Consider the following 72,089-nt stretch of genomic DNA (forward strand, 5'->3'; position numbering starts at 1 on the left):
GATTCTATTTCACACCATCAAAAGAACTAACATTAAACAAAAATGACAGTCAATACTAAATAAGTGTGAAAACTAGAAGTTGCATATATTTTCTGTGAGTGTAAAATATTGACAACCATTTTAGAGTAGAATTTGTTTCTTAATTAAACATACACCTACCTAATAACAGAGATTTTACCCCCAGAAATTTATCAGCAGTAAATTTAGCTACTAGAGGTTTTTGCAATTTTATACAAATTTAGGATTGTTTTTCCTATTCCTGTGAAAAATATCATTGGAATCTTCATAGGAATTGCATTGAATCCATAAATTGCTTTGGGTAACATGTACAGTTTAACAAGGTTATTTCTTCCAATCCATGAGAAACAAATATCTTTTTGTTTTTCTCTTAATTTCTTTCATCAATACCATATAGTTTTCAATGTATAAATTTTTCACCTCCTTGATTAAATTTATTTCTAGATATTTCATTCTTTTTGATACTATGTTTTTTAACTTTAATTTGTTTTAAATTATTAAAGCATAACAACACATTTATAGGAAACTTGGAAACATATAACAAGGTTACATATAGCTCCAATATATATCACAATTATCTTTTATAAGTAGATAAATTAAGCTTTTTAGTTGGAGTTTCAATATCAGACTCTCAAAAATTAATATTAATATGATAAATATACGGAGAAGTAGAAGGATATAGTAGACCTGAAAAGCAGTGAACTAATTAAACATAATTAAAATTTATAGATTTTCCACACAACAGCAGGACAGAAATTCTATTCAATTTCTCATAGACTGTAAACTAGAAGACACTAGAACATATCCAGGGACATAAAACAAGGTGCAAGAATATCATAGTCTAATGGTATTGAAGTCATAAAGAATATTTTCTCTTATCACTGTGGAATTATGTTAGAAATCCATATCAAAAGATATTTGAAAATAACCAACATATTATCAAGTGCAATGTGACATTTACCAAGAGAGATCTTTGACTTAGTCACTGCAAACCTCAATAAAGTTAGATAGAAAAAAAAGAGGGAAATTGCAGAGAAGAAAGTATTTAAATGAGAAATTAGTATCAAAAGAAGAAATTGATATTAATGATACTTTAAACAAATCCCATGTATTTGGAAATCAAATGTCCACTTTTAAATGATGGGTGTATCTAAGATGCTATAACAATGAAAATTTGAAGATATTTGTAATAGAACAAAAAAGAAAAGAGAATCTACCAGAATTTGTTGCATTCAGCTGAGGCTGTTCAATGCAATTAAATACAATGCAGAGTCTTGAAAAAGGTATAAAAACAAATAATGGATACTAGCAAAAATTTTGTGAAATTTGAACAAAATCTGTACTATAGTTAATGCTCAAAAGTAATGCTCAAAGGGAGGGAGGAGGGAGGAGGGTTCAGGATGGGGAACACATGTATACCTGTGGCAGATTCATTTTGATATATGGCAAAACCAATACAATATTGTAAAGTTAAATAAAATAAAATTAAAAAAAAAAATTCTCCAAGCTAGGACTCAACAGTACATGAACTGAGAACTTCCAAATGCTCAACCTGGATTTAAAAAAAGGCAGAGGAAGCAGAGATCAAATTGCCAACATCTGTTGGATCACAGAAAAAACAAGAGAATTCCAGAAAAAATCTACATCTGAATCATTGACCATGATATAGCCTTTGACTGTGTGGATCACAACAAACTGTGGGAAATTCTTCCAGAGATGGGAATACCAGACCACCTTCCCTGCCTGCTGAGAAACCAGCATGCAGGTCAAGAAGCAACAGTTAAAACTGGAGATGGGACAATAGACTGGTTCCAAATTGGGAAAGGAGTACGTCAAGGCTGTATATTGTCACCCTGTTTATTTAACTAATACGCAGAGTACATCATGAGAAATGCTGGACTAGATGAAGCACACACTGGATTCAAGATTGCTGGGAGATAAATCAATAACCTCAGATATGCAGATGACACCACACTTATAGAAGAAAGTGAAGAGGAGCTAAAGAGCCTCCTAAAGAAAATGAAAGAAGAGAGTGAAAATGTTGGCTTAAAACTGGAGGAGGGTTCAGGATGGGGAACACATATATACCTATGGTGAATTCATTTTGATATATGGCAAAACCAATACAATATTGTAAAGTTAAAAAATAAAATAAAATTCAAAATTTACTGTAAAAAAATAAAAAATAAAATAAAATTTTATCAATATTAAAAAAAAAAAAAACCTCAACATTCAGAAAACTAAGATCATGGCATCCAGTCCCATCGCTTCATGGCAAATAGATGGGGAAACAATGGAAACAGTGAGACTATTTTCTTGGGCTCCAAAATCACTGCAGATGGTGACTGCAGTCATGAAATTGAAAGACGTTTGCTTCTTGGAAGAAAAGCAATGACCAACCTAGGCAGCATATTAAAAAGCAGAGACATTGCCAACAAAAATCCATATAATGAAAGCTATGTTTTTTCTACTAGTCATGTGTGGATGTTAGAGTTGGTCCTAAAAGGAGGCGGAGTGCCAAAGAGTTGATGCTTTTGAACTATGGTTTTGGAGAAGACTTGAGAGTACTTTGGACTGCAAAGAGATCAAACCAGTCAATCCTAAAGGAAATCAATCCTGAATATTCATTAGAAGTACTGGTTCTGAAGCTGAAGCTCCAATACTTTGGCCACCTGATGGAAGAGCTCATTCATTAGAAAAAAACCCTGATGCTGGGAAAAATTGAAGGCAGGAAGAGAAGGGGATGACAGAGGAGAAGATAGTTGCATGGCAGCACTGATTCAATGGACATGAGTTTGAACAGGCTCCGGGAGCTGGTGAAGGACAGGGAAGCCTAGTGTGCTGCAGTCCATGGGGTTGCAAAGAGTCTGACACTACTGAGCACCTGAAGAACATCAATAGTTAATACTGTATCACTTGTTAATTCCCCCCCCCCTTTTTTTTTAACAACACAGTATTACTTTGTATTTGAAGAATTGGTTTAGAATTTCCTAGACTCATTCAATATTTTTTTTAAATCAGTAAATAATAAATTTTCTACACTTTTGGCAGTTTAATTCTAGATGCCAAAATACATGGAAGTATATCCAAGTTTTGGCTGAATATAAATTAGAAATCTCCAGGTATCTCTTGACTTCCTACTTTTACATTCCAGTGCCCTATATGAAAAGGACACCTTTTTTGGGTGTTAATTCTACAAGGTCCTGTAGATCTTCTAAGAACCGTTCAACTTCAGCTTCTTCAGCATTACTGGTTGGGGCATAGACTTGGATTACTATGATAATGAATGGTTTGCCTTGGAAACAAACAGAGATCATTCTGTCATTTTTGAGACTTCACCCAAGTACTGCATTTTGGACTCTTTTGCTGACTATGATGGCTACTCCATTACCTCTAAGGGATTCTTGCCCGCAGTAGTAGATGTAATGGTCACTGAGGTAAACTTGCCCATTCCAGTCCATTTTAGTTCACTGATTCCTAAAATGTTGATGTTCACTCTTGCCATCTCCTGTTTAATCACTTCCAATTTACCTTGATTCGTGGACTAACATTCCAGGTTCCTATGCAATATTGTTTTTTTAAAGCATCAGACTTTGCTTCCAGCACCAGTCACATCCACAACTGAGTGTTGTTTTTGCTTTGGCTCCATCTCTTCATTCTTTCTGTTGCTATTTCTCCAGTCTTCTCTCCTGTAGCATATTGGGCACCAACCAAACTGAATCATCTTTCAGTGTCCTATCTTTTTGCCTTTTCATACTGCTCATGGGTTCTCAAGGCACAAATACTGAAGTGGTTTGCCAGTGCCTTCTCCAGTGGGCCACATTTTGTCAGAACTCACTACCATGACCCATCCATCTTCGGTGGCTCTACATGGCATGGCTCATAGTTTCATTGAGTTAGACAAAATTGCAGTCCATGTGATCAGTTTGATTAGTTTTCTGTGACTGTGGTTTTCATTCTGTCTTCCCTCTGATGGATAAGGATAAGAGGCTTATGGAAGCTTCCTGATGGGAGAGATTGACTATGGGGGAAACTGTGGGAAACAACTGTCTTGTTCTGATGGACGGGGCCCTGCTCAGTACATGTTTAATCTGATTTTCTGTTGATGGGCAGGGCTGTGTTCCCTCCCTCTTATTTGACCTGAGACCAAACTATGGTGGAGGTAATGCAGACAATGGAGAACTCCTTTAAAAAGTCCCTTGCATGCACTGCCACACCCAGTGCCCCCGACCCTGAGGCAGGCCATTGCTGACCCATGTCTCCACTGGAAACTCCTGGAACAGCAAGTCTGGGTCAGTCTCTTGTGGGGTCACTGCTCCTTTCTCCTGCATCCTGGTGCATACAAAGTTTTGTTTGTGCCCTCCAAAAGTCTGTTTCCCCAGTCTTGTGAAAGTTCTGTAACCCAATCCCACTGGCCTCCAAAGTCAAATTCCCTGGGGGTTCTCAGTTTCTTTGCCAGATCCCCAGGTTGGGAAATCTGATGTAGGTCCTAGAACTTTCTTAACAGTGTGGGAATTTGTTTGGCATAATTGTTCTAGTTTGTGGTTTGTCTGCTCGACATCTCTATGGTGGGCTTAATGGGGACCTCCTCCATGAGGGTTTATGCCACACCCAGGAATGCTGCACCCAGAGCCCCTGCCCCTGTGGCAGGCCACTGCTGACCCGTAACTCCACAGGAGACATTCAAACACTCAACGGCATGCCTGGCTCAGTCTCTGTGAGGTCTCCTGTTGCACAAAAGGCTTTGTTTGAGCCCTCTGATCATCTCTGGTAGGTATGGGGTTTGATTCTAAAGGTGATTTTGCCCCTCCCACCATCTTGCTGGGGCTTCTCCATTGCCCTTGGATGTGGGGTATCTTTTTTGGTGGGATCCAACATTCTCCTGTCAATGGTTGTTCAGCAGCAAGTTGTAATTTTGGAGTTCTTGCAGAAGAAGATGAACACACCTCCTTCTACTCCACCATATTGTCAGTTGCTGGACATGATCAAATGACTGAATTGAACTGAAATTAGAAATCTAGCATTCTACTCATACTAAGTCAAGCAAGTTGAATGAAAATGTCATAACATTTTTTAGCTAAGCAAAAATAACATAAATTTTCTAAAATATATATTATATGTACTATATATGCATATGTATGTACAAAATTACTTTTCTACTATGTTTGATAAAGGCTTGAGAAAACAATAAAAGAGAAATTGGAAACTAAACACTAAATGAAATTGAAGCACTGAATGTGAAATATAAAAGTGAAACAAATTAGATAAAAGTAAAAGATCATCATATAGTCCAGTTGTCTTTAAACATGACTGCGCATTAGAAACACATCTGGAGCTTTGGAGAATAGCAATACCTGGACATTTGCATGTTTCAAAAAAAAAAATTCCAAAATAATTCTGTTGTGCATTTGGATTTTAAAAAGTGATATCAAGTTTTTCTATTACTTTCTGTTGACTGATCATTATGCAATGGTATTCAGTGAATAACAGTTAAATAATCACAATAATAAAAGATGTTTATTAGTTTTCACAATAGCCAAACAAAAAATAAAAGATAATGATAATCACAAGCCATTATGGAAACATAATTAACCTAAAAATATAAAATAATTATGTACAATTTTGAGGGGGGTTAAGCAGTGATATGATAAGTGGAAGGATACCTGCACATGTTCTCATCCACCTAGCCAGGCTATGCCTTTTAGTGAGTTCTCATGGAAGCATTCGGAGAAGGCAATGGCACCCCACTCCAGTATTCTTGCCTGGAAAATCCTATGGACGGAGGAGCCTGGTAGGCGGCAGTCCATGGGGTCCCTGAGGGTCGGACACGACTGAGAGACTTCACTTTCACTTTTCACTTTCATGCCTTGGAGAAGGAAATGGCAACACACTCCAGTGTTCTTGCCTGGAGAATCCTAGGGACGGGGGAGCCTGGTGTGCTGCCGTCTATGGGGTTGCACAGAGTCGGACACGACTGAAGTGACTTAGCAGCAGCAGCAGCATGGAAGCATTTAATCCATTTACAGTTAAACTAATAATTGATACGTATGATCCTATTACCTACCATTTTCTTAATTGTTTTGGGTTTATTTTGTCTAAGTCTTTTCCTTCTCTTGTGTTTCCTGCCTAGAGAAGTTCCTTCAATATTTGCTGTAAAGCTGGTTTGGTAGTGCTGAATTCTCTTAACTTTTGCTTGTCTGGAAAGCTTTTGATTTCTCCATCAAATCTGAATGGGAGTCATGGGAGGTAGAGTATTCTTGGTTACAGGTTCCTCCCTTTCATCATTTTAAACATGTTATGCCATTCTCTTCTGGCTTTTAGAATTTCTGTTGAGAAATTAGCTGATAACCTTATGGGAGTTTCCCTGTATGTTATTTGTTGTTTTTCCCTTGTTGCTTTTAATATTTTACCTTTAATTGTCATCATTTTGATTACTAGGTGTCTCGGGCTGTTCCTCCTTGGGATTATCCCACCTGGGACTCTCTGTGCTTCCTGGACTTGGTTGACTATTTCCTTTCCCACATTAGGGAAGTTTTCAGCTAGTATGTCTTCAACTATTTTCTCAGGTCCTTTCTCTCTCTTTTCTCCTTCTGGGACCCCTATAATGTGAATGTTGGAGAATTTAACATTGTCCCAGAGGTCTTTAAGACTTTTTTTTTCCCTTTTCATTCTTTTTTCTATATTCTGTCTGTGACAGTAATTTCCACCATTCTGTCCTCCAGGTCACTTAACCATTCTGCATCAGTTATTCAGCTATTGATTATTTCTAGTGTATTGTTAATCTCTGTTTATTTGTTCTTGAGTTCTTAAGTCTTTGGTAAGCATTGCTTGCATCTTGTCAATCTTTACCTCTATTCTTTTTCTGAGATCCTGGGACACCTTCACTATCATATTCTGAATTCTTTTTCTGGGAGGTTGCCCATCTCCACTTCATCCGACTGTTTTTCTGGGTTTTATCTAATCCCTTTATCTGGAACAAAATCTGCTTTTTTCATCCTGGCTAATTTTCTGTGGGTTTCCCTGGTGGCTCAGATGGTAGAGAACCTACCAAGAATGTGAGAGACACAGATTCAATCTCTGGGTAGGGAAAGTCCTCTGGAGAAGGAAACTGCAACCCACTCCAGTATTCTTGCCTGGAGAATTCCATGGGCAGAAGAGCCTTGTGAACTACATTCCATGGGGTCACAAAGAGTCTGACATGACTGAGTGACTTACACATAAACACAACTTTCTGTGATATGATTTTGATTCTAATTGTTGCAGGATTGTGGTTCTTCTTGCTTCTTCTTCCCACCCTCTGGTGGATGAGGCTGAGAGACTTCTATAAGCTTTTTGATGGGAGGGACAAGGTGGGAAAAACTAGATCTTGCTCTAGTGGATAGGGCTGTGTTTATTCCTCCTGAGGTGACCCAGTCTATGGGCTCTATGGTGGGGTTAATGATTACCTCCAAGAGGATTTATGCCAAAGAGCCCCTTCCAGGACTGCTGCTGCCAATGCCCTGTTGCCACAGTGAGATACTGCCCACTCACACCTCCACAGGATGCCCTCCAACACTAGCAGGTAGGTCTGGGTCAGTCTCCTATAGGATCACTGCTCCTTTCCCCTCGGATTTTGTCTGTGCCCTAAAGGGGGGAGTCTCTGTTTCCCCTACTCCTGTGGAAGTCCTGTAATCAAATCCCACTGATGTTCAAAGTCAGATTCCCTGGGGATTCTTAGTCCCTTTTCCAGGTCCCCAGGCTGGGAAGTCTGACACGAGGCTCAAAACCTTCACAATAATGGGGGAACTTCTTTGGTATTATTGTTCTCCAGATTGAAGGCTGCCCCCTCATGGGGTATGAGATATAATTTTGATCATGTTTGCACCCCTCCTACCATCTCATTGCAGCTTCTTTGTCTTTGGATATTGGATATCTTTACTTGGTGGGTTCCAATGTCCTCCTGTCAATGGTTGTTCAACAGCTAGCTGTGATTTTGGTGCTTTTGCAGGAGGAGATGAACGCACACCCTTTTACTCTGCCACTTGAACCAGAAGCCCTATTATTGGCAGTATTGTAAATGAAAATTTTTAATTTCTCTTTCTTAGTTTGTTGTCAGTATTTTGAAATGAAGGTAATTTCTATATATTGATTTATGTCCTACTAATCTGATGAATTTTTAAATCAGTTTCAACAGGTTTTCAGAGGAGTCTTTTGGGTTTTATATATATAATATCGGAGAAGGCAATGGCACCCCACTCCAGTACTCTTGCCTGGAAAATCCCATGGATGGAGGAGCCTGGTGGGTTGCAGTCCATGGGGTCGCTAAGAGTTGGACACGACTGAGCGACTTCACTTTCACATTTCACTTTCATGCATTGGAGAAGGAAATGGCAACCCACTCCAGAGTTCTTGCCTGGAGAATCCCAGGGACGGGGGAGCCTGGTAGGCTACCGTCTATGGGGTCACACAGAGTTGGACACGACTGAAGTGACTTAGCATAGCATATATATTATTGTGTCATTTGCAAGTAGAAACAATTTTACTTCTTTCTTTACCACTAAAATGCTTTGTATTTATTTTACTGCCTAATAGCTCTGGAGATTCCAGTACTCTTTTGATGGAAAGTGGTGGAATATGCAACATCTTATTTCTGTCTTACAAGTTTTCATTTTTCACCATTGGGTATGTTAGTGTAGGTTTGTCATACATGGCTTCTATTATGTTGAGGCACAATACCTTCCCTCTATACCCATTCTGTTGAGAGTTTTTATTTTAAATGGATTTTGAATTTTGTCAAATACTTTATCTGCATCTACTGGTATGACCATGTAAATTTTATCCTTGATTGTGTTAATGTGGTGTATCACATTCCTTGATTTGGGAATTTTGAACCATGCTTGCATCCCTGGAATAAATTTCACTTCATTTTGTATGATCCTTTTGGTGTACCATCAAATTTGATTTATTACCATTCTTTATTTTTGTATAACATATAGTCTATGGTTTTCAGTGTTGCTTTTTATTTTTTAATTTATTTTTTAATTTTATTTTTTAATTTAATTTTATTTTTAAATTTTACAAAGTTGTATTAGTTTTGCCAAATATCAAAATGAATCCGCCACAGGTATACATGAGTGCCCCACCCTGAGCCCTCCTTCCTCCCTCCCCATACCATCCCTCTGGGTCATCCCAGTGTACTAGCCCCAAGCATCCAGTATTGTGTATCGAACCTGGACTGGCAACTCGTTTCATACATGATATTTTACATGTTTCAATGCCATTCTCCCAAATCTTCCCACCCTCTCCCTCTCCCACTTTTTAAAAATGGATTAACTAGTTTAAAATCTATTTTAAAAAGTATTATGTGAACAGATACTCACACCCTTCACTCCCCTCAAAAAATCTCTTACAGGTGTCTGACTCATAAATCCAATTTGTCAGCATTTTTATTAGCTTATGTTTATCACTTCCTTCGGAACCACTCTGTTTTATTTTCTAATAAATCTGTCTTTTAACTTTTATACTTACTTATTGCTTTTATATGATAAATGTTTAAATTATATGACTACAGTAACAATTATGTCTGACAAATGTATTTGGGGACAAAACATTCAACTTTTGGCATACAAATAAGAAGTGGGAGAAGAAATGTGTGTGTGAGACAGCACTAACCCCACACATGGGCCCCACCAAGGGACAGGTAATTCAGAGCAGCTGTTGAACAGGAGTTGGGAAGACATTCTACAGTATTTTCTACCTTAGATGCATACATGGAGGAAATACATATAACATAATAAAAATAATTATTTTACCAGAAGTCAAGAAAAAGCAGAGAGTAATAAAATGAAGTGGAAAAAAACAAGAGACTGATGGCATGGGGCATGCTTTTTTTGGCAATTAACTACAACCTGTTCAAGGGTGCCAATTATAACATATTTTGCCTACCTACCATTACTCTGTTTGACCAAAGCATTTTTTGAAGATGTGGAAAAGTCTGACTTATGTAGAATAGCAATTATCTTTTTGTAAAGAGATAAATTTAGACACCTGAAAGTATATATACATAAAAACTAACACATAAAACTATTTTCTTTAAAAAAGGCATGTATTACTGAGTTAAATATTGCAAATAAAAATTAATTAATTACTTAAAGTACCTACAGAGATGATCTTACATTTTCTCAATCCTTCAATTTCCACTTTAACATGGCAGGTTAACAAGTGGAAGATTGACAGTTAATAATAACAATGAAAACTTTTGTGTCAAATTTGATGAAAATCATACTTAATTTACAGTTTTAAAGATGAAAAAATAAAAGAAAAATAATTGTGTGAAAAGAAAAAAAAAATAGAACATAAAATCATTATTGGTATCATTGGTTAAGAATTTGTTGCTAATTACTGGAGAAGGAAATGGCAATCCACTCCAGCACTCTTGCCTGGAAAATCCCATGGACAGAGGAGCCTGATGGGCTACAGGCCATGGGGTCACAAAGAGTTGGACACGACTGAGCAACTTCACTTTCACTTAGATTCAGAGGTAGCATCTATACAAAAGAGATTGTGCTGTTGTTATGGTAAATGTCTTTTAAAACTGAAGTAGAGAGTAAACATTCAAACATTTTTTAAAAATCTGAATTTTAAAAGGTCTATGTTTGAACACCTTTATAAAGAAACTGACAGGTATAGATTAAATAAATCTAGAAAGAGTTTACCTTTAAAACTGTAAGTATTAATTTTGTAATACTGAATTTCTTATAATGAAAGCAAAGGAAATCTGAGACATAATACACTTTAAGAAATATCTTTGTAAATAATATTTATGGGAAAAATTTAAATCTAAATAATATGACATGTGATTAGTTAATACAGATTATTGAGATTATATGTTTTATAAATTATTCTGTAATGGAACTCCAATACTTTGGCCACCTGATGTGAAAAACTGACTCATTGGAAAAGACTCTGATGCTGGGAAAGATTGAAGGCAAGAACAGCAGGGGACATGTGGCATGCATTACCACATTTGATAATCTCATATACCTCATGAAATATGAACAATTTATTGAAAAGAAAACTGGATAATATAAGTTAAAAGATTTTTTTTCAAGTGAATACAAGCAGGTTTGTGTTAGTTGTTCAGTCGTGTCCAACTCTTTGTGACCCCATGGTCTGTCCATGGAATTCTCTAGGCAAAAATACTGGAGAGTAGTAAATAAACCAAAGCTCAGGTTTTTATCTTTATAAGTTTAGATGGCCTGGCATTGTGCCTGAATTGTCTCACCTTAAAAGTTGCACTTGTAAGGCTTTGTTTTCTTTAGAAAACATTCTCAAACTTAATTGTGCATGTGGCTCATCATGAGTTGTTAATAAAAGATGGACACTTTGGTCGTGACCCTAGAGAACCTGAATCTGTAAGTTCAGATTGGGACCCTGGTTGAATGACGAGATCATTCATGGAGAGTTCTCTCATTTATGTAGAGAAGGGTTGAACAAGAAGACTTAAGACGTCTCAAGAATTTATCTTTTACTTTAGACTCTTGGCTAACTTTTGAGTTTGAGTAAACACATGGAAATAGCCTATTTTAATCTTTTAAGTAATAAAAACCTTGGTCTTAAACCAATTTTCTTTTGTATAAATTTTACCTTGACCTAATAAAGGAGCAGTTCTAGATCTACAAAGGAATTACCCTTTCTAACGTCAGTGATAACCTTTGCAGTATGACATATAAATATCAGAACCATTTAAGTTGGCCACACCAAAAAGTCCTTAGAGAAATGAATAAATTGTGGGAATAAGGCTTTATTTGGGCAACATAGAAAATGTTTACCAGGAAATAAGAATATGTTCAAGGTAAAATTTACTCATATGTGACTACTGGAAAAACCATAGCTTTGCCTAGATGGACCTTTGTCAGCAAAGTAATGTCTTTGCTTTTTAATATGCTGTATAGGTTGGTCATAGCTTTTCTTCCAAGGAGCAAGGGTCTTTTAATTTCATGGCTGCAGTCACCATCTGCATTGATTTTGGAGCCCAAAAAAATAAAGTCTCTCATTGTTTCCCCATCTATTTGCCATGAAGTGATGGGACTGGATGCCATGATCTTAGTTTTCTGAATGTTGAGTTTTAAGCCAACGTTTTCATTCTCCTCTTTCACTTTCATTAGGTTCATTTAGTGATTCTTCGCTTTCGGCCATAAGGGTGGTGTCACCTGCATATCTGAGGTTATTGATATTTCTCCCGGCAATCTTGATTCCAGAGTGTAATTCATCCAGCCCAGCATTTCTCATGATGTACTCTGCATATAAGTTAAATAAGCAGGGAGGCAATATACCCCTTTCCTGATTTGGAAACAGTCTGTTGTTCCATGTCCAGTTCTAACTGTTGTTTCTTGACCTGCATACAGATTTCTCAGGAGACAGGTCAGGTGGTCTGGTATTCTTATCTCTTTTAGAGTATTTCACAGTTTGTTGTGATCCATATAGTCAAAGACTCTGGCTTAGTCAATAAAGCAGAAAAAAAAAAAAAAAAAAGAAAGAAGATATTTTTTTTTCTGGAACTGTCTTGCTTTTTCAATGATCCAATGGATGTTGGCAATTTGATCTCTGGTTCCATTGCCTTTTCTAAATCCAGCTTGAATATCTGCATGTTCATGGTTCATGTACTATTGAAGCCTGGCTTGAAGGATTTTGAGCATTACTTTGGCTGAGTGCCGAAGAATTGATGCTTTTGAACTGTGGTGTTGGAGAAGACTCTTGAAAGTGCCTTTGACTACAAGGAGATCAAACTAATCCATCCTAAAGATTTGAAGCTAAAAGTCCAATACTTTGGCCACCTGTTGCAAAGAACTGACTCATTGGAAAAGATCCTGATTTTGGGAAAGATTGAAGGCAGAAGGAGAAGGGGATGACAGAGGATGAGACGGTTGGACGGCATCACCAACTCCATGAACACGAATTTGAGCAAACTCCAGGAGTTAGTGTTGGACAGGGAAGCCTGGTGTGCTGCAGTCCATGGGGTTGCAAAGAGTCAGACATGACTGAGAGACTGAACTGAACTGAAAATTTACTCAAATGAAAGTTTTATCTAGGACAAGATATAATTCCCCTAACTTAATGTTCAGTTCATTACATTATAAACTTAACAGTAATAAATCAGTAGTAGAAATTTGTTTACCACCTTCCTAGTGATAAAAAAGATTTTTTGATAAAAATTTTCCTGCTTGGTTTTATTATATATTTCATATTTTAGGACATCTGGCTATTTCTGTGCTTTCAGTGTTTAACAAATCTGTCACTTGTACATTTTACAATTGCCAACCATTTTAATTTCTTTACTAGAATATTTAATAAACATCTGTACAAATAATTTTAGATTTCAATGTTTCATAAAGATCAATCTTTCAGTATTCATATCTAAGTATTAATCTTTCTTTGATTATCATATTCCAGATTTGAACTTGCTTCATTATTATTTAGGCTTCCTAGGTGACACTCGGAGAAGGCAATGGCACCCCACTCAAGTACTCTTGCCTGGAAAATCCCATGGACGGAAGAGCCTGGTGGGCTGCAGTCCATGGGGTCGCTAAGAGTCGGACATGACTGAGTGACTTCACTTTCACTCTCATGCATTGGAGAAGGAAATGGCAATCCACTCCAATGTTCTTGCCTGGAGAATCCCAGGGATGGGGGAGCCTGATGGGCTGCCGTCTATGGGGTCGCACAGAGTCGGACACAACTGAAGTGCTTTGCATAGCATAGCATAGGTGACCCTAGTGGTGAAGTAACTTCCTGTCAAAGCAAGAGACATAGGAGATGGGGGTTTGATCCTTAGGTCAGGAAGATCCCCCGGAGGAGGGCATGACAACCTACTCCAGGATTCTTGCCTGAAGAATCCCATAGACAGAAAAGCCTGGCAAGTTTCAGTCCATAGGGTTGTCCATAGGGTTGCAAAGAATCAAGCATGACTGAAGTGACTTAGCCCCCCCCACACACACACACACATACACACATTATCATTTATACCTACATTTAAATTCTTACCTTGGCTAAAGCTGTTTCATGATATTATAATCAAGAAGTGTTTCAATAGCACTTTATCTACTTGTATTATTTTATTCATCCAAAAAAGCTACCAACTACTACTAACAGTAATTTAATTCAACATATTTAATGGATAATTATTAATGTACAAAGCACCATAGTAGGTCATGAGGGGTATGAAAAAATAAGTGTAACTGACCCACCAATCAGAATGTCTATGGTAAAATAAAGGAAAAGAAACCTCATTATAAAGAAAAAATATATCAAAAGGCTATATAAAATGTAATACACTTAGACTGCCTTCAACTCTATTTGTAAAACTATGAGAGTTTATTTTTAGTTTCAGGAATTATTTTCACTTGTCACTCCATCTGAGATAGATTTCTTTTTTTTTCTTTTTGTGAGTCACCAAAACTATATGACTGTGGATACCTGGTGTTTCTGGTCTGCAGGGGCTAATCATCACATAATAGCTTTTTTGTATTTTAGTTTGAGGTTAGTGGATGCTTTAAGGCAAAACTGAATGAGTTTCCAATAGCCAGTCCAAAATTCCAAGAAATACAGACATGGAATGCCTAGGGTTATTCTCAAATGAAGTTAGATTTGAATTGCATCCACTATTCTTTATTACAATGTGTACATGATCAAAGCAAATACCATAGTCTCTGCTTGCCTCTGTGACTTAATTTCACAATATTGGGTTTAAATATAGCTTTTGTAATGTCTACTAAACTGAGGAAGCCTGAAAACATTGATAGAGTATAACAATTTTCTATAATAACCTATTTAGAGATTATTTTGTGAGGCAAAACAGGGATCTCAATATAGTACCAATTAAATAATGAAATTTTATCAATTGAGATTCCACTCATAAAGTATTAGGTTGTTCATATTAAAACATATGTTAGCATTAAATTTACACCATTAACATGTTAGAAGAGAAGTGATAAAACTTTCTTCAGAAAACAAACTGCTTTCAAGGACACAAATGTTAAAGATGCTATATTTCATGTGTGATCATTATAAATAAAAATATACTATATTCATGTCATATTTTAAACCTTTAATACATAGTTAAATATTTTACCATTAATAAATATTTAAATGATTTGTTATTTTAGTGGACAATTTTTCTAATTGGTAGTCTAATGTAAAAAAAACATAGTTACTGATTTCAGTCAGGATATGTTTGGAATCTGACTTTGTAACTTGCAGTTTACATAGACTTGATTGAGTCTCAGATTTCATTTTTATAAAGTTATAATAATATTGACTCCATCTACAAATTGAAGAGTAGATTATAAATAGTCTATATGAATTTCCTGGCAATATTCATCTATCAACAAATATCTGATTTGTTATCATTTCTAGTGAGAGAGTCAATTCCTAGGTAGGTTGGTAAGAAGTCTGCGGTCCCAATGAGGAGAAATGGGTCTGGGGCTCCAAAGCAGAGATAGGTGTCTGGGATTCCCAAGGAGGAGGAAAGGACAAATGTCTTCTTTTTAATCTATATTCCTTAGTCTTAATCATGTAAAACATTATTTTCTTTATCTTTTTCTGATGATTACACAACAAACAACTCAGTTTAAGCTCTGTACTAAGGATTATATGGCAACCCACTCCAGTATTGTTGCCTGGAGAATCCCTTGGACAGAGGAGCCTGGCGGGACAGAGGAACCTGGCGGGCTACAGTCCATGGGGTCGCAAGGAGTCTGACACAACTAAGCGACTAGACAACACCACCAAGAATTATATAACAACAATGTATTCTGTTTGAGGACAGTTTCTCCTTTCTGAAAACCTTCTGGCTAATCCCTTTATCTTAAAATGTAAATTGTGGGAGTGGGTTTAGTAAGATCTTTACAACCTTGAGACATTCTTTTGATTTATTGTAATAACTAATTTAAAAAAGTATATATATCCCTTCCTTAGACCTAGCAAGGGGGACACTCTCTGCCTCCCTTCTGATGTCTATGTCAGAAGCTTTCTCTGTCCCTTTTAACTGTAATAAAACTTCTACCACACAAGAGCCCTGAGTGGGCAAGCCTAGTGTCTGGTCCTGAAGCTAAATCGCCTTCTTTGGAGATCAGGAATCCAGCATCGTTCACACTGAGCTATCACTAGGCTGCTTCTCGTTTCAGAAAAACACTAAATAAATGAATAAATACACCAAGAACCTTTTTAAAAACAAAATCCACAATATAATCTTTTCACTTATGATGACTGGTTTCTTCATCAATTATTCTGAACTGGCAAGGATTAGTGATTTACCACAGCATAAAATGCACGTGTAGATTATAAGTGAATCCTCCTGATGACTTTAAGTTGAGCACGGTTTACCCCTGCCATACTTCTTCAATGCCAGTAAAACCTCCTTTTCAGCAGCACAAAGTAGAATGTGAGTTTATTGTGATCATGACAGAGACTCTATGAACAACTTCAGAGAAGATTATACCATGAATCTATGAAACAACCAAACAATGCGATTTTAATGTCTTAAAGATATTTTTTCTTATTAAATAATACTGAATGAACATGAACCTCTACTCAATTATCCACTTTTATTTCTCTCATCATTTCCCTCTTCCATATCTGAGGAGGTGAAATCCACTCCTACCACATACTTTCAGCCAAAATCTCCAATATTGTTCATCTTCTTCCTATCTCCTTATAGACATTTCTTATGATTTACTGACAAAATAAGAGCATTTAGAAGAGAACTTCATAATATTCTTACCCACATATCTACCACTCTATTTGTGTCTGTCCCCTGCACCCTTCCCCCAGCATCACACTCACATTCATTTTATTTTTGTGATAGATTAGCTCTTGCTCTAATCCAAGGTCTACGCTTGTGTTTCGAATCCATAAAACATTTTATACAGTATGGTGCTAGTAATCTTTTTAATTGATAGTTGCCCTGTGAAAAAAAAAATCTGGATCCCTGGTGGCTCAGGCAGTAAAGAATCCACCTGCAATGAAGGAGACCAGGGTTTGATCTCTAGGTCAGGATGATCCCCTGTAGAAGGAAATGGCAACCCACTCTAGTATTCTTGTCTGGAGAAATCCATGATCAGAGGAGCCTGGTGGGCTGTACAGTCCATGGGGTCACAAAGAGTCAGACAGGACTGTGCAATGAACACATTCATTCATAGCCAGAGTGGAACAACCCACCTAGATATGAGGTTTTAATGATATAATAAAAATAGCCTACTTTCTTTGTAAGGATTATGTCTAGAAGTATGCCTCAGATTAGCAGTTTCTTTTTAAGGCTATGGGTTAATGGTGCCTCTATCAGATTTCTTCATTATTATACAATGTTTATGATTGCTAAGCCATATTAATTAAAATAATCAAGCAACTCTCCTAATAACTGGGTAGAGTCATCCTCTGAACAAATGCTTAAGTGTCACTGCTATTGCCAACTTATTAAATATTTAATACTGCCTAATAAACACAAAGTTGAATAGTAAGTTTACATAAACTAATAATATAATACTTTACATTTAGGAAGATACAAAGCAGGAAAAACATTTCAGGATAAAAAGACTGAAATTTCAGGTATTATTGGATATAATTTAAGGAACAGTCTCAAGAAAACATATTTTTTTCCTTCTTCTGCATCAGCTCATCTACGAACCAATTTATTTCTGAAATAGGCCCCAGGGACAGGCTGTTTGGTGACTATAATGGGGGATATCTGACTGGCCACTCAAGGAAATTGCTATGGACTTTTAATCTTATTTTGATTAAGTTCCGTGTAGATTGTGTCTGCCAGGCTAGCACTAAGATTACTGTTTCTGAGCCCCTTTGGCTGTTATTGGACTGAGACTCTCAATTTTTTTCCCCTACTTTTTGAGGTTAGGCTGAAACAATATTACCCATTTCTTACAACTAGTATATATTTAAATTTTAAATTGTGCTGGAAACTCTAATGTTAATAAAGACATCATATTTAACAAGTCACAAGCTTAAGAAAGTCATTTGTTTTGGGGAAAATTGTTTTATGTTAAAAAAAAGGGAAAATTATTTAAGGGAAAAACACAATATTTGTACATGTTTGAAGATGCAAAATGATAAATAAGGAAATCAAGTATAGTTTAAAAATAACTAATCAATGAATATGTAATGTAGAGGAGCCACAGATATAGTAAACTGTAGGAGGCTTTTAAAATCTATTTTCTGCAAACATCTAATCAAAATAAGGAAAACTTAATGTGTGCTATCTTAGACCCATCACAATAGAAACAATAAGACACTGCCTTTCATCTTGCAGTGGGTGAGCAGTTTTAATTGTCTACACATCAATCCATTCTTTTCTTCTTCTAAATGGAGTCCTGATATTATGCAAGCATCTGCCCTTCCCCCTTGCAGCATAGGTGAATCGGGGAAATTGCATTCTACCCTAAAAGGCAGAGATGGGCCATTTGGGGTCAACTAATCCTGGAAGGTTCTTTCCATTTTTTAGCTCAAAGTTTTCATAGGAAATCCAGACTTCACATCAAACAGCTCATGGCATGGCTTCCAAATTGGTAACAATTTATGGGTACACCGAAGACTTTCTAGAGCTTAATTAGGCTCAAAAAATGGACTTGCATTTCATTATTAGAACATAAATTTCCTGTCTCCCTTCAGTTTATGAATAACAAAGTATGTTGTACCAGCTGTTTTCAGAAAAAATAAAAGGCCTTAATATAAAACAATTCTTTCTTCAGGACATGATCTGAGAATTTCTTTATTGCTAAAACAAGTTCAGAGCAGAATTTCTGTTGTCTGTCTCGAAAACATTTTGACATTTCTGCTCTTAATATATTACTTGTCAGAAATATCGGCAGCTTAGAGCAAAATTTCTCAGTTGTCTGCAGTAGAACACTTTTGTGAAAGGTGTTTTACAGGAGAGGTGACATCTGATCCTTATAGCTGTTAGCCCATTAGGCAGACACTGGGCAGTCAGAATCTTCAGGTGACTTGTTTGAAGCCATAAGCAGTGTGTTCTACAACTCTTATTAACTTATTTGAAAGCAGTACAGCTGGAAATGGTAGTGAAGTGCTTGTCTGGAGAATCTGATTTATAATTCAGAGCAATCCTATTGGTCATAGTTGAGTGGACAGGATTATTCTAGTTATCTCTTTCAATACAGTAATCTCATAGATGTATTGCCTATTCTAGAAAAACATTATGTTTTTCTACTATACACTTGTTCATTTAGAACTTGGTAAAATCTAAAAATAGTTTACACTTTACAATAAGAGGCAATACATGATGTGTGCTTTCCTTATAAACCTTCACAAGCCAATATTTTGCCTTATTTTTTAAAATATCCATTAGTTTTGTAGAGAATTAATGAAATGTTCAATAATATATTTAAAATTTAATAATATTTTTAAAAGACTGTCCTGCAAATTAAAGTAACACCAACTATAATATAAAATTTCCTATGATTTATTATCTAATAATTAGTTCTAAACCATTGTTCAATTACATATTTGCTGCTTAAAAACTCTTTCTAAGTTAGTTTTAGTGTCAATTATTTTCAAGAGGATGCACAAATTAATGAGATTAACTGATTACCAATTACTAATATTTTCATCAAAATGATATACAAAGCCATGTGAGAGTATATATGAAAGTTCTATTTTCAATCAATAGATAGATGAGGAATTCAAAGTAAAAACTATTTTTCCTTTCTGCAGAGCTATTTTTTAATCTCTTTTAAAGTGTTTTCCAAACCTATTTGCATATAAGTTTTAATAGACTGATGGCACAATGTATATATATATAGGCATGTGAAAGTTGTTCAGTCATGTCTGACTCTTTGTGACCCCATGGACTATACAGTTCATGGAATTCTTCAGGCCAGAACACTGGAAAGAGTAGCTTTCCACTTTTCCAGGGGATCTTCCCAACCAAAGGCTCAAACTCAGCTCTCCCACATTGCAGGCAGATTCTCTACCAGCTGAGTCACAAGGGAAGACTAAGAATACTGCAGTGGGTAGCCTATCCCTTCTCCAGATCTTTCAGACCCAGGAATCAAACCAGGGTCTCCTGCATTGCAGGCAGATTCTTTACCAACTGATCTATTAGGGAAGCCTCCAATATAAGCATACTACTAATTTAAATGCATCATGAAGACAACAATCTCAAAAACTAAAATAAGTACTAAACGAATCATAGCTGAGTTTGGAAAGAAAATTTCTATATTAGGAAGTAATAGAAGTAGTCCTTCATATTACAAATAGCTGTGAAAAGAAGAGAAGCAAAAAGCAAAGGAGAAAAGGAAAGATATAAGCATCTGAATGCAGAGTTCCAAACAATAGCAAGAAGAGATAAGAAAGCCTTCTTCAGCGATCAGTGCAAAGAAATAGAGGAAAACAACAGAATGGGAAAGACTAGAGATCTCTTCAAGAAAATTAGAGATACCAAGGGAGCATTTCATGCAAAGATGGGCTCAATAAAGGACAGAAATGGTATGGATGTAACAGAAGCAGAAGATATTAAGAAGAGGTGGCAAGAATACACAGAAGAACTGTACAAAAAAGATCTTCATGACCAAGATAATCATGATGGTGTGATCACTCACCTAGAGCCAGACATCCTGGAATGTGAAGTCAAGTGGGCCTTAGAAAGCATCACTACAAACAAAGCTAGTGGAGGTGATGGAATTCCAGTTGAGCTATTCCAAATCCTGAAAGATGATGCTGTGAAAGTGCTGCATTCAATATGCCAGCAAATTTGGAAAACTCAGCAGTGGCCACAGGACTGGAAAAGGTCAGTTTTCATTCCAATCCCAAGAAAGGCAATGCCAAAGAATGCTCAAACTACCCGCGCAATTGCACTCATCTCACACGCTAGCAAAGTAATGCTCAAAATTCTCCTTCAGCAATACGTGAACCGTGAACTTCCACATGTTCAAGCTGGTTTTATAAAAGGCAGAGGAACCAGAGATCAAATTGCCAACATCTGCTGGATCATCGAAAAAGCAAGAGAGTTCCAGAAAAACATCTACTTTTGCTTTATTGATTATGCCAAAACCTTTGACTGTGTGGATCACAATAAACTGTGGAAAATTCTGAAAGAGATGGGAATACCAGACCACCTGACCTGCCTCTTGAGAAACCTATATGCAGGTCAGGAAGAAACAGTTAGAACTGGACATGGAAACAGACTGGTTCCAAATAGGAAAAGGAGTATGTCAAGGCTGTACGTTGTCACCCTGCTTATTTAACTTCTATGCAGAGTACATCATGAGAAATGCTGGGTTGGAAGAAGCACAAGCTGGAATCAAGATTGCTGGAGAAATATCAATAACCTCAGATATGCAGATGACACCACCCTTATGGCAGAAAGTGAAGAGGTTATGATCCAGCAATCCCACTCCTGGGCATACATACTGAGGAAACCAGAAGGGAAAGAGACATGTGTACCCCAATGTTCATCACAGCACTGTTTATAATAGCCAGGACATGGAAGCAACCTAGATGTCCATCAGCAGATGAATGGATAAGAACGCTATGGTACATATACACAATGGAGTATTACTCAGCCATTAAAAAGAATACATTTGAATCAGTCTAGTGAGGTGGATGAAACTGGAGCCTATTATACAGAGTGAAGTAAGCCAGAAGGAAAAACACCAATACAGTATACTAACGCATATATATGGAATTTAGAACGATGGTAACAATAACCCTGTGTACGAGACAGCAAAAGAGACACTGATGTATAGAACAGTCTTATGGACTCTGTGGGAGAGGGCGAGGGTGGGAAGATTTTGGAGAATGGCATTGAAACATGTAAAATATCATGTATGAAATGAGTTGCCAGTCCAGGTTCGATGCACGATACTGGATGCTTGGGGCTGGTGCACTGGGACGACCCAGAGGGATGGTATGGGGAGGGAGGAGGGAGGAGGGTTCAGGATGGGGAACACATGTATACCTGTGGTGGATTCATTTTGATATTTGGCAAAACTAATACAATTTTGTAAAGTTTAAAAATAAAATAAAATTTAAAAAAATAAATAAATAAAAATAAAAATTGATAAATGAAAAAAAAAATAAAAAGTCAATCTCGAAAGTGAAAAAAAAAAGAAAGTGAAAGAGGAGAGTGAAAAAGTTGGCTTAAAACTCAACATTCAGAAAATGAAGATCATGGTATCTGGTCCCATCACTTCATGGGAAATAGATGGGGAAACAGTGGAAACAGTGTCAGACTTTATTTTTGGGGGCTCCAAAATCACTGCAGAAGGTGACTGCAGCCATGAAATTAAGAGACGCTTACTCCTTGGAAGGAAAGTTATGACCAACATAGACAGCATATTAAAAAGCAGAGGCAGCACTTTGCCAACAAAGGTCCATTTAGTCAAGGCTATGGTTTTTCCAGTGATCATGTATGGATGTGAGAGTTGGACTGTGAAGAAAGCTGAGCGCCAAAGAATTGATGCTTTTGAACTGTGGTGTTGGAGAAGACTCTTGAGAGTCCCTTGGACTGCAAGGAGATCAGCCCTGGGTGTTCTTTGGAAGGAATGATGCTAAAGCTGAAACTCCAGTACTTTGGCCACCTCATGTGAAGAGTTGACTCATTGGAAAAGACTCTGATGCTGGGAGGGATTGGGGGCAGGAGGAAAAGGGGACGACAGAGGATGAGATGGCTGGATGGCATCACGGACTCGATGGATGTGAGTTTGAGTGAACTGCAGGAATTGGTGATGGACAGGGAGGCCTGGTGTGCTGCAATTCATGGGGTCGAAAAGAGCTGGACGTGACTGAGCGACTGAACTGAACTGAAAGTGTTCAATGGCTAACAGTCTTAGGGTTATCATATTTTCTCATTGCATAACAGTCTGTAGGAATCAGTTAACAATCTTTTTTTTCTTTCTAAATTTTAAAGTGTAGTTTTTACTTTATGATTTTATGTGATAAAATTAAATGTATCAGAAGTTAAACTCTTTTTGTGTTATATATTTATCATCTTTCTATATATTTTTTGAAATCTAACTCTTTATAAGGGCTTCCCTGTGGCTCAGATGATAAAGCATCTGCCTGCAATGTGAGAGACCCAGATTCCATCCCTGGGTCAGGAAGATCCCCTGGAGAAGGAAATGGCAACCCACTCCAGTATTCTTACCTGGAGAATTCCATGGACTGAGGAGACTGATGGGCTCACATTCACACAGATGCTATGGATTGTGAAGACAAATTCAGTATTCAGATACACATTTTGAATCCTGAGAAGTTAGTACAGTCATATTATTCTTTCTTAAGGGAAAACAAGAAAAACATAGGAAATATATTTCTGCTTGTGTGTGTGTGTGTATGTGCGCACATGTGTGTTTCTGCATGTAACATAAAATCTTTGTACTTCATCCAAAGAATTTTAAAAACTTGTACAATTTAAATTTTATTATCTGAGTTCCTAGCTTATATCTTCTAAAGTAATTTCCAAATTTCTGAACTTTTTCTTTTTTCCAATTTTCTTGAACTGGTGTTGATATTTATGTTTAAAGATTTGACCTGAGAAAACAGAAAATTCTGCTATTGCCAAAACATGGACATTGACATCATTATGCCAAGACTCTGTTCTACGTAGGAATCCTGTTACAGGGCCATTTCATTTGAAGCTGCATGTGGATCGTTTCCACTTCCTACCACCTGGAGACTACATTATGGCCCAGACTTAAGGATGGCTGGATAGCCCTACTCTTGGAACTTTTCATCATCAGAGATAAGAAATAGGTGCGGAGTCTGAAATTACTTGTGGCAACCACACAGATTTTTAACTTTGCTATTCAAACAGCAAGTGATGGGGTGAGGAAAAGCCCAGCAGCATTACTGGAAATGTGTGTGTGTGTATTTGATGCTGGTAGAGGCCAGTTGCAAGGAGCCATAGCTGACAGGTCAAAGGCCACAACATAACAAGCCTCCTTTTTTTTCCTGATACTGTCTCCGAGTTGCTCTCTGATTCCTGTCTAAGCCTATTTCTTCTGCCTTTTGGCGTCAAATTGGAGCAGTCCTATGCCTTTCCAATACATTTATTTCTACAAATAATTTCTCTTGTCTTCAAACAATAACACTAACTAAAGATCATATATGTTGCTAAAGTACTGGATTAACTAAATTTAAGTCATTTTACTTGTTGTAAAAATTCTTCAAACCTTTTGTATATTAATATACTTTGTGAATCTCCAGTCAAGGAGACATGTGATACACTTTAGGAGACAGTTGTTGATGTCTCTTATATGATGTCTCTCCTTAACTATACTCTTAAGTTTATCAGTATAGTTCAGTTCAGTCACTCAGTCAGGCCCGACTCTTTGTGACCCCATGGACTGTAGCACGCCAGGCCTCCCTGTCCCTCAACAACTCCCAGAGTTTATTCAAACTCATGTCCATTGAGTCAGTGTTGCCATCCAATCATCTCACCCTCTGTTGTCCCCTTCTCCTCCAGCCTTCAATCTTACCCAGCATCAGGGTCTTTTCTAATGAGTCAGTTCTTCGCCAGTTCATGTGGCCAAAATATTGGAGTTTCAGCTTCAACATCAGTCCTTCCAATGAACATTCAGGACTGATCTCCTTTAGGATGGACTGGTTGGATCTCCTTGCAGTCCAAGAGACTCTCAAGAGTCTTCTTTTACACCACAGTTCAAAAGCACCAATTTGTTGGCACTCAGCTTTCTTTATAGTCCAACTCTCACATCTGTACATGACTACTGCAAAAACCATAGCCTTGAATAGACGGATCTCTGTTGACAAAGTAATGTCTGCACTTTTTAATATGCTGTCTAGGTTGGTCGTAACTTTCCTTCCAAGGAGTAAGAATCTTTTAATTTCATGGTGGCAGACATCATCTGCAGTGATTTTGGACCCCACCAAAAATTAAGTCTGTCACTGTTTCCCCATCTATTTGCCATGAGTGAGGGGACCAGATGCCATGATCTTAGTTTCCCAAATGTTGAGCTTTAAGCCAACCTTTTCACTCTCCTCTTTCACTTTCATCAAGAGTCTCTTTAGTTCTTCACTTTCTGCCATAATGGTGGTGTCATCTGCATATCTGAGGTTATTGATATTTCTCCTTGATTCCAGCTTCTGCTTCATCTAGCCCAGCGTTTCTCATGATGTACTCTACTTATAAGTTAAATAAACAGGGTGACAATATACAGCCTTGACATACTCCTTTTCCTATTTGGAACCAGTCTGTTTCCATGTCCAGTTCTAACTGTTGCTTCCTGACCTGCATACAGATTTCTCAAGAGGCAGGTCAGGTGGACTGGTATTTCCATCTCTTTCAGAATTTTCCACAGATTGTTGTGATCCACACAGCCAAAGGCTTTGGCACAGTCAATAAAGCAGAAATAGATGGTTTTCTGGAACTCTCTTGTTTTTTTCGATGATCCAACAGATGTTAGCAATTGATCTCTGGTTCCTCTGCCAGAGGAAGTTCAAGGTTCATGTACTGTTGAAGCCTGACTTGGAGAATTTTGAGCATTATTTTGCTAGCATGTGAGATGAGTGCAATTGTCCAGTGGTTTGAGCATTCTTTGCCATTGCCTTTCTTTGGGATTGGAATGAAAACTGACCTATTCCAGTCCTGTAGCCACTGCTGAGTTTTCCAAATTTTCTGGCATATTGAGTGCAGCACTTTCACAGCATTATCTTTTAGGATTTGAAATAGCTCAACTGGAATTCCATCACCTCTACTAGCTTTGTTCATAGTGATGCTTCCTAAGGCCCACTTGGCTTCACACTCTAGGATGTCTGGCTTTAGGTGAGTGATCACATCATCGTGACTATTTGGGTCATGAAGATCTTTCCTGTACAGTTCTTCTGTGTATTCTTGCCACCTCTTCTTAATATCTTCTGCTTGTGTTAGGTCCATATCATTTCTGCCCTTTATTGTGCCCGTGTTTGCATGAAAATTTCCTTGGCATCTTTAATTTTCTTGAAAGATCTCTAGTCTTTCCCATTCTATTGTTTTCCTGGATTTCTTTGCACTGATCACTAGTGAATGCTTTCTTATCTCTCCTTGCTATTCTTTGGAACTCTGCATTCAAATGGGTATATCTTTCCTTTTCTCCATTTTTTGTTTTTTCCACTTCTCTTCTTTTCATAGCTATTTGTAAGGCCTCCTCAGACAGCCATTTTGCTTTTTTTTCCATTTCTTTGTTGTTGTTGTTGTTGATGGTCTTGATCCCTGTCTCCTGTACAATGTCACAAACCACATTCCATAGTTCATCAGGTACTCTATCAGATCTAGTCCGTTAAATCTATTTCCCAGTTCCACTGTATAATGGTAAAGTGAAAAGTGAAAGTGAAAAAGTGAAGTCACTCAGTCGTGTCCGACTCTTTGTGACCCCATGGACTCTAGCCTACCAGGCTCCTCTGTTCATGGGATTTTCCAGGCAATAGTACTGGAGTGGATTGCCATTTCCTTCTCCAGGGGATCTTCGTGAACCAGGGATCGAACCTGGGCCTCCCGCATTGTAGACAGACGCTTTACCATTTGAGCCACCAGGGAAGTCCAAGGAACTTGATTTAGGTCATACCTGAATGGTCTAGTCATTTTCCCTACTTTCATTAATTTAAGTCTGTATTTGGCAATAAGGAGTTCATGATCTGAGCTATAGTCAGCTCCTGGTCTTGTTTTTACTGACTGTATAGAGCTTCTCCATCCTTGGCTGCAAAGAATATAATCAATCTGATTTTGGTGTTGACCAGCTGGTGATGTCCATGTGTAGAGTCTTCTCTTGTGTTGTTGGAAGAGGGTGTTTGCTATGACCAGTGCGTTCTCTTGGCAAAGCTCTGTTACTCTTTGCCCTGCTTCATTCTGTACTCCAAGCCAAATTTGCCTGTTACTCCAGGTGTTTCTTGACTTCCTACTTTTGCATTCCAGTCCCCTATAATGAAAAGGATATCTTTTTGGGGTGTTAGCTCTAATAGGACTTTAGGACTTCATAGAACCATTCAACTTCAGCTTCTTCAGCATTACTGGTTGGGGCATAGACTTGGATTACTGTGATATTGAGTGGTTTGCCTTGGAAATGGACAGAGTTCATTCTGTCATTTTTGAGACTGCATCCAAGTACTGCATTTTGGAATCTTTTGTTGACTATGATGGCTACTCCATTTCTTCTAAGGAATTCTTGCCCACAGTAGTAGATATAATGATCATCTGAGTTAAATTCACCCATTCCAGTCCATTTTAGTTCTCTGATTCCTAAAATGTCAATGTTCACTCTTGCCATCTCCTGTCTGACCACTTCCAACTTGCCTTGATTCCTAGACCTAACATTCTAGGTTCCTATGAAATATTGCTCTTACACATCAGATCTTGCTTCCATCACCAGTCACATCCACACCTGGGTGTTGTTTTTGCTTTCACTGCGTCTCTTCATTCTTTATAGAATTATTTCTCCACTGATCTCCAGTAGTATATTGGGCACCCACTGAACTGGGGAATCCTCTTTAAGTGTCCTATCTTTTTGCCTTTTCATACTGTTCATGGGGTTCTCAAGGCAAGATTACTGGAGTGGTCTGCCATTCCCTTCTCCAGTGGACAACATTTTATCAGAAATCTCCACCATGACCAATCTGTTTGGGTGGCCCTACATAGGATGGTTCATAGTTTCATTGAGTTAGACAAGGCTGTGGTCCATGTGATTAGATTGATTAGCTTTCTGTGATTGTGGTTTATGTCTGTCTGCCCTCTGATGCCCTCTCTCAGCGCCTACCGTCTTACTGGGATTTCTCTGACCTTGGACATGTGGTGTTCCTCACTGCCCCTGCTCCTGACCTTGGATGTGGGTATCTCCTCTCGCCACTCCAGCTCCATGCAGCCACCATTCGCTGCTCCAGCTCAATAAAAGAAGGACTATATTTGTGTTTATAGCCATTAACCCCGCCATTGCTGAAGCCCATCTCCCACCTGCAAGGGCGCCTTATAAAAGATACATTTAATAACATATAACTTTCTGATTAACAAAGCCAAAAACGAAATTAAGCTCTTACATAAAACAAGAAAACTTAAACATCTTATCCCTTTGTTACTCTATCTCACACGTTACTTCTTTATGCATATTTTTATTTTAATCATTTTGTCACCCTGTTTATTTAACTTATATGCAGAGTACATCATGAGAAACGCTGGACTGGAAGAAACACAAGCTGGAATCAAGATTGCCAGAAGAAATATCAATAACCTCAGATATGCAGATGACACCACCCTTATGGCAGAAAGTGAAGAAGAACTCAAAAGCCTCTTGATGAAAGTGAAAGTGGAGAGTGAAAAAGTTGGCTTAAAGCTCAACATTCAGAAAACGAAGATCATGGCATCCGGTCCCACCACTTCATGGGAAATAGATGGGGAAACAGTGGAAACAGTGTTAGACTTTATTTTTCTGGGCTCCAAAATCACTACAGATGGTGACTGCAGCCATGAAATTAAAAGACGCTTACTCCTTGGAAGGAAAGTTATGACCAACCTAGATAGCATATTCAAAAGCAGAGACATTACTTTGCCAACAAAGGTCCGTGTAGTCAAGGCTATGATTTTTCCTGTGGTCATGTATGGATATGAGAGTTGGACTGTGAAGAAGGCTGAGCGCCGAAGAATTGATGCTTTTGAACTGTGGTGTTGGAGAAGACTCTTGAGAGTCCCTTGGACTGCACGGAGATCCAACCAGTCCATTCTGAAGGAGATGAGCCCTGGGCTTTCTTTGGAAGGAATGATGCTAAAGCTGAAACTCCAGTAATTTGGCCACCTCATGCGAAGGGTTGACTCATTGGAAAAGACTCTGATGCTGGGAGGGATTGGGGGCAGGAGGAGAAGGGAATGACAGAGGATGAGATGGCTAGATGGCATCACTGACTCGATGGACATGAGTCTGGGTGAACTCCGGGAGTTGGTGATGGACAGGGAGGCCTGGTGTGCTGTGATTCATGGGGTCACAAAGAGTTGGACACGACTGAGTGACTAATCTGATCTGAATATTTAAAAAATTTTCCCCAAGGAAATTATCACCCTAAGCATACTTTATACCATACTGTTAAATATTATAATTTATTTGCATTACTCTTGAAGTCAAAATGTGCTGTATATAACTTTGGAATATGAATTACTTCCAAAGTACTTTATATGGAATTATCTCAGAAATCTCCATGTTACCTTTAAGCTAATATTCAAGATGGTGGATGAGTAAATATTCTATGTCTTTGATTATCTGAGAATAACAATATGTTGGTTTCACATACACACTAATGTTGAGCCTGAGAAATATATTCTATGTACTTTCATAAAAGTGTACAAATTTGTCTTCAAATATCTATAAATAATTGCTATAATATATTCTGATATTTGTTGTTGTGCAGAAAAGAGTCTATGTCACTGTAACATTTTTAGGCTTAAACTGCCATTTTTTTGCATCTTAATTATAAGACTTTTTCTTTGGAAATTTAAATTTTGCAAAATATCTGTAGGTGTAGTAACTTTTAAAACTTTTTTGAGCATAATTAGTGAGTTTTAATCAACATACTTGCTTTTTTTCTAAAATCATGTATGTTTTTCTAATATTCTGTTTTATTAACTTATATGCTTTAATTTTCCTCATTGCTTCCTCAAGAATGCCAACATTCTTGGATTATATTCAGGTTTTAGACTGCTATCATCTTATTTTTTATTATTTTAATGGCCAGGTCTATACACCATGTTGGAGGGCTTCACATATTTGTAATATATTATTATTCCTATATTCTGAAATAGGAATTTCAACTTTTACCATTCTAAGTGAATGTCAGCCTCATTTGTTTTGACTGCTTAAATTTTTATATTATCTCATAGATATATAGATTAATTCTAGTTTTTCAATTTTGAAGTTTTCTTTCCATCTCTGCCCATTCTTCATATTTTTTTTCTTTCTTTCTGTTTTATAAAGCAACTTTTTGATTTTTTTAAGCTACTGAAATAGGTTTTTGTTTTTTAACAAAATCTGGAATTGTCAATGAATTATTTTGAGTCCTAATTAGCACTGCCTGCTTTAGTGTATTTTTCCTTTTTGGATTGCTTTTGCATTCCATCAGAAAGAAAGTTTACTTGTCTTTACTAATAAAATTATTTATTACTGGTATTTTCCACTAAAACAACATGTGAAATCTACTCTTTGTATCTCACCTGTTTTTATTAAGATTTTTTTTTTTTTTTTGCAAGCAGTAGAAACCAACTCTAACTGAAGCAAAAAAAAAAAAAGACTTTTTGGAAATATACTGATTAGGCTTGCAGAACTGAATGACATGATGAATGATCAAATCAAGAGAAGGACGGAAGCCAGGGAAAAATTAGGCACCAGCCACAAAACCTGTGAGTTTCTCCCATAGGTGCTAGAATGGAGTTCTCATTCCCTTCCAACCTGGAGTGCCTTTGCTAAAGATGCAAATTTCTGGGAAGAGAATTCATTTGTCCTTAGGTACTGACCTCATCCTTGTTAAAAGAGGGAAGAATCTGTGATTAGAAGTCCAGTGAACGAACACACCAGAAGAGGTTCAGTTCAGTTCAGTCATGCAGTTGTGTCCGACTCTTTGTGATCTGATGGACTGCAGGACACCAGGTCTCCCTGTCCATCACCAACTCCCGGAGTTTACTCAAACTCATCTCCACTGATTCAGTGATGACAACCAACCATCTCATTCTCTGTCATCCCCTTCTCCTCCTGCCTTCAATCTTTCCCAGCATCAGTATCTTTTCAAATGAGTGAGTTATTTGCATCAGGTGGCCAAAGTATTGGAGTTTCAGCTTCAGCATCAGTCCTTCCAATGAATATTCATGACTGATTTCCTTTAGGATGGACTGGTTTGATCTCCTTGCAGTCCAAGGGCCTCTCAAGAGTCTTCTCCAACATCACTGTTCAAAATTCTTTGGCATTCAGCTTTCTTTATGGTCCAACTCTCACATCCATACGTGACTACTGGAAAACCATATCTTTGACTAGATGGACCTTTGTCAGCAAAGTAATGCTCAGCTGGTAAAGAATTTTGCCTGCTATGAGAGAGACTCGAGTTCGATCCCTGGTTTGAGAAGATCCCCTGGAGAAGGGAAAGGCTACCCGCTCCAGTAAGAGTCGGACACGACTGAGCGACTTTCACCAGAAGAGGTGCTCATATCAAAAGAAACAGGTCAAAATCGATACTAGAGCAAAAATCCTGTGCATTTCTCCTTCTTTCAGTTTAACTCCCCTTCAGTTTCTATCTGCTTGTAATCAGTCTTTGGTGGCTTCAAAGAGTTGCTTATTATATTTTGTGCAGCATATGGTTGTTATCTGTGGGAGGATATGGTCCTACATCACCATTATTAGAAGCAGAACCACTCTGGGCTTTTTCTTACTGAAGGTGCATTCTGCAGTAAGTTAGCAGCAGGGTTTTATGTATGACCATTTGCTCAAGTTCATTTAAGGTAGTTCAAACTTTCCCATATTTATACTGTTATTTTCTCCTTCTTATATAAATGACTGAGAAACTGTGATAAAATATTCTATTATGACTATGATCTCATTTGAATATGAAAACTTTTACAAGTATGTGTTTTGAAACTGTATTATGTTCTTTATAAAATGTCTTCATTATATCTAATAATTATTTTGCATTCAAAGACTATTTTTACCTTATGTGAACATGGTTATGCCAGCTCTTTTTTGGCTGGCATTCCCATGTTACACTTTCTTCCCTTTATTTTTGAACTTCTGTTTTCCTGTACTTCAAATATATTAATTATAAATAGGATATATCTATTGTTCCTCTACCTTCAAATCTATTTGTTGTCTTTGGATGACTCATGGAAGAATTTATCTGTTTGTATACATTAAATTATGTGTGTATATAAATGGGAGCCCACTCCAGTATTCTTGCCTGGAAAATCCCATGGATCGTGGAGTCTGGTAGGCTGCCATCCATGGGACAGCAAAGAGTCGGACATGACTGAGTGTCTTCACTTTCACTTTCAAGTTATAATTATTTATCCAGCTTGATTAAATTGGTTGTCTCTTTTCATCCATTCTTTTTTCTTTATTATTTCCTTTTTTACTTTGGAAATTACACTTCTAATTCTATCTTTTGTTGGTTACTCAAGAAATTAAATAAATTTTTAAGATTTAATTCTAATGTTAATCAAAGCCTGTATCTTCCTCTCAATAATAAAAATTTAGCTTCACTTATAAATGAACCAACTTTCACAAAATTATGCAACTTAATTTTCTTTTTTGTGTTATTTAAGGTACTCAGAGGAAAATTTTGGCTTAAAAAGTGAAGGTTATTTTCCTTCCATTTGAGTTACCTCCTTTAGCATTTTATTTAGTGAAGTTCTACAGATGCCAAATAACCAGTCTTGGTTTATCTTCGTTATTTCACTTTCATTATTGGAATGTATTTTTAATGCATAAAAAATTCCACATATTTTAAACATGTTGCAGTTATTATTCCATCTGTTGACCTGAAATAAACAGACTGTCTGATATTTATCCAGCAAATATGAATTTACTCAGGATCAGTAAAGAATTACAATTCATGGTCTGCAATCATGGTGAGTCACATGCAAGTCCCCATGCAGCAAAGGAATACTTTTTAAAAAGAGAAAAGGAAGGTGGAAGGGCTGTAGAAACAGAGTCCCTGCGAGGGAAGAATAGGAGTTCTTTTTCTTCCTGTTGGGCTCTGCTACTATCACAGCATGAGAGATCCTCCTTCTGGTCTCCAAATGCTATTTGATTGAGGCTTCTGTCTATTAAACTTTTTACACATCTTTTGTGGATTTCATTTTATTCTGGGAGAAATTCTGTGTCAGTCTAAATGTTGCTTTTTAAATCTTTTTATTTTCAACAAGTTTTTAAGATTTTTCTCTTGTTTTCTGCAGTTCAAGTTTCTTACTTTATTGATAATTCGTTTACCTACTTAAATCTGTTTCTATTTGTTGTTAATCAGTACTAGGGAGGTATTATCCATGATCTCTTTAGTTACTGCCTTTGTCCTTTGAACATCATCTTCTGTTCTCTTTATCTTTTAACAGTCTTCAATATTTTCTTTCTACTACACCTGAGTTATTTTCTAGTTGTTCTCTGTTTTTAGTCAGTATTTCTTTTTTTTAAATATGACAGGTTCACTTTTATATTTTCCTACCTGCATCTCCCATATTTTGGTCCCTTAAATAGTGTAAGCATAACTATTCTTTAAGGTTTGTCTGACAATTCTGTGATTTAAAATTATATTCTGTTTCTCCTATGTTGATTTGTTTTCAAATATTCTGCTATCTTTGACAATATGCTTATCCTTCTCTCTCTGTCATGTACGCATGTGCTTGAGCACACACTCAGGTAAGCAACACGCACACAGACACACATTATATCGCATGTTTGTGTCAGGCACAGTTCTAAATGACTTCAAAATCAATTAACTTAATTCTCAATACATAGTTACAAGTAAGCCACTCTTATATTCACTTTACGGGTGAGAAAACTGAGACTCTCAGAGAATAATTGACTTGGCCAAGTTCACACAGTTGATTAGTATAGATGATTTCTAATAATACCTTTAGAATACCTACCACAGAGGTAATTTCCTCCAGAAGCTTTGCTTTTGTATTCATCCCAGATAATTGTAAATCTAGCACAGAATTTGAGAATTCCTGGACAACCTAGATTTTATCCCAGTCTACAAGTATTCTCAGGTTCTAGTTCATTATTGTTTTATCCTTCAATGGACTCCACTAGCTTTCAATACTTCAGCTCAGCATAAACAGGTATCTGCCTAGACTCTCCATTTTAGGTCTCCATTTTAGAGACTTTACTTTCTATCTCTTTCATCTGAGGATTCCAGCAGTATGAAAGTTGATGGGGACTGGATGGGAACAGGCACGCAATCCTGTTAGTTGTCCTCCTTGATACTGTTCTTCTCCAATTGTTGCCCTGTGACTTTGTTCTCCCTTGACTTTCATTAGATTGATTGAATAATTCCTTTTAATTGACTTACATACATTCTTGACTTAAACTAGATCAATATCACTAGTTTATTCCCTATAACACACAATACCTTATAATGTATGAATATTGATACTCTGTCCAGTATTCTTGCCTGGAGAATCCCAGGGACAGAGGAGCCTAGTGGGATGCCGTCTATGGGGTCGCACAGAGTCAGACATGACTGAAGCAACTTAGCAGCAGCAGCAGTCCTAACTTTACAGTTATTTTAGTGTTTCACACATTTGTTTTTCCTGTATTTTTTGGCTTCTATGCAGCCAATGCTTTCTTTAGACTTAACCACCTGTTCATATCTATTAATATTTTGCATCCATTGATCATACAGTTTATCAGGTTGCAAAGAGTTGGACACAACCGAAGTGAGTTACACACAACACAGACACATCATGCATTCTACTCATCTGTCATCATTGTTTCCAAAGTTCTCTGATGCTTTAAGAATATGACTTTAAAAATTAATTCAGCTTTTTCTTAATCATTACAATGGAAGCATGAGTCTTATCCATCTCAGAAGCAGAAGCACATCATTATTATTTCATTGTTTCTAGTCTCTCTGTTCTGGAACTTCTATTTGATGCTCCTTGGATTTTTAAGTTCTATCTTCCATGTCTTTGATTTCTCATATTTTTCTATCTTTTGCTAATATCCTCCTGTAAGCTGTTCTTTAAACTGGCCAACAAGGCCTAAAATATTTACTCTCTAGCCTTTAAAAAAAAAAAAAGGTTTTGTAACTACTGCTCTAGAATGCTTTTGTATTTACTCTGAATAATATATATATTATATACATATATATATATACATATACACATATACACATATATATACATATATATATATACATACATATATTCATAACAATTACTCTAGTACTGAAAGACAAACTTTCACTTCATTACCTTGCTTTGGTTAATATTTTTTGTCCACCATTTTGTTATGGGTCCAGCTATTAATCACCTGCTCATTGATGAATAATAAAGCCCCAGTTTGCAAGTTTCTGTGCCCATTTCTCCTGCTATTCAGAGAAGTCAGAACAATAGTCATGCTGTTATTAGGTCTTACTTGTGTTTCTAGTAGGGGCTATTTTCCTGTAGTTTGAAGTATACATATATAAGAAAATTTCTAATATATTAATATTAGCATTTTTTATTGAGATTTTTCAGGTAAACTGACTTGTAGTCTATGCTAAATCTAATTCTAAAATCCAGTATGTATTTTTTCAGGATATAAAAATCCAAACTTTATAATAAGCATTAGGAAAGTATTTGAAAGAAGTATTTAGTTATTTGGTCATATAAAAATACTGATGTAAATATCAATTGTATAATCAACCTGAGTTTCATTTGATTGAACACTTTGAGATAAACACCAATGATGGTTATTTTTAATAAAATAGGTGACAAATAATACATTGCACAAATGATCTGATTGAATAGGTACTCCTCTAGTTAGAAAAAAGCAATAATCATCTAAGAAAAAGTGACACATAATATATAAACATTTTTAAAGTCCTTTGTATGAGGACTTAATTTGATTGGTTTTTAAAATTGTAATTTCTCAACATAGTCTCTCAGCATGTTTCATTTACATGAGAGAAAACTCTTTAATTATAAGATTCTTAATGTACTCTAGTAATTTCATAATAAAAATGATTAATTACTTTGAACAATCAGTTTTACAGATAATCACAGTTCTTTACTTAAATTTCACATACATACAAGCCAAAAAAAAAAAAAATAAAGAAAGAAATAAAGCAAAGGACAAGCTTGTGTATAAAACCTAAACAAAAGTCTAGCACTGAAATAATGTTTTAGACATGGTAAAAATCTCCCTTTTGTTGCTGAGTAACTAGTAATTATATTTTAAGTTCAACTGACTCAACACAGCAGTTGAATTTTAAGCATACTATTTTAAGAAATAAATGGCATATTAAGAGTGTTGACATTTAGAAAATGCAAGTTAGTGAAATTTGTAGTGTGTATTAGAATCATACATGTTAAAATAAATGAATGCAGATTATATTTAATGGTATAAAAATAGAAGAATGTCATAAATACTTGAAAACCCATGTCAAAGTTCTAAATAATCCCCTTTAAATAAAATATTCATATTTAAAATTATGCTAAATAATAATGTATATATATCATAGAGATAGAACCCGTGGCTCTGAACCTTCTCTTCATAGTTGAATCACATGGTGAGTTTTAAAATACTTAATTGGTCTAACTGTGGTTCAATGAAAATAGAACTTCAGTTTTTAAAATGGGATATGAGTATTTTGAAATGTTTCACATTATTCTAACATGTGGGTAAGATTAAGAACCAGTGATCATTGCTAAGTTCTATGGGTATATGCTGCAAGCATCAACTGCAAATACTTAACCTGCCTGAAATATAGAGAAAATATGCATGAGAGTGACATAAATGCAAGAGTTACAACTTGGAAGAATTTTTAACTTTTTCTCATTTGTTTAGGAAAAATATTAAAATTCTGAATTTTAGAAAGTTATGTGAGAAAACTATCAAAATAAATGTACATAAAATATTTAGTTGTGTTAATTTATACCTTAAATATGACTTTAAGGAATAAATCAATCTTTTGATAGCTGCTTAGAAACTATCTTTACCATGTTTAAAGAAAAGCCAATAACTATTGTATTTTTTAAAAGTTCTACTTACATGATAAAATTCTATTTTTTCTTAACTTTTTATAAAATGATTTTAAGGAAACTTACTAGATGATTCAATAAAAGAATATTTTTAAATAAAAGATAGCAAGTAGTAATTTCAGTTATTTACCATACAGCTAAGTCTGCTCTGCAAGGGGCCACTGGATATCCTCAATCGATTACCAATGACTGAAAAGATTTGGTTGGCTTCTTTATCTTTCTTTTTTTTTTTTTTATTGTTTATCTTATTTAAAAGAGTTTCCTTTATCTTTTGCTTCCAATTTTTAACATTTTATCTACAATGAGATTAATAATTTCCTTGATTTTTAAAAGATGCTTTCATTGTCCTCTTATTTTGGAAATAAAAACAAGCATTACTACATTTTCAAAATACCAAACTGCATTTCAAATAATTCTACAGAAAACAGCATTAAGAAATAAACAAAATAAACTGTGACCGCTCTTGAAAATAATAAAAGATGACATCAGCAGACCAAATTTATTAACTTTGGAGTAGATGAAACATATTTTACCTGACTGCCAGAGAAACTAATGACTTTCGTTAGTGAACTTAGGTCACAAAGCCTACTGCCTGTGAATCAGCAAGTGGGCATGTTTCTTCTTAGGAGTGGCCCAGAAATTTTACAATATCAGAGGATAAATCATTGGCTCCAGGTACATTTTTTGTTGTTAAGAAAGGAAAAAGTGAATAATATTAGTCTAAAAGTTTCAACACTATTCAATTTAACAGGGGATGGCTATATTTGTTGGAATTCAGATTAACATGCTAGAAATTAGTTAATAAGTGAATCAAGAAATATGTTACTACAGGCTCCAAGGGAACAGCAGGTAAAAGGAATAAGCAGTACATTTAAAGGAAAATGAAAAGAAATTAACTGTACAAAGGGAAACTCCTTAAAAACGTAAACTTTTCTAGACTTTTTAACTATCAGTTCAATCACTCAGATAAGTATATTTTTTTATAATTTTAACTATTGTATTAGTCTTCTATGGCTGCCATAACAAAAACATATTTCAAAAATTAAAAATATTGGGAAAGCTTAAGCAACATGAATTTATTTTCACACAGTTCTGGAAGCTGAAAGTTCAAGATCAGGGTGTCAGTGTCTAGTGAGACCTCGCTTCCTGGCTTGCAAATAGCCTATTCTATTGTGTGTTTTCGTGGCCTTTTTTCTGTGCTTTTCAGAAATGAAAAAGATCTCTAGTGTCTCCATCCCTTCTTCAAAAGAGACTCCTTTTTCAAAAGTCCTATTGTAATAAAGTCTGAGTCTTATCACCTCATTTAACCTGAACTATTGCTGAAGCCTGGCTGGGAGAATTTTAAATATCACTTTACTAGCTTGTGAGATGAGTGCAATTGTGCAGTAGTTTCATAATTCTTTGCCATTGGCTTTCTTTGGGATTGGAATGAAAACTGACTTTTTCCAGTCCTGTGGCCACTGCTGAGCTTTCAAATGGCTGGCATATTGAGTGCAGCACGTTCACAGCATCATCTTTCAGGATTTGAAATAGCTAAACTGGAATTCCATTACCTCCACTAGCTTTGTTCATAGTGATGCTTCCTAAGGCCCACTTGACTTCACATTCCAGGATGTCTGGCTCTAGGTGAGGGATCACACCATCATGATTATCTGAGTTGTGAAGATCTTTTTTCTACAGTTCTTCTGTGTATTCTTGCCACCTCTTAATATCTTCTGCTTCTGTTAGGTCCATACCATTTCTGTCTTTTATCAAGCTCATCTTTTCATGAAATGTTCTCCTGGTATCTCTAATTTTCTTGAAGAGATTTCTAGTCTTTCCCATTCTGTTGTTTTCCTCTATTACTTTTCCTGATCGCTGATAGCATATTCAAAAGCAGAGACATTACTTTGTCAACAAAGGTTCATCTAGTCAAGGCTATGGTTTTTCCAGTGGTCATATATGGATGTGAGAGTTGGACTGTGAACAAAGCTGAGCGCCAAAGAATTGATGCTTTTGAACTGTGGTGTTGGAGAAGGCTCTTAAGAGTCCCTTGGACTGCAAGGAGATCCAACCAGTCCATTCTGAAGGAGATCAGTCCTGGGTGTTCTTGGAAAGGACTGATGCTGAAGCTGAAACTCCAGTACTTTGGCCACCTCATGCGAAGAGTTGACTCATTGGAAAAGACTCTGATGCTGGGAGGGATTGGGGGCAGGAGGAGAAGGGGATGAAAGAGGATGAGATGGCTGGATGGCATCACCGACTCGATGGACGTGAGTTTGAGTGAACTCCGGGAGTTGGTGATGGACAGGGAGGCCTGGTGTGCTGTGATTCATGGGGTCTCAAAGAGTCAGACACGACTGAGTGACTGAATTGAACTGAACCTTAACTATTTCCTTAAAGGCTCTATCTCCAAATGTGGTACCATTGAGGATTAGGGCTCTAACATATGAATTTTAAAGGAAAAAAATTCAGTTTGTAACAACTATATACACTACTTTGATAAGTATAACTGTATACACTATGTAAGGACAATGGAAAATATGAAACATTTGGAAATTGAAATTTACTCACTTATAAATTATATAAAATTATAGCAATTGGATTCCTGGATCATAAAGAATGTATTTACATTAGTCTAATTGTCTATGTTTGCCTTGGAAATGAACAGAGATCATTCTGTCGTTTTAGAGATTGCATCCAAGTACTGCATTTCAGACTCTTTTGTTGACCATGATGGCTACTCCATTTCTTCTGAGGGATTCCTGCCCACAGTAGTAGATATAATGGTCACCTGAGTTAAATTCACCCATTCCAGTCTATTTTAGTTTGCTGATTCCTAGAATGTTGACATTCACTCTTGCCATCTCTTGTTTGACCACTTCCAATTTGCCTTGATTCATGGACCTGACATTCCAGGTTCCTATACAATATTGCTCTTTACAGCATCGGACCTTGCTTCTATCACCAGTCACATCCACAACTGGGTATTGTTTTTGCTTTGGCTCCATCCCTTCATTCTTTCTGGAGTTATTTCTCCACTGATCTCCAGTAGCATATTGGGCACCTACTGACCTGGGGAGTTCCTCTTTCAGTATCCTATAATTTTGCCTTTTTATACTGTTCATGGGGTTCTCAAGGCAAGAATACTGAAGTGGTTTGCCATTCCCTTCTTCAGTGGACCATATTCTGTCAGTCTATGCCCCAACCTGTAACACTGAAGAAGCTGAAGTTGAACGGTTCAATGAAGACCTACAAGACCTTTTAGAACTAACACCCAAAAAAGATGTCCTTTTCATTATAGGGGACTGGAATGCAAAGTAGGAAGTCAAGAAACACCTGGAGTAACAGGCAAATTTGGCCTTGGATTACAGAATGAAGCAGGCAAAGACTAATAGAGTTTTGCCAAGAAAATGCACTGGTCATAGCAAACACCCACTTCCAACAACACAAGAGAAGACTCTATACATGGACATCACCAGATGGTCAACACCAAAATCAGATTGATTATATTCTTTGCAGCCAAAGATGGAGAAGCTCTATACAGTCAGCAAAAACAAGACCAGGAGCTGACTGTGGCTCAGATCATGAACTCCTTATTACCAAATTCAGACTTAAATTGAAGAAAGTAGGGAAAACCACTAGACCATTCAGGTATGACCTAAATCAAATCCCTTATGATTATACAGTGGAAGTGAGAAATAGATTTAAGGGCCTAAATCTGATAGATAGAGTGCCTGATGACCTATGGAATGAGGTTCATGACATTGTACAGGACACAGGGATCAAGACCATCCCCACGGAAAAGAAATGCACAAAAGCAAAATGGCTGTCTGGGGAGGCCTTACAAATAGCTGCGAAAAGAAGAGAAGCGAAAAGCAAAGGAGAAAAGGAAAGATATAAGCATCTGAATGCAGAATTCCAAAGAATAGCAAGAAGAGATAAGAAAGCCTTCTTCAGCGATCAATGCAAAGAAAGAGAGGAAAACAATAGAATGGGAAAGACTAGAGATCTCTTCAAGAAAATTAGAGATACCAAGGGGACATTTCATGCAAAGATGGGCTCAATAAAGGACAGAAATGGTATGGACCTAAGAGAAGCAGAAGATATTAAGAAGAGGTGGCAAGAATACACAGAAGAACTGTACAAAAAAGATCTTCACGACCCAGATAATCACGATGGTGTGATCACTCATCTAGAGCCAGACATCCTGGAATGTGAAGTCAAGTGGGCCTTAGAAAGCATCACTACGAACAAAGCTAGTGGAGGTGATGGAATTCCAGTTGAGCTATTTCAAATCCTGAAAGATGATGCTGTGAACGTGCTGCACTCAATATGCCAGCAAATTTGGAAAACTCAGCAGTGGCCACAGGACTGGAAAAGGTCAGTTTTCATTCCAATCCCAAAGAATGCCAATGGCAAAGAATGATGAAACTACTGCACAATTGCACTCATCTCACACGCTAGTAAAGTGATATTTAAAATTCTCCAAGCCAGGCTTCAGCAATACGTGAACTGTGAACTTCCAGATGTTCATGCTGGTTTTAGAAAAGGCAGAGGAACCACAGATCAAATTGCCAACATCTGCTGGATCATGGAAAAAGCAAGAGAGTTCCAGAAAAACATCTATTTCTGCTTTATTGACGATGCCAAAGCCTTTACTGTGTGGATCACAATAAACTGTGGAAAATTCTGAAAGAGATAGGAATACCAGACCACCTGACTTGCCTCTTGAGAAACCTACATGCAGGTCAGGAAGGAACAGTTAGAACTGGACATGGAACATCAGACTGGTTCCAAATAGGAAAAGCAGTTCGTCAAGGCTGTATATTGTCTCCCTGCTTATTTAACTTCTATGCAGAGTACATCATGAGAAACGCTGGACTGGATGAAGTACAAGCTGGAATCAAGATTGCCGGGAGAAATATCAATAACCTCAGATATGCAGATGACACCACCCTTATGGCAGAAAGTGAAGAGGAACTCAAAAGCCTCTTGATGAAAGTGAAAGAGGAGAGTGAAAAAGTTGGCTTAAAGCTCAACATTCAGAAAATGAAGATCATGGCATCCGGTCCCATCACTTCATGGCAAATAGATGGGGAAACAGTGTCAGACTTTATTTTTTGGGGCTCCAAAATCACTGCAGATGGTGACTGCAGCCATGAAATTAAAAGATGCTTACTCCTTGGAAGGAAAGTTATGACCAATGTAGATAGCTTATTCAAAAGCAGAGACACTACTTTGCCAACAAAGGTCCATCTGGTCAAGGCTATGGTTTTTCCAGTGGTCATGTATGGATGTGAGAGTTGGACTGTGAAGAAGGCTGAGCGCCAAAGAATTGATGCTTTTGAACTGTGGTGTTGGAGAAGACTCTTGAGAATCCCTTGGACTGCAAGGAGATCCAACCAGTCCATTCTGAAGGAGATGAGCCCTGGGATTTCTTTGGAAGGAATGATGCTAAAGCTGAAACTCCAGTACTTTGGCCACCTCATGCGAAGAGTTGACTCATTGGAAAAGACTCTGATGCTGGGAGGGATTGGGGACAAGAGGAGAAGGGGACGACAGAGGATGAGATGGCTGGATGGCATCACTGACTCGATGGACGTGAGTCTGAGCGAACTCTGGGAGTTGGTGATGGACAGGGAGGCCTGGCGTACTGTGATTCATGGGTTTACAAAGAGTCGGACACTACTGAGTGACTGAACTGAACTGAATTTTCTATGTTCCCCCAAAACCTAAAAGTAGTGGTGCTGCTGTATGAAATACCTAAACATGTGGAAGAACTGTGAACGTGGGTAATAGGCAGAAGGAGAAGGAGTTCGGAGTTGCATGCTTGAAATAGCCTACATTGCAGGGAATGAAGTGATAAAGGTGATTCTCATGAGGACTCAGAATAAGAGAGGTGTAGAGAAAGCCTTAATCTTAGAGAACACCTAGGTGGTCTGGAACAGAATTCTGGTAGAATATGGACAGTAAAGGTCACTGATGAGTTCTCAGATGGAAATGAATTACATGTTATTGGAAACTAGAAGAAAGATGATCCTTATTTTATAAAATGGCAAAGAGTGTGTCTGGATTTCAGTGCTGTGAACCTTGACTGCCCGAGGTGTAGCTTCTGTGAGCCTGGTGTGGTCCGCTATGAGTTCAGCAAAGCACAAAGGGTGTGGCTGTCTTCACCTACATCTCAGAAGATGGGTAATCAGTCCACAGACCTAACCAGAGAGATGCGAACAGAATGGAGCCACTGCACAGAATCACCATTAAGCAATGGGCTGCCCTGAGATACAAGATCTGCAGACCTACCTGTGTACAATTTCTGCTCAAGAGAAATGTAGTATGGGCTCACCCAGCCAAGCAATGGGGGTAGGGATGCCTGGAGCCTTGGAAATTCAAGGAGGAGAAGGGGGAAACAGAGGATGAGACAGTTGGATGGCTTCACTGACTCAATGGACATGAGTTTGAGCAAACTTTAGAAGAGGTGAAGGACAGGGAAGTCTGGTGTGTGCAGTCCTCAGGATTGCAAACAGTCAGACATGACTTAACAACTGAACAACAACAACAACAACAATGGAAGATAAAAAATATTAAGAGAATAATGTTAAATAGTTGTCAGATGGAAGGATATACTTGAGAAAATATTTTGTTAAATAGATGAGAAATAATTAATATTTGCAATATACACCTAGAAGATAAAAAAATATAAACAATATAAACAATTTATATACAATATAAAGTTTGAGATCCCAAAGAAAATTCGCAAAGGAAATGAATAAGAAGAAATTTCTTAGTGTAGGCTAAGCTGTGGAAAGAATAAATATTGAAAATTCCGTGACTTACAAAATAATTCTATCTTTCTCGCTCTCATAACATCATAGATGAGTGCTCAGCTCAGAGTAACAACTCCACTTAGCCATTCAGAGACGTATAATTGTTCTGCTATTTTCAACACTAAAATTACTCTAGGTATCAGCACCCCACTTAGATAGGTGAAGAACAAGGAAAATTCTTGCATGGGGCTTTTATGCATAAGGCCCAGACACAGTACACATCACTTCAGTTAATATTTGTTTCTAGAACTCAGCCACACACACACTGTAGCAAGAGGAGCCTTGGAGGTGGTAAGCAGGCAATCTGTGCCACAGGCAGTTCACAGAAAAGCAAAGCCAAATGTCGGGCTTCCATAAGAAACTGTGTTCAGGTTTGTTGGTGGTAAAGAGAAATATATATTAAAATAAAAAGGGAATGTCATAAGGAAAGTCATCAGACAGGCAAAATTTAAGAGTTAATCATATGGCCTACTGCTTCCAGTGCTTTCAAATATTTCTGGTGGAAAATAAAAATGCCACAGGCCCCTTTGAAACAATCTGGCAACTTATATTGCAATAAAATGTACATATGCCATCTGACAAAGCAATCGAAATGCTAGGCTTCTTGCCCCTATGGATAAAATCATTCTTGCATTCTTTAGTCTTGCTGCCATTATATTTCTTGTACTTTTGGAATCCAAATGTTCACAAAGAGAAGGCTTTTTACTGATTTGTGGCCTCTCAATGTTATTTACCTTGAAACTGCAGTAAGTGTTAGGAAAAAGGAGATTGCATGCATTTGGGACCATCGTACTATAATAACATTTAGCTTTTGATTTGGAATCCAGAATTTTAGTTTAGAACAATAAACTTTGCTCATGAGAGTTTATGGACTTATAGAAAACAAATACATGCTTAAATATTTACATGTATAAAATAATCTTTTAGTTATAGCCAAGTTAAACAGAACAATAATTCTTTTGAAGAAGAAAGCAATCTAGTCAGAAAATGAATAATTTACACTAAAATTAGTAATTCAACTAATTTAAATTGATACAGATTCATAAAATTCACAATTCTTTTTCAAAATTGAAGGAAAAACTATGTAAGTCAAATATCAATTCGTTCTCTTGATCCTTTCACTTGTCAATAGGTGTATGCTGACTTCACTGATGCTTAATTCATTTATCCATGACATAATGTTTAAAATTGTGATATTGGAACAAGTACCAATGACATTTCTGTATATTTATGAAAATTACTAAAATTACAAAGTAACAGATATATAGTTTAAGCTTATCATTTTTATGATTTCTAAAGTGATTTATGTCTTAGTTTTTCTATAATTAAATGCTAATGAAATAAAATCTTTAAAAATTCTGACATAATTTTGTAGTAGCTCAGTCAAGTCCGATTCTTTGCAACCCCAGGACTGTAGCCCACCAGGATCCTCTGAAATGGAAATTCTCCAGGCAAGAATACTGGAGTGGATTGCCATGCCCTCCTAGAGGGGATCTTCCCAACCCAGGGATGGAACCCAGGTGTCCCACATTGCAGGTGGATTCTTTACCTTCTGTGCCACCAGAGAAGCCCTGTAATAAGTTATTGAAACACAAAAATGCAAATACAAGGAACAAAAAAGTAACATCAGAAAAACAGAGCTATTCTTAAAATTTTGAACTTCCAAAGTTATTGATGAAATACTCTGATTACTGTATGTTGTTCAGTCACTAAGTCGTGTCTGACTCTTTGCCACCCAATGGACTGTAGCATACCAGGCCCCTCTGTCCAAACTATCTCCCGGAGTTTACTCAAATTTATGTCCATTTAGTATGTGATGTTATTTATTAATAAATTATTATATATTCAATCTTATAAAATATGTGATATACATTATTCAGTAAAAGGAAATATAGAGAATGGTAATATCAAGAAAAAAGAAGCTGAAAAGTTCATATTATTTTAACACTGAAGAGACAGTTTTGCCCTTTTCATTGAAATAAAGCTTTTCATTCTGTAATAAATTATGCTCATATGAAAAGGCTTATCTCACAAATTTAAGTTCATAAATACACAAAATGTGCAAACATTTTCATTTGAAAGATGCCTACCTAGTGAATGAAATACTTTATTTGCAGATTATAAACATTAAAGCAAATGTATTGTGTAGACAATATTATATAATATTTCACACCAGAAATTGATACAGCTTCTAGAGTCTTGTAATTAATTCATCATCAGAATGGCTTTGGCCTGTGTTCAGATTCATTCTGTAAACAGTTTTAGTAGTTTAAAAAAATGCCTTTAGAAGAACATGGGTATATTCAAATACAATGTGCACCCCTGTACAAAACCAAAAGCGGGATAACAAATTTATAGTCAAAGGATCTCGCAAAGTATGAATACAATTCAGTGTTTATTAACGATAAATTAGAACTACTATAAATACTTTAAAAAAAAAAACAAATGATTACTGAATATCTAGTCTTTTGCTTTTCCTCATGAAAATGCCAATGAATTAGATCTGTGAGCTGGACTAGCTAGGGCTTGTCTGAAATGATAAAGAAAATGAAGTTTGAATCCAAATGGCCATAAATAAACCTGACCTTTAAGGGACTTAATCAAACTTGTTTAAAAAAAATAGAGACTTGAGGAAATAAATCAATAATGTTTCCAGTAAATAGATATGCTATTAAATCTATTGGTAGACTCTGGGATTGTTTCATGATTTTGTCAAATTTATTTGATTTTTGTTTGTATTTCTTTGCAGGGCATCCTCATATGGTTAGCATGATGTGAATATGATGTGAGTATGTTTGATATAATGTATTAAAGTAGATATTCTGATATTTTTAAAATGTATCAATAATGCTTCACACTGAAATGCAGTAATTCAGTTTACAAATTAGTAGTAGGAACATCTTTACTGATATGTGCAAAAGAAGCAGAAAAGCAAACCATTTTAATACGTTAATGCAAAAATATTTTCAGAAAAACTTTCTGCACTTATGAGTTTATATGGTATATTTTCTGAGATCGTGAGACATTCCTTGCCTTGATAATTTCTTAGTTTAATTGGTAATCTATAAATAGCTTTCTATTTTCCAATTCTTTTAAATATCATTCATTTATCTAGCCATAGTGTTCAGGTCACAAGAACAAGCATATTACTTAACAGAATTGCTGAAAGTTTTCTATACTATTTCTTATTTTAAAAGCAATACTTGTATGTTTTACAACTAGTATCTGTTTATCAAGTTATGAAAGATTTTGTCCCTATTTTACAAAACTTAGTGCCAGTAGATATTGAAGTACAGTGCATTTATTGGGATAAATGTAAGGATATTTCTCTCTTTTGTTTCTTTTTTATTCTATTTTATCTGGTAATCAGATAATAACAATTACTAATATTGAAACAATACTTATAGGCTTAAAATCCAATTTGGTTATGCTTTATTATAATTTTGCATACATAATAGCATTGATTCTTTTTTAATGATTTGGTTAAGATTTTTCATTTCTATTCATGGGTGAGATCAGACTATAATTTCCTTTTTTTAATGGTGTCACTGTCTGGGCTAGTTATTAAGATTATTCCAGTCTCTTTTGTATGAGCTTGAAAGGATTTGAATTTGTTGGGGTCTAGGTTAGGCTGTCTCAAAATATACCTCCATGGCATACTGATTATTTTGAAGTGAAGTTACTTAAGAAATGCTCATGCAAACAGGACTACTTGATCCTTCTGTCTGTCTGAAAGCAGGAAATAAATCTGTCATGTGAAAGGTACAACCACTACAATTAGAGGTAGAAAGACACACTTATTGCCCAAGATAAGGAATTTGGGCCCAGGAGCCTGAATAGACAAACCTGGTTACTTCCCTAACTTAATACACTAAGCCCAATCTCTTTAGACTCTTCATTAATTGAGCATCCAAAACATAATTTTTTTTTTGTCCTTACATATTTATAGTTTCTGCCTAAAAATATAAAAATCTGCTTGCTTTGGCCACGTCTTAAGTCTCATTTCTGTGATTCTTCCACACATTAAAATATGTTTCTTATGTCAATTTTATTAGCTCAGCCAAAAGAACACAAAAGAGATAGAGGGGAAATTTTCCCCCACCTCAACAAATTCCTCTCTTTGAATCTTTACTTTCTGCACACACATGGTTTTCTTTACATAAATTTATAATCTGCTTCTTCAATTACTTTAGTAGTTTTAAAAACACTCCCTTGTCCCTTACCCATTATAGATTAGTCTATTTTTTCTGGGAATTTATTTCATCAGGTACTTTTAAGCATGCTTGGAAAAAGACATTGATAGCATACTTATTCTATTTTCTGTCATTTAACCTGTAATTATGCCTTCCTCTCTCCCCCTCCACCCCTTTCACACTTTCCTGTTTTCATTCTTTCTTTACCTTCCTCCTTCCCTCTCTGCCTCATTCTCTCCCTTTTCCTTAGGCTTTGACATAGGGACCAGACTGAGACAGATAAATCACACCAGTATCTACCTACGCAATGTGTTTACGTATGTGTCCATGTGTGCCTATGTGTATTTTAACCATATCTAGGTCATATAGCAACTTTATACAGGAGTTTTTGCACAGATACCCCATCTCATTTTTTCTCTGATTCTGTAGAATTCATGTTCAAGCAGATGTTTCCTTAATAAAGGCCATCTTTCTTGCTGGCTTGACTATCTACATGTGTATATTTTGTCTTTTATAGTCTTTGAAGATTTTCCTTAACAATTATATTATTTAATTATTTTTTAAAACTATTCATATTATCCAAATTACATGTGTTTTGTATTGGAGAAATTTCTACAAATTTATTTACTAATACAGTTCAGTTCAGTAGCTCAGTCGTGTCCGACTATTTGTGACCCCGTGAACCACAGCACACCAGGCCTCCCTGTCTATCACCAACTCCTGGAGGCCACCAAACCCATCCTCCACTAGGTCAGTGATGACATCCAACCATCTCATCCTCTGTCATCCCCATCTCCTCCTGCCCTCAATCTTTCACAATATCAGGGTCTGTTCAAATGAGTCAGTTCTTTGCATCAGGTGGCCAAAGTATTGGAGTTTCAGCTTCAACATCAGTCCTTCCAATGAACACCCAGGACTGATCTCCTTTAGGATAGACTGGTTGGATCTCCTTGCAGTCCAAGGCACTCTCAAGAGTCTTCTCAAAAAACACCACATTTCAAACGCATCAATTCTTATGCACTCAGCTTTCTTTATAGTCCAACTTTCACATCCATAAATGACCACTGGGAAAACCACAGCCTTGACTAGATGGACTCTGATGGCAAAGTAATATCTCTGCTCTTTAATATGCTGTCTAAGTTTGTCATAACTTTCCTTCCAAGGAGTAAGCAACTTTAAATTTCATGGCTGCAATCACCATCTGCAGTGATTTTGGAGACCCCAAAAAATAAAGTCAGCCATTGTTTCCCCATCTATTTGCCATGAAGTGATGGGACCAGATGCCATGATCTTAGGTTTCTGAATGCTGAGCTTTAAGCCAACTTTTTCACTCTCCACTTTCACTTTCATCAAGAAACTCTTTAGTTCATCTTTATTTTCTGCCATAAGGATGGTGTCATCTGCATGTCTGAGGTTATTGATATTTCTCCCAGCAATCTTGATTCCAGCTTGTGCTTCATCCAATCCAGCATTTCTCATGATGTACTCTGCATAGAAGTTAAATAAGCAGGGTGACAATATACAGCCTTGACATACTCCTTTTCCTATTTGGAACCAGTCTGTTGTTCCATGTCCAGTTCTCACTGTTCCTTCCTGACATGCATACAGGTTTCTCAAGAGGCAGGTCAGGTGGTCTGGTATTCCCATCTCTTTCAGAATTTTCCACAGTTTATTGTGATCCACACAGTCAAAGGCTTTGGCATAGTCAATAAAGCAGAAATAGATGTTTCTCTGGAACTCTCTTGCTTTTTCAATGATCCAGTGGATGTTGGCAATTTGATCTCTGGTTCTTCTGCCTTTTCTAAAATCAGCTTGAATGTCTGGACGTTCATGGTTCACGTATTGTTGAAGCCTGGCTTAGAGAATTTTAAACACCACTTTACTAGCGTGTGAGATGAGTGCAATTGTGCAGTAGTTTCAGCATTCTTTGGCATTGCCTTTCTTTGGGATTGGAATGAAAACTGACCTTTTCCAGTCCTGTGGCCACTGCTGAGTTTTCCAAATATGCTGGCATATTTAGTGCTGCACTTCCACAGCATCATCTTTCAGGATTTGAAATAGCTCAACTGGAAATCCATCACCTCCCCTAGCTTTGTTTGTAATGATGCTTCCTAAGGCCTACTTGACTTCACATTCCAGGATGTCTGACTCTAGGTGAGTGATCACACCATTGTGATTATCTGGGTCATGAAGATATTTTTTGGTACAGTTCTTCTGTGTATTCTTGCCACCTCTTCTTAATATCTTCTGCTTCTCTTAGGTCTGTATCATTTATGTCCTTTACTGAGCCCATCTTTGCATAAAATGTTCTCTTGGTATCCTCTAATTTTCTTGAAGAGATTTCTAGTCTTTCCCATTCTATTGCTTTCCTATTTCTTTGCATTGATCACTGAAGAAGGCTTTCTTATCTCTCCTTGCTATTCTTTGGAACTCTGCATTCAGATGGGTATATCTTTCCTTTGCTCCTTTGCTTTTTACCTCCCTTCTTTTCACAGCTATTTGTAAGGCCTCCTCAGACAGCCATTTTGCTTTTTTGCATTTCTTTTTCTTGGGCATGGTCTTGATTCTTGTCTCCTGTACAACATCATGAACCTCTGTCCATAGTTCATCAGGCACTCTATCTATCAGATCTAGTCCCTTAAATCTATTTCTCACTTCCACGGTAGAGTCATAAGGGATTTAATTTAGCTCATACTTGAGTGGTCTAGTGGTTTTCTCCACTTTCTTCAATTTCAGTCTGAATCTGGCAATAAGGAGTTCACGATCTGAGCCACAGTCAGCTCCTGTTCTTGTTTTTGCTGACTGTATAGAACTTCTCCATCTTTGGCTGCAAAGAATATAATCAATCTGATTTCTATGTCGACCATCTGGTGATATCCAATGTGTAGAGTCTTCTCTTGTGTTGTTGGAAGAGGATGTTTGCTATGACCAGTGCATATTCTTCACAGAACTCTATTAGTTGTTGCCCTTGTACTAATATTTCACTGTAAAAGAGTCACATTATGGAGTCCTTTCTCTTGGAGACTCTGCTGCTGCTGCTGCTAAGTCACTTCAGTTGTGTCCGACCCTGTTCCACCCCATAGACGGCAGCCCACCAGGCTCCCCTGTCCCTGGATTCTCCAGGCAAGAACACTGGAGTGGGTTGCCATTTCCTTCTCCAATGCATGAAAGTGAAAAGTGAAAGTCAAGTCGCTCAGTCGTGTCCAACTCTTAGCGACCCCATGGACTGCAGCCTACCAGGCTCCTCCGTCCATGGGATTTTCCAGGCAAGAGTACTGGAGTGGGGTGCCATTGCCTTCTCTGCTTGAAGACTCTAGTAATTCTTTTTAAAAACTCATTTCACTTGATGAAATTTCACTTGATGAAAGTGAAAGAGGAGAGTGAAAAAGCTGGCTTAAAGCTCAACATTGAGAAAACTAAGATCATGGTATCTGGTCCCATCACTTCATGGGAAATAGATGGGGAAACAGTGGAAACAGTGGCTGACTTTATTTCTGGGGGCTCCAAAATCACTGCAGATGGTGACTGCAGAGAAATAAAAAGATGCTCTTTCCTTGGAAGGAAAGTTATGCCCAACCTAGACAGCATATTAAAAGAGATATTACTTTGCCAACAAAGGTCCATCTAGTCAAAGCTGTGGTTTTTCCAGTGGTCATGTATGGATATGAAAGTTGGACTATAAAGAGAGCTGAGCACCGAAGAATTGATGCTTTTGAACTGTGGTGTTGGAGAAGACTCTTTTGAGTCCCGTGGACTGCAGAGAGATCCAACCAGTTCATCCTTAAGGAGATCAGTCCTGGGTGTTCATTGGAAATACTGATGTTAAAGCTGAAACTGCAGTACTTTGGCCACCATGCAAAGAGCTGACTTATTTGAAAAGACCCCGATGCTGGGAAAGATTGAGGGCAGGAGGAGTAGGGGATGACAGGTTGAGATGGTTGGATGGCATCACTGACTCAATGGACATGAGTTTGGGTAAATTCTGGGAGTTGGTGATGGATAGGGAGGCCTGGCATGGGGTCCCAAAGAGTTGGACACGACTGAGCAACTGAACTGAACTAAACCGAACTATTAGTCATAGAGTCTACTTATTATTTCTGGCTCTCTATTTCGAGTCATAGGTAAACCCTAGGTGTTCTTCCTAATTTTCCATGATGTGTTTAATATCTGGCCTATTGACTGGGAAAATATATGACCTTAGAATTTTTAGCAGGATTAAATGAAATAACCTAACTAAATAATCCAGCACAAAGAAGGACATATGGGAAATGATCAAAATAATAGCAAAACATTGGTATTACTTATTGACCAAGAGAAAAACTGTGTATAGAGTTTCATTGTTCATCACACAGCCCATAAATTGTTAATACTCTGAAAACCTATTTAACAGCAATGGCCATACACTCTTACATTCCTAGGTGTGTCATCTTGAATTATCTATGTGGGCATTCTCTTTGGTATTTTAATGTTTTGATAACAAGAAAGGAGACAAAACATTTTTTGTAGGTGTGAGGGGGAGATTTCATTCCCCACTATTCATCCATTATTGTACAGTGTCATGATAATACATATTTAACCAAATCTCAAATGATGCTGCAATTTTATGTTTAAGTATATTGGAGGTTATAATATGACTAGCATTAAAACACTTCATTAGTTGATTTTTATAAAAGCAGAAATCCTTTCCTCTAGGAACATTTAGAATAATGTTTAACACAAAGTTTAAACATTAACTTTAAAATAAATAGTCACGTTTCAATAAACTTTCATTTTTAAAAATACATTTTCTCTGTGATTTTACTTAGATCCTATTATAGAGAGTACTCTCAACTTAATAAATAATCAATATTTTGGAGCTGTTCTACATTGCTGATTTGTGAGAACCAATTTCACAATCACAATATATAGAAATATTAAAAAATGTGCTAATTAATTTACAATGAAGACTCCTCAATTTTTAATTGATGCACCACTAGTCACATCCGAAAACCAAAAAAAAAGAAAAAGAAAAAAAGTTAACAAAAATGAAAGAAAAAAAAAAAGGTCATTTGTTAACCCAATAAACTGAGGGAAGTAAACAAGTTTTTTGTTTTTTCTTTTGTATCTCATTTCATCCCTTGAGAGTATGTTTATTCCCTGGCTACAGTGTATGTTTGTCTACATTCTATGTGCTTACAGTCCATGTAAGCAACTGGTGTCTTCATTTGCTGTTCCTCTACCTCCTGTCTGAATGTGTCTGTTTCCATACCCTGTTCCATACCCTGTGTAACTTAAATGTCACCACTTACTGTGCCTCATTTGACTGTCACTCATATATTGAAGGACATCTTGGGTCCTTCTAGGTTTTGCCCATTGTTAATAAATCTGCCTTATACATGAATTCCTAGTACTGTGCATGTGTTTTCACACCACTGAATAAATACACTGGGGCACAATTGCTATACCTATGGCGATACTATATCCAGATTCGCAAGACTGTGGCAAGATGTCTTCTCAAGAGGCTGTGCCATTTGTACTCCCATCAGCAGTCAATGAGATTTTCTGTTGTTCCACATCCTCTCCAGCAATTAACTGATATTGTCAGTTTGAGGTATTTTAGCTATTTTATTGGTAGGGTTATCTCATTAGTATTTTAATTGTCTTTTCCCTAACGTACAAAAATGCATATTTTTCCCAATAATTCCCCAATGTTCAATAATATACGCATACAAATACCATTTATAATACCATTTGGTAGGGTATCTACTCATATTGCCCTATTTATTATTTTAATTTGGGGAGTTTGTTTTCGTATTATGGAGTTTTACTAGTTCTTTGAGTATTTTGCATGCAAATCTTTCTTCAAATTTAAGTTTTGAAAATATATTTTCCTAGTCAAGGTCTTGTCTTTCTGTTCTTTGAACACTGTTCTTCACAGAGTAAATAGCTTAAATTTAACAAAGTCTACATTATCATTTTTTCACGGACTGTAACTTTTGTGTTGTACATGAAAACTAATCAGCTTCTAACTCATGTAGATTTTCTCCTGTTTTCCACTATAAGTTTTATAGTTTTGCATTTTATATTTAAGGCAATGCATGATCTTGAGTGAATGTATGCCTAAAGTACCAAGTGTGTGTCTATTTCCTGATGGTCATTCAGCTGCACCCTCATTATTTGTTGGTGATGACTAAAAACTAGAAGTCTCTTTTCTGTGTTGATGTGCCTTTATTTCACTGATTAAATTCAAGTTGTCTGTGTGGCATAGGTCTACTAGTGAACTCTCTATAATGCTGTGCTCTGCTGTGCTGAGTCACTCAGTCACGTTACATCCTTTGATATCTCTATTCTATTCCATTTATCTTTATGTCTACTAATTTTAAAATATATTCTCTTAATTATAGGTTTATAATAAATATTGAAATTGGGATGTGTGAGTTCATTGACATTTTCCTCATCAGTACTGCCTAGACTATTCGATGTTTAAAATGACTTTGTTGAATAGCTACAAAATAAATTGCTGAGATTTTATTGGGATTGTACTGGATCTTTAAATCAACTTAAGAATTGACAGTTTAATAATGGTGTGTCTTTTGATCATGACAAAGGAATGTACCACAACTGTCTATTTTTCTTTCATTGTTTTCCAGACTGTTTCATATTGTTTTCTTCTTTAAAAAGCTTTACTCAATGTATTTAAACTTATAAACAAAAACAAAAAACCCAGATCAACCATGTCTCACAGCAAACCAGTTTTCTTGAGACACAGTCCATTTTCTGAGGACTAAATTTGTGGTATACTGAGTATTTCTGGTATGCATGCACACATCTGTACTACCTGGATTTAGACCCTCAAGAGTAACTGTTTGGATAACAATATGATTACAATGCCTTAAGGTTCAGGTAGTGAGTTAAGAAAAAGACTCAAAGCTACCATGAAAACTCTCAGGATATTTTAAATATTACATGCTAATACCAAAGGAATAGTATATGGTATGTAATGACAAAATGACTTATAAATCAAAACACTTCATTTAGAAAATGTTAGCCTTTGAATTCTTGCTCTTCTGCCCCTTTAACACAGCAGCATTTATCAAAGCAAGTTATTATACTAGCACATTAATAGTTGAGAAGTTGTCAAAACTTAATGGACTCCACACTCAAATCACAGTGATGATATTCTCATGGAATTTCTTTTATGTTTAAATTCCAGTCCATTTCAGTATAGATAGTAATTTCCTCATTAAATTCATTTGTGAAATGAGCTGCAATGTTTTTGTCATCCATCTGAAAATTTCTGATAAATTTAATTTGGTAAACTTTCTCATCAACAGATTACACACAGATAATTTGAAAAATATATATAATCAGTAATTTCTGAAAAAAGTGAAAGGTACAGAATATTAGACACAAAAGACTAAGTTGGATTTTATTCCATTAGATTATATTGGTATTTGTGAAGTCAGTGTTTGGAATCAAGATTACCAGGAGAAATATCAATAACCTTAAATATACAGATGACACCACCCTTATGGCAGAAAGTGAAGAACTAAAGAGCCTCTTGATGAAAGTGAAAGAGGAGAGTGAAAAAGTTGGCTTAAAGCTCAACATTCAGAAAACAAAGATCATGCCATCTGGTCCCATCACTTTGTGGCAAATAGATGGGGAAACAGTGGAAACAGTGAGAGACTTCATTTTGGGGGGCTCCAAAATCACTGCAGATGGTGATTGCAGCCATGAAATAAAAGACGCTTGCTCCTTGGAAGAAAAGTTATGACCAACCTAGACAGCATATTAAAAAGCAGAGACATTACTTGCCAACGATGGTCCATCTAGTCAAGGCTATGGTTTTTCCAATAGTCACGTATGGATGGTGAGAGTTGTACTATAAAGAAAGCTGAGCACCGAAGAATCAATGCTTTTGAACTGTAGTATTGGAGAAGACTCTTGAGAGTCCCTTGGACTGCAAGGACATCCAACCAGTCCATCCTAAAGGAAATCAGTCCTGAATGTTCATTGGAAGGACAGATGTTGAAGCTGAAACTCCAATACTTTGGCCACCTGATATGAAGAACTGACTCATTTGAAAAGAGCCTGATGCTGGGAAAGATTGAAGGCGAGAGGAGAAGGGTACGACAGAGGATGAGATGATTGGATGTTATTACCGACTCGATGGACATGAGTTTTAGTAAATGCCGGGAGTTGGTGATGGACAGGGAGGCCTGGCATGCTGCAGTCCATGGGGTCGCAAAGAGTTGGTCATGACTGAGCGACTGAACTGAACTGAACTGAACTGTACTTCCACTCTCACTTACTAACAGTTACATATATTTATACATCCTTTATTCAAATATGATTTAAGTTAAACCATGTCTCTATTTTCTTTAGATGGAATTTCAAAGCTTAAAAGCATTTAAATAAGTTCGCAAAGAATACAGTATCTATGTCAAGTCTTGATTGAAAAAGAATTAAATAAAAAATAATTTACCAAAATATGTAATATGTATTTCCTCTTGCTTGGTTCCATTTATCTATAAAATATTTCAGTAACTTATAAATTTTACAAATCCATGTAACTCATATAAATCAAACTTGATTTGTGTCTAGTTCATTTATTTTCAGCCTTCCCTGATAAGCTCAGTGGGTAATGAATCCACCTGGAATGCAGGAGACCCCAGTTCAATTCTTCGGATGGGAAGATCCACTGGAGAAGGGATAGGCTACCCACTAGTATATTCTTGGGCTTCCCTGGTGGCTCAGCTGGGTAAAGAATATACCTGTAAGTGGAAGACCTGGGTTTAATCCCTGTAAGGAGGATCCCCTGGAGAAGGGAAAGGCTACCCACTCCAGTAATCTGGCCTTGAGAATTCCATGGACTGTATAGTCCATGGGGTCCCAAAGAATCAGACATGATTGAGTAACTTTCAATTTCACTTTTGTTTATTTTCTACCAAGGGTAATAAAAGCAATAATCAAATTTTAAACATAAATGTTTTTTCATGTCTCTGCTATGATTCCATTATTATTGTTACTCATATTCTTATTACTGAATACCTGAATAGCTATTTTCAAGTTGAAAGTGCAGTCACAATAAACTTTTTCAATATTCATAGCTAGAAAGTACTTGGCAACTTCTTTATAGTAGATATTACTAATTGTCCCTAATATGCCTTCTTTCTTTCTTCATCTGTTTAGTAATAAAACATTAAATACATATGACCATGAGTAGATTACATTTCATAGCCTCCTATTCAATGGTTAAATTTTACCATGCATGATGTAAATGATATCTTGGGCATAAATTCCAGATAATGTCCTTAATCAAATCTGATTATGTTAGACATTTTCTTATATCTTTCTCCTGACTGGAACATAGATGTGCTGCTAAGCTGCTTCAACCATAAGGACGCTGTAAGACAGGATAATGGAGAGGAACAAGACAAAAGTCATCTGGGCCAGGATAAACTCATGGCAAAGACCATCTCTACAAGTCATTTTGATTGTTGGAGAGATACACAGCACTTCATTAAGTGTAATAATCATGCTTGAGTAAGAGATAATGACAATTATATCTGTTTTTCTCCCACAAGTTTTTGAGAGGTATTCTAAAGTTATTCTTTTATTTTCCAAAAGGAAAAGGAATAGCAAAGACAAACAAACAAAAACCCAGATTATTTAATTTCCAGCCTAACAGAGCTATCATAATATTTTCAGAGATTTACATTCTTGTATTTATTTACCTTGCTGCAATATCTGTAATTTATTTAATGCATTGCTGAGAGAAGTAGTGAAGAAAATTTATCAACAGTTTATTAACCATATATATTGTCAAGGACAGAAAGAAATATCACATAACCTAATTCCAGACAGGATTATCCAAAATTGTTTTAAAGTATGCCTACTCTTAATTACCAATTTGTAACAGATGAGCAAAAGGTATTTGAACCACAACAATTCTTTAAACTTTTGTCTTATTCAAGGTAATGCTGATGATAGAAGGCAATACAATTGTTTTGAAAAATAAAAGTGAACTGATGACAATTTTTGGCTTATTGAGGCTCTTTTCAGTAGAGAATATGGCTAAATAAAGAAATTTACACACACCTTAGTTACCTAAAAGATGAAGTGGTCCATCCTTTATTATAGTTGCCATTTAAATGGAAAGTTGCACCTCCTTACAAGTATGCATAATTTTCCTAAGGGGCATACATCCATAGATAGTTTTAAAGGATTATTGTCAGACACTGTGAAGGATCTGAGATCACACCCTACTAACAAGCTTACAAGGTAGCCTGACTCATGAATACTGGCAGAGGACATGTGACTCCTTGGTCAGAAATGAAGGACTTCATTATTTGCAGCAAGGCACACAGATGCATGAGCTTTATGTTCATGTTGGTTCTTCTTTACTCAAACCTGATGGAGATGATGCCAAGGAGCTCAAGTGGAAGCTATAACACAATTTGTGTTACAGCTGAGGAACCTCAAGTATAAGTAACCCAAATCTTTAATACATAGGCAGTAATCAAACATGTCTAATGTTCCCTATAAAGGGAGATACTTTATTTATATTCAGGAAAAAAAAGAAAATCTGTTCTCTGGCTTGTGAATACTATCTTGGTCTTCCAAGGCTGACCACTATTTAGACATCTTTTAAAAGATGGTATAGAAAAGCCACAGCTAATACTTCTACTTTATAAAATACACAGAAACACAGAGACCAACTGAGAATTATCAATCAACAAATATATTTCTGTATTTCCAGCTTGTTCTTTCCTCAAATTGAAAAGCTTAGGAAAGATGCCTGTGCTGAAGATTCATACCATTTCTCCTTTCCAAGTTGCTTTCCTTTAGGAAACAGAGACGTAACATGGAGTGTGCATGCGTGCTGAATTGGGTCTGACTCTTTACGACCCTACTTGTAGGCTACCCTCCCTGTCCATGAGATTTTCCAAGTAAGATATGGGAGTGGGTTGCCACTTCTTCATCCAGGAGAACTTCCCAACCCAGGGATCAAACTTGCATTTCTTGCATAGCAGACAGATTCTTTACTGCTGAGCCACCAGGTAAGCCTTATAACAAAGTACAATAATCCAAATATGCTTTAAAGTCCATGTACAGTTTAGGATGTTTGTCCCTGTTATTATCTGCTTTCTGTGGCACAAATCTCTTTTACTGATGTACCTTACTCTTCACTATATGCAAACTTGTGAAAACAAAGAATGTATGTTAAACTCCCATGTGTGTGTGTAGTAGTCAGTCAATCATGTCTGACTCTTTGCAACCCCATGGACTACAGACTACCAGGCTCCTCTCTCGTGGAATTCTCCAGGCAAGAATACTGGAGTGGGTAGCCATTCTCTTCTGCTGGGGATCCTACTAACCCAGGGATCAAATCTGGGTCTCCTGCATTGCAGGAAGATTCTTTTACTGTCTGAACCACCTGGGGTTATTAAGTCATAATAACAAATAACTTGAATATGGAATGCAAATAATTAAAATGCTTGAGATCCTAGATTTCAGGGTGTTTATGATCTACAGTTCTTCATTTATATTTACTAATACATTCCAGTTTGGTATTTCTTGCTAATAAAACCAAGTATCAGTTTTTAAGTTAAATTTCAAAGAAATAATGTCTAAAATTGCATCAAACCAATTCAAACAATCTTTCATTCATTTCATTCAGAAGTATAAGATAAATTATATGACAGATTTATATGGTGAAAAACATTCACCATATAAGATAGTGAAAACTATTTTTATTTGCTTGAAGGACAACATAACTTAGTAACTGAATGAATTGATTTGTCTTCTCCAACATTCTATCAGCCAGATTTCCATGAATTTTTCCTTCATCATCATGAATTCTCTCCTATCCAATTACTATATCTAAAATAAATTATCAATGACATAAATAATGTGCTACTTGAGAGCTATATCACATGAGCCAGATGATGTGAGATATACTTAATAATAAACAGAATCTATCCTTAAATTCTATAAAGTCTCTAAGTTACAGAGCAGTAACCTATCTGCCTATTAACTACATCCTATAAAAGCAATATACCTGCATTAATTAATTATTCTTGAAGTAACAACTGTGGCTTAATTAAGTGTACCTTTCTTAATAATGAAATCCTAAAATAATTGGAATCTTCTGTCTAGAGGCTGTAATAATTATTATCATTAGAAAGGGAATCAAACATGGCCACACAAAGCAAAACTGTTTCATAAATGACACTGAACTTGAGATTAACTAAGGCAGTCATTCATAAACCATTCTGTAAAGGTTCAGCTACTAAATACCTTAGACTATGTGTGTCATATGGTCTCTGCCACAGTTAATCTGTCATTACAGCACATTAAGTAGCCATAGATAGTATGTAAAAATAATGATGCTTCTCTATTACAATAAAACTTTATTTACCAAAATAGGCCATGGAGTTACCAGCCTTTTTTTCTGTAGTTTGATGACCTTCAAAGTTGAATCAAATTATTGAATTCAACTTTTACTATATTTCTATATTTCCTTGTATTGCAATCTAGGTTCCTGTCCTTCAACCTCAATGCTTAAGTTTTAAGCAACTTTATCATATACAATATTCTAATGAATTACACTGAAATGTATTTAACATACATTTTCCTTTGTCTCCATAATTTAGCATGAGGTTAAGCTTGCTTAATTTAAGGTTAACCTTAAATTAAGCTTGAGGTTACATATATTTAGACACTATAAAAAAGCATGCTTGTTTTGTAAATGTTAAAAGAGAACAGTGATAACATTTAAACTGCACAATATGACCCATCCAAAATTAAGAAAGGGAGAGATTAAGCATGCAAGTAATAGGCCATATGAATTATTTCCTTAATGTGTGTCCCTTTCTTGTTTTACGAACATATAATTTCTTTACCATAAAAATTTGGGAAATCAATAACACATAAATTTTACAATTTATTATCCCATATATCGATGTTTTCTTATGCCATATTAAGTGCCTCGATCCATTCAGTGTCTATTGATTATTGTTTTCCACTTATTAAGAATTCCCTGGGCTCTATCTTCTTTCCTATTTTTCCTATCTCAATCATTAATTGTCACTCAAATTAATATCTACTAGTCATGTCTGAATCTCTGCAACCCCATGGACCATAGCCGGTCAGACTCTTCTGTCCTGGAGTTGGTTGCCATGTCCTCCTCCAGGGGATTTTCCTGACCCAGAAATTGAATCCATATCTCCTGCATTGCAGGCAGGTTCTTTATCTGCTGAGCCATCAGGGAAGTCCAATATCTATTCACAGTAAAGCAATTAATATCAATCCAGAAAACACTGGGAAAAAAATGTTAAATGTATCCATCGTATGGCAATCCTACAATTATTATTCAGTTCAGTTCAGTCGCTCAGTCCTGTCCGACTCTTTGCAACCCCATGAACCACAGCACACCAGGCCTCCCTGTCCATCACCAACTCCCACAGTCCACCCCAACCCATGTCCATTGTGTCAGTGATGCCATCCAGCCATCTCATCCTCTGTCATCCCCTTCTCCTCCTGCCCCCAATCCCTCCCAGAATCAGGGTCTTTTCCAATGAGTCAACTCTTCGCAAGAGGAGGCCAAAGTATTGGAGTTTCAGCTTCAATATCAGTCTTTCCAATGAACACCCAGGACTGATCTCCTTTAGGATGGACTGGTTGGATCTCCTTGCAGTCCAAGGGACTCTCAAGTCTTCTTCAACTTCTTTGAACCACAGTTTAAAAGCATCAATTCTTTGGCGCTCAGCTTTCTTTATAGTCCAACTCTCACATCCATACATGACTATTGGAAAAACCATAGCTTTGACTTGAAGGCCCTTTGTTGACAAAGTAATGTCTCTGCTTTTGATTTATTTATTTATTTTTTTAAATGCTGTCTAGGTTGGTCATAACTTTCTTTCCAAAGAGTAAGCGTCTTTTAATTTCATGGCTGCAATCACTATCTGCAGTGATTTTGGAGCCCAGAAAAATAAAGTCAGCCACTATTTGCCATGAAGTGATGGGAATATTATTCAGTATCTTATTCAAATTTTTCTCCTGTGGGATTTATGTTGTTATAGTCATTCTTTTCCCTCTGCATCATTATTTCCATTTTTCTTCTACTTGTGATTACTCTCTTCACAAGAGTATGTTTTCATACTCTACTTTCAAATAAAAAAACTTTCCCTTATCCCACACATCCCACAAATACTGAATCATTTCTTTTCCTTCAGAGCAATCCTTTTTTTAAAAAGTCTTTCAGGAAGTACAATGCATAATAGAAGCAGCAAGAGAGGGCATTTGTGATAAGCTTAAAGATATCCAAAAATATCCAGGTCCTAATCCCTGGAATGTTATATTATATGGTAAAAGAGGCTTGTAGATATGATTAAAGTAAGTATCTTGAAATGGGAGATTATCATGGATTATCTTGGTGAGCCTAAAATACAAATATAAACACCGTAAGAATGAGGAGAAGGCAATGGCACCCCACTCCAGTACTCTTGCCTGGAAAATCCCATGGACGGAGGAGCCTGGTGGGCTGCAGTCCATGGGGTCGCTAAGAGTCAGACACAACTGAACGACTTCTCTTTCACTTTTCACTTTCATGCATTGGAGAAGGAAATGGCAACCCACTCCAGTGTTCTTGCCTGGAGAATCCCAGGGACGGCGGAGCCTGGTAGGCTGCGGTCTCTGGGGTCACACAGAGTCGGACACGACTGAAGCGACTTAGCAGCAGCAGCAGCAAGAATGAGGGAGAAGAACATTTGACACAGAAGATAAAAGTTATATGATGATGCAAGTGGATAGAGATCTGTAGATGCTACACTGCATCCATGAAGATGGAGGAAGGGGCCATAAGCCAAGAAGTGTTGCACTAGAAATTGGTAAGGCAAGGAAACTGAATCTCCCAAGAGTCTCTGGAGTGAGCATGGCCCCACTGATACCTTGGTTTTGTCACAGTGAAACTGATTTTGGATTTCTGGTTTCCAGATAGTAAATGAATCAGTTTGTATTACTCAGTTCATGTTAATTTGTTACAACAGCCATGAGAAACTAATGTAACATCTTTCTTACTCATAGATTTAAAGGGAAACCTTTTAATATTTCACATTATATCATAAGCAACTTACAGGATTTTAAAAACTATCTTTTATCAGGTTTGTAATTTCCCTATATGGATTATAAAGTCATAACATAATTTTATAAATATTTTGTCTATATCTGTTAAAATACATACCATATATTAGTATTAAGATGATATAATTTTTCTCATTTAAACTAAGACTATGGTAAATAACATACTTTTAAATGGGATCAGCTGAAGTTGAAGCTCACTACTCAACTTCCACCTATTGTTTTATGTGGTAAGACGCTGGAAGTCTTACCTTGTACATGTCTGTCTCTAAAGTGGGCCACCCATAAAGAGACTTGTATGCAGATATCTGGCCATCTTCTCTATGCTTACCTCCTTCTTGGAAACTGATCCCATGAGTCCCACACACATTGGATGCTGCAGACATCGGTCTCCTCAACAGAGAAAACTTCCCTTTCTGCTTATGCTTTTTCACATCAGTATTTGGAAGTGCTGTCAAAAAAAAAAAAAGCTGGACATGTAATTTATCTTGTTGGTTTATTCCTTCTTAATAATAGACCCATTCTAGTCCCATATGGTTTGGTTCCTTCAGTGCCTTCGAACAGTTTTGCCCAGATTGTATAGTATTTGCAGGGTGTGGACTTGTTCTATCAGGGCCTGAACCTGAAATTCTGTAATATGTATTTAAATGGAGAGTTGTTACAGTTTATGTTGCATTTCTTGCTTTTCTAATAAGAGTTTTTAGGTTTTCTATTATGCCATGACTCTGAAATTAAGGACCCATTTATCTTATTCTAATCTAGGTTCTTATCCATAATTTTAATGAAAGTGGTCTTTTAATGGCTTTTGATAACTTCTATATGGGTACTACTCACATTTCTCATAGTCTCAGTGGCATTTCAAATAATTGACAACTTGCTCCTCTTTAAAACAGTTTCCTTTATGCATTTTCTTAAAAATACACTGACCTGGATTTCTCCATACCACTTGGAACTCTTTATCCTCAGTTTATTTTTAACAGGTTTATTTATGTAGCTTATTTTGCATTATTTTCAATTGTCTGGCTAAACCTTTGCTTGGGTAATTTAACCCCCCAAAACCCATTATTTTAAATGTTTGTATGTTAAAAACTCCCACAGTTTTATTTCTACCATTGATTGTCCCTATGTTAAAAACTCCCACAGTTTTATTTCTACCATTGATTGTTCCCTAAGTATCAGACTTTGCACTGTTGTTCATCCACCATCTTTCATTTCTCTCATGTAAATAACTGAGAGTCTTCTTATTTCTTTATCTGAGTTTATTCCACACATATGCATGCCTTTCTATCAGCATTGCCATTATTACTATCAACAGTATTCTAGATGAGGACATTCTAGAATGAGGACAACAGACTGCATCCATTCTTTTTCCCTAAAATTGATTGACTCTTCAAAGGGTAATGTCAAAGAGAACCAGAGCCAGATAGTAGTTAAACTGGGTAAAGATGGACTTTATTTAGAAACTACTGTAATAGTGTAAAAGAGACTTCAGTATAGTAAACTCAAAATACAGCAAAGAAAAGCAGGAATTTATAGCCAAGGAGCACAGTGGGGAGGGGTTGAGGGGAGTCCGTGGGTAGAAAAATAGTAAGAAGAGTTATCAAGGATTGCTAAACCAACTTAATGGTATTTCTGAAGGCTGACCAGGGAAATCAGATATCAAAGGTGATCTGATACCTGAGGTGGGGGCAGTTTCTCTAAACTGGTTTAGAAGGATTCTTGCAAAAACTGGGCTATGTGGACTGGCAAGAACAGTGCAAGATCAGAGCCTAATGAAGAGGGTAGAGGAGTTTGGTCAAAGACAAAGTCTTCATCAGCAACTACAGTATTTTCGGATTAACTGATGGCTCGCTGGTAAAGAATTCTGCCAATGCAGGAGATTCGGGTTCAATCTCTAGGTCAGAAAGATCCACTTGGAGGAGGAAATGGCAACCCACTCCAGTGTTCTTGCCTGGAAAATCCCATGGAAAAAGGAGCCTGGCAGGCTACAGTCCAAGGGGTTGCAAAGAGTCAGACACAATTGAGTGACTAAGCATGCACAATATTAGTAAAAATCCAAGGGGGAGGTTTATTTATATTCATTAATGATTTTCCACAGAATTAAATATTTTAAAATTCACAGTTTTAATATGTATATATATTTTTCCTTTCATTTCCTTTTACTTCTGCTTTCTGAAAGTTGTAATTTTGCATATTTCATTAATATCTATTATATCTGAATGTAGAATGAAACTTCTAGTAAATAAATTTTCCTTTCCTTGTTACATATATTTTATACTAAATTCTACCATGTCTCACAAACCTATCATCAGATAAGAGCAATATTTTATCTTCCTTTTTATTTTATATCTTTCTAAATTGCTTTGTTTGGGTATGTCTTGTGTACACAGAATGAATTATATTCTGCTTCATTAGCCAATGTGAAAACACTTTACTGAATGGCAAGTTAAGCCATTTATATATTTTATATTCTTAGTATGCTGGTTTTTGGTTCTATCATAATATTTTTACCATAAAAACTATGTGCATAAAATCTTACAATGTATTTACATTCTGGGGGCTTTGTGGGGACTCATTTGATAGTTATAAATGTTTCTATATCTATCTGTGACAGTATCTTATATAACCTTATATAAAAAATACACTAGTCCTCCAATGCATTTTAATACTCTATTGATTTCTTCAGTGTGTAATGTTCTCTAGTAACCTCTTTTTTCTCCCTCCTCTCTTTTCACCTAACATTAACGTCTCTTCACTATCCTTTTATTGATAGATACTATTGCTGCTGCTGCTACTGCTAAGTTGCTTCAGTCGTGTCCAACTCTGTGCGACTCCAGAGACGGCAGCCCACCAGGCTCCCCTGTCTCTGGGATTCTCCAGGTGAGAACACTGGAGTGGGTTGCCATTTCCTTCTCCAATGCAGGAAAATTAAAAGTGAAAGTGAAGTCGCTCAGTCGTGTTGACTCTTATCGACCCCATGGACTGCAGCCTACCAGGCTCCTCCACCCAAGGGATTTTCCAGGCAAGAGCACTGGTGAAAAATTCACGAATATTTTTCTTTCACTTATCTTCCCCTTTTCTTCAATTTTTTGTGATCTGTAATACATCTACCCTTTTGTGCATGTATTAGTAGCGCAAGTCAATTCAAAATTTAATGTATGTAATAATTATCCTTAGGCTTTTATATTTGAACTATTAATATTTTTCATTAGTAACTAAGAGATTTCTCAGAAAATAATCATAGGAACTGTATTTCCAAAGTTCCCTAATGTCCATGATGCTTTGTATTCCTTAAATATGATGATAGATTAAGTGAATAACATATAATTGACTTTTATTAATGCTCTAAAAACAGTTATCTTCTTGTATAAAATGTTGCTGTCAAGAAGTCTGTTGTCAATGTTAATTTCCAACCTTTTTATCCACATACTCAAATAATTTATATTATCTCTCTAATAGTATTTTTACATATGTGTTGCTCTCCTTTGCCTAAGTTCTATATTAGAATATTCTTTTCAAATTTTTAAAATCTCTCCATTACTGGCTTATCTATTCACTCATTTTTCTCCTTTGTAGCTCTTATTATATTTTGCATCAGTTCCATTTGGTTTGATGTACCTTTTTAAACTATTTGGGCTTCCCTGTATTTGGCTATGTTGGTCTTATTTGCGGCACTAGGAATTTTCATTGCATTATGTAGATCTTTGTTGCACTGCACTGTGGGATCTGTAGTTTTCAGACCAGAGCTGGAACCTACATTCCCTGCCCTGCAAGGTGGATTCTCAACCACTGGATCACCAGGGAAGTCCCTGATGTTCCTTTTAAACACATCTTTATTTCTGAAAATATCTTCCTCTATCTCTCCTTCTCTCACCCTCTACCAGAATATTTCTCTCTGTCCTTCTTTCTCACTCTCTCCCTAATTCATTTTGATTTTGCTCCCAGTGTTTTTCCTTTAGAGTAAGCTTTTTCCTTAGGGGTAAGTAACTGTGGTGATTTCTGGTTATGGTTTACGGATTCAGATCAGATCAGATCAGTCGCTCAGTCATGTCCGCCTCTTTGCGACCCTATAGACAGCAGCCCACCAGGCTCCGCCGTCCCTGGGATTCTCCAGGCAAGAACACTGGAGTGGGTTGCCATTTCCTTCTCCAATGCATGAAAGTGAAAAGTGAAAGTGAAGGCGCTCAGTTGTGCCCGACTCTTAGCGACCCCATGGACTGCACCCTCCCAAGCTCCTCTGTCCATCATGTCCAATTCTTTGTGACCCCAGGGACTGTAGCCCATCAGGCTCCTCTGTCCATGGGATTCTCCAGGCAAGCAAGTATTGCCATTTCCATATCCAGAGGATATGCCTGACCCAGGGATCGAACCCAGGTCTCCTACATTGTAGGCAGATTCCTTACCATCTGAGCTATAGGGAAGTCCTAGGACCTTTCAATACTTTCCTTTATATTCATTTTATCTTTGCCATTAACCATGCACAGTGCTGCCTCAGTTCTACCAAGCATTTAGATAATATTCCTGTATTCTGAATTTTATTTTGATTACCTGTTATCTGCTTCTGTTGGTGATACTACCTAGGTTTTTACATTATGTCTCCTGACAACATGGCCCAGTGTTTTCAGTTGATCCAGGCATACAGTAAAGAAGAATATAATTATCTGCTTTTATTGGTTCCCATATTATATCTTTCCAAATTGGGAAAGGAGTATGTCAAGGCTGTATATTGTTACCCAGCTGATTTAACTTATGTGCAGAGTACATCATGTGAAATGCAGGCTGGATGAAGTACAAACTGGAATTAAGATTGCCAGGAGAAATATCAATAATCTCAGATACACAGATGACAACACCCTTATGGTAGAAAGTGAAGAGGAACTAAAGAGCCTCTTGATGAAAGTGAAAGAGAAGAGTGAAAAAGCTGGCTTAAAAATCAACATGCAAAAAACTAAGACCATGGCATCCAGTCCCATCACTCCATGGCAAATAGATGAAGAAACAGTGGAAACAGTGACAGACTTTATTTTTTTGGGCTCCAAAATCACTGAAGATGGTGACTGCAGCCATGAAATTAAAAGATGCTTGCTCCTTGGAAGAAAAGCTATGACCAATCTAGTCAGGACATTAAAAAGGCAAGACATTACTTTGCCAACAAAGGCCTGTCTAGTCAAAGCTATGGTTTTTCCAGTAATCATGTATGGACATGAGAGTTGGACTATAAAGAAAGCTGAGTGCCAAAGAATTGATGCTTTTGAACTGTGGTGTTGGATAAGACTCTTGAGAGCCCCTTGGACTGCAAGGAGATCCAACCAGTCCATTCTAAAGGAGATCAGTTCTGAGTGTTCATTGGAAGAACTGATGCTGAAGCTGAAACTCTAATACTTTGGCCACTTGATGCAAAGAACTGACTTGGAAAAGACCCTCATGCTGGGAAAGATTGAAGGTGGGAGGGGAAGGGGATGACAGTGGACGATATGGTTGGATGGCATTACGGACTTGATGGACATGAGTTTGAGCAAGCTCTGGGAGTTGGTGGTAGACAGGGATGGTGTGCTGCAGTTCATGGGGTTGCAGAGTCAGACACAACTGAGCAAATGAACTGAACTGCTATTATATCTTACTTTGGTAACCAAAAATATATTTACAGTCACTAGTCAGTACTGTGGACGGAGGAGCCTGGTGGGCTGCAGTTCATGGGGTCGCTAGGAGTCGGACACAACTGAGCGACTTCACTTTCACTTTTCACTTTCATGCATTGGAAAAGGAAATGGCAACCCACTCCAGTATTCTTGCCTGGAGAATCCCAGGGACGGGGGAGCCTGGTGGGCTGCTGTCTATAGGGTCGTACAGAGTCAGACATGACTGAAGCAACTTAGTAGCAGCAGCAGCAGCAGCAATCAGCATTGTGTTTTGCTATTATGCTATTTGCTTAGCACAAACTTGTTGATTTTACTTCTAGTTTTTTCATGACGAAAGAATCAGAAATTGGATCTCTGGTAACTGGCTCTGTGACATGGTTAAATGACACTGATGTGAACTTTTAGTGCTTCATCTATAAAATGGGAAAAATAAAACAGCGAACCCCAACTGTACAAATATGAAAAAATTATGAGGTTTACGAGTATCTGGTATAGAATATGTATCTCTGCATTTTGTCTTTCATATTTTTTAAAAACATTTCACAATAAAATAGTTTACATGCAATAGTTATAATAGGTATTATATGATTCCTTCTTTTCCCTTCACTTTATTCTTCATATTTTTAAAATATAGTTTTATACTCAATACAATTTCGATCTGCAGAAAAGGGAAACAAGTTTAATTTTCTTCCTCAGCTGATTTTAAGTACACATTTCTATACTCATGAATGCTAGAAAGTAAAATCATAACTAGCTATTTCATGGAAACTCATTTTTTCACAACATATCCTCTAAAATTGAGGAAATAAAAATCCTTTCACAGCTTTCCATATGCTTAATTTGAAGTTTTTACAGAAACACTGTATAGGTTACTGGCTCAAATTAATAGATAACTAAACACATTTGTCAGAGAAGGCAATGGCACCCCACTCCAGTACTCTTGCCTGGAAAATCCCATGGACGGAGGAGCATGGTAGATTGCAGTCCATAGGGTCGCTGGGAGTTGGACACGACTGAGCGACTTCACTTTCATGCATTGGAGAAGGAAATGGCAACCCACTCCAGTGTTCTTGCCTGGAGAATCCCAGGGACGGTGGAGCCTGGTGGGCTGCGGTCTCTGGGGTCGCACGGAGTTGGACACGACTGAAGCGACTTAGCAGCAGCAGCAGCAGCAAACACATTTGTAACTGATTCAATACAAAGGCATTTAAAAATGGAAATTTTACAATATTTAGAGTTATTAATATATCTAATAGCACATAATTTGTATAAAGACATTTACTTTTTCACAAAATTTTTTTATACTTGTGAAAATGATAATATCTGTCTTAGTTTTGTTACAAAATATAGAATGCTATAAAATACATACAAAATATTTTTGCCTCTGTTACTATATGCTAATACAAAATCTGACCTATTACTTTAATAATGTTTTGCTAATTTTTATGTTTATTAATGCAACAAATTTAAAGTTGAAACTTGCCTATTATCTTGATTATAGGGAAACTTTTGAACACACAAAAACAACACTTTTATTGCCTTTTATATAGGTCCTGAAAAGACGATAGAAAAAGACAATATGTCAAAAAGTTAAGAGACAGAAACAGCTTTTTTGTTGCTGGTAAATTTAATGAAATCTTATGTTATTCGACTGGCAAGTCTCATTTCTTTGAGTGTCTCAGTGAAGGCTGTCAAAAATCATCAAAATTCAACACAACAGAGTAAAAGCTAATAGCCTTTTTGTTATACCAAAACTAAAAGGATTGGTAAGACTCAAAATGAAATGCTATTACTGAAAATCTTCTTTTATCTAATCCTTTGTGCAGTGAGTGAAAATTGAACAAATACATACTCTTTCATGGTGTTAAAATGAATTCTGACACTATTAAACAAATATTCTTTGGCCCAAAATCCTCTTCAATACTTTTCCACAAGGAGTATTATGAGAATATCCTATGTGAGTTATTGAATAATATTCTGACTACCCAAATAAAATTATATTCTATAAAATAGAAATTAAGCACTCTATTTAAAAAATACTATAGCATAATAATTTTGGTGTGGTTATCATATTAAGCCTTTTATATTGTAATCATATTTTCATAATCTCTAATGTAATCAATATCTCTCTTCTATGTGTGTATATATACATATTACTTCACCACTGAGAAGACCTAGAAACAGGAAAAGCCCAATAACAACGAGCATACTTAGCACTCTGGATTCACATTATTCTCCTATTCAAGGAACCAGGACCCTTTGAAGCACGGGCTGATTCCAGTATTGGAGCAAATAAAAACCATATGAGTCTGCCACAATTTTTGCTGTAAGAAAATGAGAGGTTTTCGAGATATTTCATTATTATGATGACTTGCCATAATGAGACTGAAGCTAACTTGAAGTGGCTCTCAGTAGCCAAAACTGAAATAATTTGAGCAGGAAAAAAAAATGGCAATGTATTACTATGATTAAGTAAACCAAATACATACAAATACACACTGATGTGAATTAATAATTGAATAAATGAATGAAAGAGGGAAGCTCTCCCATACAGTAGTGTTCTAATAATAAAGAAGAAATCATGGAAATAGAAACTCAGTAAGTGGAAAATACCATATAATTGTTTAAGGCAAAAACGTTAAAATTAGTGGGTGATATTATAATGAAAAACAGGACGTTTACATAGTCTCCCAAGTATCTCCCAACAGAAGATTTATTTTATTTTATTTTTTTAGAAGATTTATTTTAAAATAACTTTAAAATATAGAAACCTGATGGACAATATCTTCACCAAGTGATTAGAGTTAACACCACCAGAAATGGGACGTGGTAATGTCATGTGCCCCTAACAGGATGCACTGAGAAAGGCAAGCTCAGCATTGCAGCACTTTGTCAAAATACAGTATCTGAATCTAACTTTATGGAAACATCATAAAAACTCAAATTTCCACATGATCTACAAAATAACTTGGTAGCATTCTTCAATATTATCAAAAGACAGAGAAAAACTGAGGGACTGGACTGTACTAGAATAAAAAAGACTAAAGAAATGTAGCAATTAAATGCAACAGATGATCTGGTTTTGATTCTGATCAGAGATCATTAGTGAAAGCATTAACAAAATATGTGAATAAGGACTGTACTTATCAATTTCCTAACTTTAATAGTCACTTTGTATGATGTTAACATTTGGGGAAATCAGGTGAAGAATGTATAAGAATTTTTGTCGTAGTTTTGTGAATTTTTGAAACTCTGAAATTATTTTAAAATGAAAACTGTAAATAAATTTAGAAAAACTAGTATTTCTTAATCTTCCTAAGCATTGTACTAAAATATAAAATTTATGTTCCATCTCTGAGGGCTCTTATATTATAAAGTCTAAAACACAAATAAATATAAACAAGCAAAAATAGAATATGATGAAATCTATGAATAAATCTTTGGAGAAGGAAACGGAAACCCACTCAAGTATTCTTGCCTGGAGAATCCTGTGGACAGAGGAGCCTGGTGGGCTCTTGTCCACGAGGTCGCACAGAGTCAGACATGACTGAAGCAACTTAGCATGCATGCATGCATGAATAAACCAAGAATGTTATATCAAATAACATGATAT

The 72,089-nt window shown here is 36.5% G+C and overlaps 1 long non-coding RNA gene across 1 annotated transcript; it reads left to right on the forward strand.

Moving 5' to 3' along the window:
* Positions 1–7,101: 7,101 nt before the first annotated feature.
* LOC129629863 (uncharacterized) lies at positions 7,102–46,330 on the forward strand. Its single transcript, XR_008703354.1, has 3 exons — positions 7,102–7,579; positions 8,006–8,070; positions 46,268–46,330. It is a non-coding gene; the product is annotated as an uncharacterized LOC129629863 (long non-coding RNA).
* The last annotated feature ends 25,759 nt before the right edge of the window (positions 46,331–72,089 follow it).

The sequence above is a fragment of the Bubalus kerabau genome, chromosome 16 (assembly GCF_029407905.1).
Source record: "Bubalus kerabau isolate K-KA32 ecotype Philippines breed swamp buffalo chromosome 16, PCC_UOA_SB_1v2, whole genome shotgun sequence".
Classification (NCBI taxonomy): domain Eukaryota; kingdom Metazoa; phylum Chordata; class Mammalia; order Artiodactyla; family Bovidae; genus Bubalus; species Bubalus kerabau.